The following is a 61,286-nucleotide window of genomic DNA, read 5'->3' on the forward strand; positions in this document are numbered from 1 at the left end:
CTTCGTCGAATTTTGAGAATCTCATCGGCATCTTGTCAGAAACTTCAAACCCTCGTTGAAAAAATCATTGAAAAATTCAAACCTTTATCAAAAAATTCATCTCAACCCTAAAAAAACTCAAAAATTTCCCAAAAAATCTCAGAAAATCCTCAAACCTCCCCAGAAAGCTCTAAATCTTTCCTAAAACCTTCTACAACCTTAAATCTACCTCTAGAAACCTAAAACCACACTCAAAACTACAAATCAAACCCTAAATCCTAACTCCAAAATTCTAGAAACCGCTACTACCAGAATTTTTTCAGAGCCTTCTTCCCTCAAAATTTTTGTGTATCCTTTGTAAATTTAGTCCAATTTATAGGCAATTTTAATATTAGTTTTAAGAAATGAACAGAATCAATCCTAGGCTTGAATCCTGAGATTGCATTCTATCCAACATGATTTTTGGGTCTAAAATTTCAGTCAATCACATTGATACGATTATATATTAAATTTGACCAAGGGATTCTGATCTTGATTCCCTTTTCCCATCCACGTGCAAATTGGAACTAAAAAGGAAAGAATAAAAGAAAGAAATGGAATAGAAAAAAATGAAAATATAAATAATATAATAATACAATAATAAATATAATAATAATAATAATATAATAATAATAGTGATATTAATAATAGTATACCATAATACTATATTATAATATATACTATAATAACAAAAATACAAAAGAAACCGGTCCAATTAGGCCCAGACATAAATAGGTATCTACAGTTGCCCCTTTTTGCACATCTCTATTAGACATGGATATTGTAAATACCTAGACACCCCCTCTATTCCAGTCAATCAAAAATTATCCACGAATTTGAAAAACAATATGGACTGAGCCAAGATCAGGTAACCAAGATAAAACCACAAGTCAAAATAAAGTAACCAAGATCGAGTTGAGGTAAAAAATGATCGAGACGAAATCAAGAATCATAAGAAATGATCTGTATTGAGCTAAGATCAGATGACTGGATGAAACCATAAGTCATAAGAAATGATCTAGATTAAGCCAAGACTAGATAACCGGGCTAAAACTACAAGTCAAAATGAAGTGACCAAGACTGAGTCAAGGTTGAAAATGACTTAAATGAAACCACGAATTATAAGAAATAATCTAAACTGAGCCAAGACCAAATAATCAAAATGAAACCATAAGTCAAAATGAAATGACTGAGACTGAGTCGAGGTCAGAAATAAACGACCAGGATGAAATCATAAATTATATGAAATGATCTGGACTAGGCCAAGATCTAATGATCGAGACAAAATCAAGAGTCAAAATGAAATGACCAAAATTGAGTTGAGGTCAGAAAATGATCAGAACAAAATCATGAATCATAAGAAATGATTTGGACTAAGCCAAGACCAAATGATTGGGATAAAACCATGAGTCAAAATAAAGTGATCAAGATCGAGTCAAGGTTAAAAATAAATGACTGAAGCGAAACCATGAATCATATGAAATGATCTAGATTAAACCAAGATCAGATAAGTGAATATGTAACTGTATGCCCTATCTAGGATGTAGACAAAACATTAATTATGGTACTAAGGCTTCTACACTATCATTTCTACACACTTTTGGCAAAGAAACCACCCTTCATTAGCCTGAATATTTATCTTTATCCCAAGGAAAACTATGGAAGCCACTTTTTTCTTATTTGGAGAAATTCATCTTTGGCCCTTTTCTTCTTTAATTCTTCAAAGTGACACACAACTTCTTATGACTTTGTTTAATTATTAATCATTTTCAAAGAGTGAGATGCAAGTTATGTACTTCTTCTATTCGTGGTAAGGTATAAAAAGAAAGGACAAATATATTAGCAATGTATAAAACATAAAAGAGAACAATAAGACAGCTTTCATTTATTTAGATAAGCAATAAATTACAAATTATGGTATAGAGACAAAAAAAGAGTGTACAAGGATGGCTATTCAGGGTAGCAATGTCTCAAGATAAATGGTCAGATAATCATGACAGCAAATCTTGAGTTTCTTCAAAAATTCAACTAAAATATGATGGTTCGACACTTTAGAGTTATTTAAAATTCACTATCTCTAGTATGCCTTTTAGGTGATGCCATATTATATTCATCCAAATTTGCCTTCGTTCAATTCAAGCTGGCATTTTTCTCTTTTGGAGCTTAAGTTGCCCTTTCAGGTTTTCAACTTGAATATTATTTTTTTTGTTTTTGTTTTTGGTTCAAGCCTTTTTCGGGTTTTCAACTTAAACTTTTTCTTTTTTTTTTATTTTTTTGGAGTCAAGCAAAGTACTTCTTTATTGCATCAGAATTAATAGGATTAGAAAGTTCATCTACATCCATTTCTGACAAAATTAAAGCTTTTCTCAAAAAAGCTCTCTCTATCACATATGATCTTTCCTAATTCGAAATTCATTTTCCCCTATCATCATACTGACTTAGAAGAATTATTTTCAATACTAACTCTCTTTCTCAAAATTGATTAGGTTTGACCTTTTTGTCATGAGCTCTCATCATTCTCTTTTGGTATAATTGGCCATGATAAAATACTGCTAATATTTTCTCTTTAATGAAATTTAATTATTCATAGCGCTCTTTGACCCATTTAGCTTCTTCTAATTTCACTTCCCTTAGAACTCTTAAGGATGTGATCTCTACTTCTATTGGCAATACAGCTTCCATCCCATAAACCAAGGAAAAAAGAGTTGCCTCAGTAGAAGTGCGCATAGAAGTTTGATACGCATGTAGGGTAAAAGGTAATTTCTCGTGCCAATCTTTGTATGTTTTGGTCATCTTATTCAGAATCCTTTTGATATTTTTGTTTGCAGCTTTTACTACCCTATTCATTTTTGAGTGATATAGAGCTGAATTATGATGTTTGATTTTGAACTGAACACATACTTTTTACATCATTTTATTTTTTAAATTATTTGCATTGTTTGAGATGATTCTTTTTCGGAGCCTATATTTATAGATTATTTATCTTTTGATGAATTTACAAACCATTGATCTAGTCATAGTTGTGAAAGAGGTGACTTCGACCCATTTAGTGAAGTAAACAATCATCACAAAAATGAATCTATTCCCTTTTGAGGCCTTTAGGGTGATGAGACTAATAACATCCATTCCTTACATTGAGAATGGCCAAGATGGCACTATAATATGTAATGCACTAGGTAGAGCATGAATCTTGTCAGCATAAATCTAACATTTATGGTATTTTTTAGCATAATCAATGTAATCTTTTTTTATTGTCAACCAGTAATATCCAGCTCATATAACTTATCTTGCCATCATATACCCATTTGCATGTGCTCCACATACATCATTATAAACTTTCTTAATAATCTTTTTGGCCTCAAAGGCACCTACACAACATAATAATACTTGGTCTTTGCCTTTTTTGTATAGAATTTCCCTATCTAAAAAGAATTTCATAGCCAACCTTCTTAAAACTCTCTTATCATCTTTTATTGCTTGATAAGGGTACTATTAACCTTTTAGATATTGCACAATGTCATAATACCAGGGATTGCCATCATTCTCCTCTTCTAAGTTGGCATAGTGTACTGGTCTATCCTTGATATCTAGTTTGATAGGTTGAATTTCAACAGTATCATCGAACTATACCATTACAGCCAAGGTAGCCAATACATCTGCAATCTGATTTTCTTCATGAAATAAGTGTTCAAACTGAATTACCTTAAATTGTTTGCACAGCTTTAAAATGTATTTGTGATAAGGGATGAGTTTTGAATCCTTTGTTTCCAATTCACCTTTTAATTAATAAATGACTAGAGTTGAATTTCGAACACCTTTAACACTTCAATTTTCCTATCCAAAGTAGCATGTAGCCCCATAACACAAGCCTCATATTCAATTACATTATTGGTGCAATTGAAGTTAAATCTTGTTGTAACAAGATAATAATGCTTCATTGAAGATGTTAAGATTGCTCTAATTTCATGCCTCATGGTATTGGCAGCCCCATCAAAGTACATTTTCCATATTTTTTCCTTGCCATTATCTTCTTCTATCCCTGAGATGGCCATTAATTCTTCATCTAAAAAATTAAACTTTATAGGTTCGTAGTCATCAATAGCTTTATCTGTCAAAAATTCAGTAATGACACTTTTTTTATTACTTTTTAACTCACATACACTATGTCATATTTCGAAAACATCACTTGCCATCTTGTGATTCTTCCTAATAGTGATGGTTTCTCAAAGACATATTTGATAGGATCTAGTTAAGCTATGAACATGTTGTATGTATATACTACCTGAATTTTTAGTTGTCCAAGCCAAAAGGTAACATACTTTTTCTAATGATGAATACTTAAACTCATATTCTGTGGATTTCTTACTCAGGTAATAAATAGCTCTTTTTTTCTTGTAGATTCATCTTGTTGACCCAACACACCTCCTATTTATTCATCATGTACCATTATGTATAGAATCAATAGTTTTTTTTTGGAATAGAAGATGCTAATATTAGAGGGTTTGATAAATATTGTTTAAACTTATCGAAAGCTTTTTGAAATTGTTCATTCCTCACCAGGATTATTCTTTCGAAAGAGTTTGAAAATGGGGTTACATTTAAAAGTGAGTTGAGAAATGAACAGAGAAATATAGCTTAATCTACCTAAAAATTCTTAAACCTCTTTTTGTGTGCTTAGAGGGGATAAATTCTAAATGGCCCAAATTTTATCCGGGTCAACTTCTACTCCTCTTTCACTGACTATGAATCTTAGTAGCTTTTTTGACCTAGCTTTGAATGTAAATTTAGTCGAATTCAGTTTGAGTTGAAATTTTCTCAACCTCTCAAATAATTTTTTGAGATTGACTATATGATCCTCTCTCTTTCAAGATTTAGTAATCATGTCATCCACATATACTTCAATCTCCTTATGCATCATATCATGGAAGAGGGTTACCATGGCTCTTTAATAGGCTACCCCAGCATTTTTCAATCCAAAAAGCATGACCTTAGAGCAAAATGTTTCTCACATAGTGATAAATATGGTCTTTTCAATATCATCTTGTGCCATCTTTATTTAATTATAACCGAAAAATTTATCCATAAAAGAGAATATTGAATATCGGGCCGTATTGTCCGCTAGGATATCTATGTGAGTAGAGAAAAATTATCTTTTAGACTAGCTCTATTCAAATCTTAATAGTCTACACACATTCGTACATTTCTATCCTTCTTGGGGATAGGTACTATATTAGCTATCCATTCAGGATATTTGGCCACTTACAGAAACTTTACATCAAATTGATTTTTTAATATTAAGTTCATCGATATTAATTGAATTTTCAAAATTAAACCCTGAATCATTGTCATGATTACCTTCGTATTCATTTAGGGACCTAAAAATTGATGGAATAGGAAATATTGGCAAGAAACTTTAATGAGATAATGAATGGAATAGAAGAAATGAACAAAATGCATGCTCTTACTTTTATTGAAATAATGAAAAATAAAAAGGCCCAAATATAAGAGTTTATCCTAATGCTTTTGGGTGTAAGCAATTAGGAGATGTGATTACATTAAAGAAAAATTAGAGACAACGGGTATCTAGATAACCTTTCAATTCCTCAATTCATATCCAAGTGGGTAGGGGTAAACCAAAGCTTCCTCCTTTTGACTTTTATTATCCATTATATGAATAGATAGCTTGGTAAAAGCTTCCTTCCATTTTGGTTCTTTTTTTTTTTTATCTTTTTTAGCTTCCAGATGCATGTACCCTCAAGGAATGAAAGTTTCATTCAAATAGGGAAAGATAATTGATCCATTCTTTACCCTTCTGCTATTATTTTACATTCCTTTAGTTCCATAACCCAATCCTAATCTACAACTATATGGGCAACTTAACATCCTTCAAAACTTTTCATCTAGTCTTATCAAATGCTTGGATTACCATCTAATTATCTTGGATATGGGACATATCAAAGGGTAGCTTGGCCAGGGTGGACATAGGCATAACATTAATAACTGATCCATTATTAACAAGGACCTTAGCTATTATATGACCTTTACACTTAATAGTGATGTGCAATGCCTTAATGGTTCTTCTACCTTCATGCAGAATCTCATCATAGCTAAAAAAAATGTGATGTGGCACCACTAGATTTCTTGCCAAGTGATTCACATACTCTACGGATACGTTATGGGCCACATAAGCTTGATTCAATACCTTTAACAAAGTATTATGATGTGGTTTAAAGTTCAAGAGAAATGATAGTAGAAAAATTTTGGCTGGCATCTTATTTAGTTACTCCATCATAGAATATTTGCTATACTTGACTAGCTTCAAAAACTTACAGGCCTCTTTTTTAAGCATAGACTTTGGGACATCTTTTTTGGAAATCTCTAGTTTAATTTGCTTATCCTTTCATTTTCTTATTTTCTTCAAAGTTTTTGGAATATAACATCTTTCACTTCTAGTTGTACCTCTTACACCCGTTATATTGGCAGTTTCAACTTTTAACATATCTTTTTGCTACCTCTAAGTCGTTACTTCAGACTCATATCTCTAAGGCACCATTTTTTTTATCTTTGTAAAGAAAAGGGCATGAGACTTTAAAAGCTATTGGTTTGGGAACAAACCTATTTCTAACTAATTATGGCTTTTTCTTACAACGTATAGTGATAGGTTTCGGCACCTACCTGTCTGTCATAGCCACCCAGATGTCTTTTGAGGCTCTTGACTCCTCATATAACTCTATTTGATAAGAGTCTATTAGCTTTTGAATTTTATCACAAAATTTCTTGTAGACATTAATTGAGTGTCTTGAAGCCCTGCTGTGATACTTACATTTTTTATTTGGAATGCTTCTTCCCTCATAGGTGCATGGAGCTACTGGTTATATCATTCTAGCTTTATATAGAGCTTCATACAGCTGGTTAAAAGGCATCTTAAGCTCTTTTACCTTTTTTTTCATATACTTCCTACCCATATCCAAAACATTGACTGTATGGCTAGGTAAAGGATTTCCATTGATATTGGGTACTGAATTTTCATTGGTATCAAAGTTTATCAATTTTTTTTTAATTAGACTTTGCACCATATGCTTGAAAGGCTCACAATTCTTAGTAGAATGTCCCGCTACTCTAAAATGGTAATCACAGTAAGCATTGGAATTATACCATTTAGGGTAATGAGGTTCAAGCTATTTAGCAGAGACGAGAGCAATTACGTTGTTCTTGTAAAATTCTTAGTATAGCTCGATGTAACTTATGGGGATACGATCGAATGTAGGTTTTTCCTTGTTTCATGGTTCTCAAGCACCACTTGTTGCGTTGACTAGGTGAGCGAGTGATCATAGTGAAAAAAGATAAGAAAGTTGTGTAATCGATTGATAAGTAGAGGCATGACTTTCTGTATATGGTATATGGGATAGGTTGGTCGAGAGTATCTTTTGAATTGCTGCCCTTCAAGATTCTCAACTTGATCCTCATTTTCTTTCTTTTTAGTTGCTATTTTAGAAATTCTTCTTATTTGCTATTTTAGAAGGCTTCCCTTCTTTAAGCTTACCATTTTATGGCATTTTTTATGATCTCTCCCAAAATCACCATATCAACAAAATTCTTAATCATATTTGTTATCATTTTTTATAGTATGGTGACTTTAAAATGCTCACAAACAATATTATAGTTTTGTTTTCTATCAAGGGAGGTTGTACCTGAGCAGCTGCATCCCACCACCTCTAGGCATATTACTTGAAAGATTTAGATTTTTTTTTCATTCCTTATAAAAAAAGATGATCATAGGCATGTTAATGATATGGTGGTACTGATTAATGAAAGATTGGGTTAAATTTTTCTAAGTTTTTATGCGAAACCCATCTAGTTGGACATACCATCTTACTACAGACCTAGTTAAACTATCTTGAAAGACGTGCATGAGTAACTTTTTATTGCTAGTATGTGTCATCATCATATGATAATATATTATGATGTGCATGATAAGACACTTAATGTTGTCATACTTTTTGAATTTCAGCACTTTGAATTTAGGCAGCACCACTAGGTCAAGTACCAAGCAAAGCCCCATTACATCTATGGATCTATAAAAATTAATTCTTTCTATAGCCCTTAATCTTTCCTCAAGCCTGTTTATGGCCTGATTTGTTTTAGAATTTTCTAAGGGCACAACTGTCTGTAGCTTTTCTTTCTCTTTTGCCTCATCCACAGTAGGGAGTTGAAAAGGTTCAGCTATTTTTTTAGTGTAAATAGGATTGTCATAAGTTTAGACGTTCTCATGATCGGGTGCATAACTCATCTCCAGGTAATTGTACTTTGGAAAAGTTGCCTGTTGAGGTTGGAATATTAGGGTAGTTTGAGTTTATTATGGACCAAAACCTAGAGGATATGTTGATTCAGTAGCTTATTGTGAGGTATCTCTCTCTTTTTTTTTTCTTCTATTTACTTTTTCTAAAGCTTTCAAAATCTTGCTCAACATTCCTTCCAGTACCTCTTAAGTCTTTTATATCCTTTTAAGATGACTTGCATTGTCTTGCTCTATCTTTCTGGCTTTAACCCAAGTATTATATAGATGTGTAGCTATTCTTACACCTTAGTACCATAATTAAAGATCAATGATGATGCTATGATAATGAATGAATGAATATGATGCAAATGCATGAAAAAAAAAAAGAAAAGAAAAGAAAAAAAGGTATTTACCCCTTAAAAATTCAACAAAAGGAAACTTTGATTTATTCTACAAGAGTTTGTTTTACATTAAATCTAATACTGTCCCTTTATAAAAATGCTTAACCTGTTCATATTAGTCTTTAGCCTCTTCAATAAAGTTTAATAGTCTCTATCCATCTCCCCTGCTGGTGTAACCAAAGCTTTCAATGCCTCAGCCTTTTTTACCATCTCATTTACTTTGATCACTACCTTGCTTATCTTAGTCGTAAGGTGCTCTATGTATCTTTATCTTCTTAACCCTTTTTTTTGTCATACCACACCTAATAGGATAATTCTCTGTGCTTCTTTATAAGGGTTCTGATACGATCTTTTTGTTCATTTAACTTTAGTGTCAGGGTCAAGATATAATCTAAAAGCATTTCATTTTTTTGTTGAACTTCTTCAAAATCATCTTCTATTTATGCACATTATTTTTTTAACTCTTCATTCTCATGATCCATATCTGTGTTGTTTATTTTTTTAGCCTGCACTTATATGCGCAACCTTTTATGCTTTTATCGCAGCTCTTTCAATTTCTTAAGGGCATTGTCCTATCCTCTGACAACTTTCTGAGCTTTGCTGTATTCTTTAAAAATCCTATGAACTTGGATTTCTAGTTTTTATACTTTGTTCTACCACTGGTCCTTTTCTCCCTGAAGCTTCAAAATTTCTTATTTCAGTTTCTCTTTTTCTACCTTATATTCTTTTCTTGTGGATTTTGGTTCTAGAAACACATCATGCATCTTATGGTCCACTAACTGGCAATGGTCTTTAGGCATAAATGCCACCTCTTGACCTTTTTTTGCTCTTTAAATCAGATACTTCTTAGTGGCCTTATCAGTAAATGATCTAGGGCTTACCCTCTTGGGCTTCTTTCAGGCCTTGATTATACTATCAATCTTTTAAAAAATTTTAGGCTCCCTATATAAACAATCGAACCGGTTGAGCTTATATGTCCTAGGAGTAAACTATTCAGCCCCATGCTGTCTTCTTACCATCAATGGTGCATAACTCGCTGATCCCCATAATCCTAAAGTGGAACCTCTATCTTATCTCCATATTGATATAACATTGGTTCCTTGTTTATCCATGAAGCTAACCATTTTACCTGATCAACTGTGAGTTTTTGCAATAGATTTTCCACTTCTTTTGAGTCTTTGCTTTTGGCCAAATGCTCTAATAAAACTCCCTAATTGGGTTTTGTGTGTAAAAATAAAGCTTAGAGAAAGCATTCTTTTTGCATTCAAAATGACTTTTCATCCATAGATATAGTAATAGTATGCAACGTATGAATCTTGCCTTGTCATTTTGTCTACCAAAGTTTAAAGATTTGATGATTTATGCCAAGATAGTTGGAGAAGAATTACACTTTTTTTTAATCTATTCAAAAAGATCAACCACTTCTATCTCAATGTGGCCCAAAACCTTGAGGAAAATGATCAACCTATATATAGCTAGAGCAAATACGTTCATTCCCTTATCATCATCTAGATGCTTGACAATAAAATCTCGAAAAATCTCTCATAGGATACCCTTATGCTCTCATTTTTCTCAAATGTAGGAATCTATAATCTATTTTACCACCCCTAGAATTTGACCCAATTTCTTGTGATTCCCTAATTTATGTTTTTTCACATATATTTTATCTAGATATAACAGATGCATGCCCACTAAAGTCGAGTACTCCTCTATAGTTGGCACCAAATCAACTTCATTAAAGATAAAGCAGTGGTAGGAAGGATCTCATAATTGTATCATTACCTTAATAAGAAGTTATCAACATCCATTGACAAGATATATGCAATATGCCCAAACTTCTGACAAAAAGCTTCTTGCCTTAAAAAAGCCATGTTGTTCCATATATCTGCTAAGCTTTTCAAGTCATTCTATTTGAGAAACAGGTGAACTTTTTTTTATAGTGTAGAGATATGTCCAGATGGCAAACAATCTCCTTCTTCTAGTTATTTTTTCTCTGATTTTATCTTTACATCTATGGGGGAGTCACATTTGAACAGTGTGGATAAGGTATAAACCTAACATTCTATGAAGTCCATAAGAGCTTTTGTTGAAACAACTTTTGGGGTAAGAATACTATGCAATCTATAAGCATGTTTATAAATATGCACAAAAAGGAAAAAAAATAAAAGAAGACAAAGAAATTAGTTAGTCACTTTGATAAAACATAGAATAAATACTATGTAGTGAGTAAGATAACAACATGACCTTGAATTTTGGATTGACTACAAAGGGTGAGAGGATAAGGCTCTATCTATGATTGGGATTTTAAGGTTAACTATATGTGGCTTGGGTTAATTCTAAAAGGTTTTCAAATTGTTCTTTATATCGTGGTCCATCACAAACCAGTAAGGTATCCCAATCTTCACCCATCATAGGCTACAAGCAAAAAAGTTTCAATCTGAGTGGGAGTATTTCACAGGCCCATGTAGAGACATGAAATCTCATAAGGGCATAAGTACTTCACTCCCTCCTAAAGATAGAGCTTGGGTAAAAGGCTTATGTTATGCATATGCAAATGAATGACAGGTATATATACAATAAATAGATAATTAAGCAAATATAAGCAATAAATAAAAAGAAAGACAAATGAATAATTAAGCAAGTATACACAATGAAATGGAAAATAAATAATAAAGCAAATATAAGCAATGAAAGGGAACAAAATAATTTCAAATTTATTAAGCAAGGCTTGGATAATAAGAAATCATTTACTAGCTTCACTCTCGATGTCCCCAGTAGAGTCGCCAAACTGTCATAATGTATAGATCCGTGGACCTACCATTAGACATAGGTTAGAAGGAATTGCCATCAATCTTTTTTTGTTTAGGTGTGATTGACCACCTGATACATATTCTGATCTACAAAATCAGATGTTAAGTTCGAGAGTCGATTACGCATGAAGAAGATTATAGCACCCCACAATGCCCATCTAAATGATAGTACCAGTTAGATTTCAAATTATCCAAACCTTGATCATTTTATGATTTACCAAATAATTTAATATCGAAAATGTATCTTAAAATTATCTCAATAGTTCGGTAGCAATTTAAGATAACTTTTTCACCTCAAAAATATTCATAGATACTAATGTCCTATTTTGAAAAGGCTTTGTCATCGGATTTATTAACATATTTTAATCAGTTAATTCTCCTAATAATTTGGTAGGACTTAAAAATAATCCTCCAATAGTTTAGAGTATAAAAATTATTTTTTTTCTTATTTTGTTTTTTTACCTTTAAAAAAAAACGATACATGGAACTTTCCAATAGTTTAGTGGATTTCATTTTAAAAATAAAAAAATTAAACTCATAAAAACTCTCTAATAGTTTGGTAGAATTCATAAATTTATTTTGTAAAGATTTTTATTTGAAAAAGATTTTTTTATTTATTATTGAAAGGATTTTATAAATATTTTAGAAAACTATATTTGAAAAGATCTTTTTTATTTGAAAAGATCTCTTTTTTTTTTATTGAATCATTTTTCCTTTTTTTACTTTCAAAAATAAAATGGCAAATATAACATTTTTTTAAAATAAAACCAGAAAAATAATATACAAATAACAAAAAATAAAATAAAATAAAATTAGAAAACAAAAATAAAATGGAAAAAGAAAAACCTACGATTAGGTTGGGTCGAAGTGTGGGTCAACAAGTGGGTCATCGGGTTTACATGTGGATCCTAGGTTGTCCAAAACGAGGTCACTCCGTTGCAGTATAAAAGCTAAAGCTTTAACATTTTCCTCAGAATCACCCGAGCCACACTCTTTCTAGCTATAAGATTCTATCCCTTCTCTCTAAAAAATTTATCCAAAAATTCAAACGAAATCTAGAAACTTTAATGGATTCTGAAAACTTTTGGCAGATTCTAGAAATTTTGTCAGAATCTGGAAATTTTCACCAAATTATAGGAATCTCGCTGGAAACTTCAAACCCTCACCGAAAAATTCAAACATTCATCGAAAAATTCATCCCAACCCAGAAAAACCCAAAAATTTCCCAGAAAATCCTCAAACCTTCCCAAAAAGCTCTGAATCTTTCCTAAAACCTTCTACAACCTTAAATCTACCTCCAGAAACCTAGAATCACACCCAAAACTATGAATCAAACACTAAATCCCAACTCCAAAATTTCAAAAACCCCTACTGCTAGAATTTTTTTAGAGCCTTTTTCCCTCAAAATTTTTGTGTGTGTCCTCTATAGATTTAGTCCAATTTATAGGCAGTTTTAGGAAATGGACAGAATCAATCCTAGGTTTAAACCCTGGGATCACATTCTGTCCAACGTGATTTTTAGGTCCAAAATTCCAATCAATCACATTGATACAATTTTGTATTAACTTTAACTAAGGGATTCTGATCCTGATTCCTTTTTCCCATCCATGTGCAGATTGGAACAAAAAAGGAAAGAAAAAAAAAAAGAAAAGGAACAGAAAAAAATGAAAATATAAATATAAATATAAATAGAAATATAAATAATAATAATATAATAATACAATAATATAATAATAATAATAATAGTGATATTAATAATAGTATACCATGATACTATATTATAATATATACTATAATAACAAAAATACAAAAAAAATTGATCCAATTAGGCCCAGACACAAATAGGTGTCTACAATATCTTTTATGCAAAATTGTGTGCTCTAAATTGATCACTCTTTATTTTAAAAAAGGATAGATATCTTAGAATATAATTTTGGTTGATTTAAAATGATTTGTTTAATGATAACATGTCTTTAATAATTGGTATGAGCTAGAACATATGTGCTTGAATATATGGTTACATGATATTGATATTTTACATTCTAAGTACATTTTACAATGACATTGTTTATGAGTAACATGCATATCATTCTTTTATCCTTTTGCTCATAAGTTGCATATAATAAATTTCATACTATTGTGCTAAAATGCTAAAGTTGGATACATTAAAATACTTTTATGCTCTTATGCTTAAATACATGTATTTGAACTTTATTATGCAAATTAAACTTGAATACATGAATTTATTACGCTTTAAATTGAAAATATTTGCTTGAAATTATTTGCTCTTGAATTTTGTCCTATGCCTTGAATTAATCTTTTTTTTGGTATAACAAAAAGGGGGAGAAATATTTTGTGGACAATTTTGTTTTGATGTACATTTATGTGCATGTGCTTAATAGATATATATGCCTTAATATATATATATATATATATGTAAGTTGTACTATGAGTGTTGGATGTTTTGATATGTATGTGCTTAAAAGAATATTTGTTATAGTGGGTTGGATTATGACTTTTGGATTGGAATGAAAAATGCATTAGTTGAAGGTAAGTTTTCCTAAAAAACATGCATTATTTAATGGGGACTTTTCAAATAATTTTAAAAAATCTTAAATGTTTTAAAAGAAAGTTTTTCATCAATCAAATATATTTTTAAGTTTTGTCATATCAAAAAAAATGAAGAATCATTAGTTGAAAAGGGAGTTTTACAATTAAACATGCATTGTTTAAGCGGTAGTTTTTCAAAATAGTTTTAAAAAATCTTAAATGTATTAAAAAAAAGTTTTTCATTAATTAAATTTATTTTTAAGTTTTGTCATATAAAAAAAATAAAGAATGCATTAATTGATAGGGAGTTTGGCTAGGAAAAATGCATTGTTTAAAGGGGAGTTTTTCAAAATAGTTTTAAAAAATCTTAAGTGTTTTAAAGCAAGTTTTTTATCAAGCAAATTTATCTTTAAGTTTTGTCATATAAAAAAAGTGGGAGATTTTTAGCCTTAAACTGATCCTTATTTTAAAATGACAAAACATTAAGGTAAATAAACTTGATTAAGATTTATTTAATACTTGTTCTGAAGTTTTATTATTTTTGGTACTAAAAAAATAGTATTTTTTTCAAAGTGATATTTAATTTGAAAAATATCTTGAAAAATTATTTTAAAAGATTGGTTTTAATGTTTGTATCAAAAATACAAATTTCCAAGATTGAAAATCTTTTGTAAAATGTTTTTCAAAGTTTAAACAAACTTTTCTTTATGTTTTTATATATCTCGAACCAAAATTATCTTTAAAAATTATTTATTGAGCTTAAATGAAAGTTCACTTGTTTTTAAAGTGAACTATTCATCTTGGGCTCAACACAATTTTGATAATATTGGTTTTGAGAAATGAATTAACTTGAGAAAATTGTTTTACAAGAACAAAGTTTTTCAACATTGAATATATTTTATTTTTAATATTGATTTACAATGTTTTTAATATTTGAATTTTGTATGGATGAAAAGTTTTTTTAGTCTACTTTCTAATGGATCAAACAAAATCAAAATCCAAATTTTCTAAAAAAAAAATTTTGAATTTTTATTAGAGCCTATGCAAGTTGTCTAACAATTGCACAAAGGGTAGTTTTAAAAATTCACTATAATTTTTATTTATTGAATTAGATGATGAATTTTATCCTTTAAGTCTAGTTTCTAAATCTTCAAAATGGATCTTGATTTAGAGTTGTATAACTCAAGATATGATCAAATTAGTAAGTATAGTGTAAAGCATGATATAGTTTAAAGCTTCCAAGTGCACTATTCATTTAGAATCACCACGTATGCGAAACTAACTTGACCTGATTGATCACCTATCAAAATGGATCAATCCATTCTCTTGCAATGGTCAAAATTTGAATGAAATTTAAGAACCAATTGATCATTAATGTACCTGATCGATCCTTTCACTACCGATTCTAACGGCTATTTTGAAAAGAAAAAAGCATGCAATTTCATTTCCCAATCTTCTCTAACAGATACAAACTAATTTTTTCTATAAATTGGGCATTCCAACATGCTTGTGATGTAAAAAAGTAAGCACCAACAAGCTTTACATTCATTATTTCAAAATTTCAAGAGCATTATAAAGATTAGAGCTTTAATCCTTTTCATTCTTGTATCCAAATTATATTTGTTCTCCATTTATTATTTTTTGTACTTAAATTAGGCAAACACTTAAACTTTAAAAAGTATTTCATAGTTTGTAAATTCTTTTATGTTCAAAAGAGATTTTTTTTGTGTCCAGAGGTAAGATATCCTTTTAAGTGAAATTGATAGATTAGGTTAAATCCTAGAAAAGGTAAAGGTTTGTATCTTGACCTTGAAAGATAGGGATTGTATTTTGTAAGAAAATTTTCAATTAGTGGATTGAGCTTGGCTAGAAAAGTTAAGGGAAATGACACAAGTGCCTTTGGAAAAGGATTGAACCTTTATAAATCTCTGTGTTTGATTTCTCTGTCCTTACTATTTTATTTTTATTATTGTTTATATGTGCATTAATTTTCTTTATTATTGTTAATCTCATCAAATTCCCATTAAAGTTTTTATTATTTTCAAATTTTCAATCAAATTTATTGAAAGTCAATTTTGGAAAAAAAATTTGAGATAATCCTATTCATCCCACTCTTGGATTGCTATCTACACTTGAGCTAACAAAAGTTTGTCCATTTAAAAAACATGATTATTTTCTAAATTTGTATCTGAAAAATTGTTTTTGTCCAAATAAACACATATTTGGCCATTTATATCTATACAAACTATGTTTGGACAATCATGTTTACACAAATAAACTTTTGTTTGGACAATTGCTTGTACAAACAAACATTTTTTTGGACAATTATATCTATATAAAAAGATATCTATTTGATTATAAATAGGACTTCTCTAGTTTTTGTTTAAAAAAGAAAACAGTTGACATCGAATAAATTTATAGCTAAATCAAATAATTTTGCTCTTATGCTAGTGAATATTTGTGGATTGATTTTGTCAATGTAAAACATAACCGGTTACTAAGTTTCATTGTATCATTGAGGTTTATACACTTGAAATGCTTTTTCAAACCATTAATTAAATGGTGTAAAATCTTAAGAAAAGTGACCTAGTTGCATGCTTGGAAACCTTTCCTTATATATATTTTCAGATACCTACATAAAGAATTTATAGTCTTCCAACATCAACATCAACTAAATACCTACTTAAGCATATGATTTTAATATAAAGGTATTGATGATATATTGATATTTATATCTATAAGATTATATTAAAGCTGTCCCTCAATTTTCAATTTCATAGCTAGCTCAGCTTTTTGATAAAAATAATTATAGGGACAATTTAGGAAGAAATGGTAATGTTAGTAAAGAGATTTTGGTAAGAAAGGTTTAGAGAAGAATCTAGAAGAAAAAAATGGAAAAATAGGAATGGGAAGGAGAGGCACCAATGAGAGAAAAAGGGGAAAAAAAAGAAGAATTGATAAAGAAGGAATTTAGATAAGATTAAGAGGTTGTTTCCAAAATAGCATTACGACATCACGCAGTGGATGGTAGGGTCAATTAATGATTGGTTGACGGTGAAGCTGGCACTTAATATTGGGTGTGGTAAAAGGATTTTGCTGAATGCAGTGGCAACTCAGCCAAAGAAAACTGGGAGTTTAGGTATAGGTGTTAGGCTAGATTGCTCTAAATGAACTACTTTGTCTATACTACGAATTGCTAATGTGGAAGGTTTATGACTATTCATTTTTCTTGAATACATTTCTTTTCAATTTAATTTCCAAAAAACGAAAATTTTTGTTGTTGTTAGTGAACTCTTACTTTTTCTAACAGCAAGAAAAAATCTTCATGTATGTGAGTTTTTACATGCATTCATTTCTTTGTTTGTACTTATTTAAATAAGAATAAGATGAGACTTAGTCTAATTCATCATTACCTCTAGCAATTGTATTGAAAGCTAGAATTGACAAGGAAATAGAGGTTAAAAAAATCACAAATTTCAATTCATAATAATTATTCATCTTATGACAATGTGCCTACAAAATTTGTGCATTCTGTTGATGTTGGGACTGCTGCTGAGTTGCTTGATATTGCTGAGAAAGTAAGATGGGATGAGTTTGATGATTGGTTGATTTGGTTTATCAAGAAAGCTAGGAATCATTAATGAAAATTTGGTTTTCTATTTTGGGTTAATTTATTTTCATGGTAAAGTTGAAATTTTTCTAAGGAGAGTGATGGGAAATGAGTTTTCTTTTTATGATTTTTTTTCCTGAAAAAAGTGGAAATTTTCCAAGGAAAGTTATTGAAAATAGGTTTTTTTTTTCATTGGACATCATATGATACATGTTTAGTGTGATCTTTTGCTATTTTCTTTTTTCCCTAGAAAAGTTATGGTGATAGAATTTTTGCTAATCTTAAGGAATTACATATATATATATATATATTTGTTTAGATATATATTAACAATTGGGACATAACATTATAGTATAGGACAAAGTTTAAAACAATTAAAAAATAGTTAACAAAGGCTTCAATATGGGTGGAATTTTGTGTTAGATCTTTCTTTTGGAGTCTTACTATCTTAGGATACTTTGATGTCATCAAGGATGAATATTATTGTACTTATGCTTGGAAACTTAGGTATAGTTAGAGCATTTGAAGATCATGTATGTTCTCATCCTTAACATCATGGGGCTAAAACCAATGTTAAATTTGATGTCAGTGTTTAAATTTAGACCTAAATTTTAAAAGGACGTTGATTAAGAACAAAGGCTATTTTGGTTCTTTCCTTTTTATTGAATGTTTGTAATATGATAAAACTCTCTGGGTGGTTGATTTTTATTTTTCTTGCACAATATATTTGAACTTTTATGCAGGTTGGACCAGAAAATCTGTCTATTAAAGACCCTGACATATTTCCTAATTTCACTCTAGATTTTGGTTCTAAACTTCGTACGATATATATCAAATGCTTAAGTTAAACGTCTGATGCCTACATTCCCAAGCTATGGCCATTTTTTATAAATCTTTTTTATTTTCAATTGTGAGATATAACTATGTTACGATTCTTTTTGAGGATGGTACCTTTGCTTACTATTTTCAACGTTAGTAGTTAAACTTGGTGTTGTATTTATTTGTACAATTAAAAATGGTTTTGCTTTTGTAAAAGAGAGTTATTGACCTCCATTCAATTATGTGGGATCTTGTGAATTGGTAGTTAATAGAGATGTTATTTTTAAGTTGAACTAATATTACTTTATTCTAGGGATTTTCAAAAAACTACACAAAATTTCACAACTATTTTAGGAGAAGTATCATTTGGTCAGTCTATAAAGCCATAATGCTTACTGGTGGAGTAATAGATGTAAACGTACTTGCATCCAATTCTCATCAGGGGAGAAAGAGTTCCACGTAGAGGTAAGTTGCAATAACCATGTAAGAAAGAGGTTTTCTAACAATTTTGGAATAAGCAGTTTCTAGTATGATTTTCATCTTAATGGTATTTGCCTTTGTTGATCTGACTATATGTAGGATTGGTATATATTAATTAAAATGTTAATGCTATATAAACGTATATTTGATCTTTGACTTTAATGTTTTGTGGATAATACATAAAATTATAATTTTATTAAATTTCTTGATTTGATTTAATTATTTGTCAATTTGTTTTTTAATTATTATCTCACTTTCATAGAACTTATTTTTAAAAGAACTTTAAAAGAATGTTAAGTTCAATAGGAGTGACCATTTTTAACCTTTTTTAATGCTACTTTGAAATTTTTTCTATACTATTCCAAAGTTTATGCTATTATTATATTTTGTTTATTGCTTTAAACGTGTTTGAATAAATGTCAATGTGGAAGGACTGTATTAGAACCAACTTTTCTTGTCGATTTTTATACAAAAACAATGAAGAAAATGTTTTAATTACATAAAGTTGTATTGAAGGTGAATCTAGTGTAAGTGAAACTGACAAAAATAAAGGACAAAAAGTTTTAATTACTGAAAGTTGTATTGAAGGTGAATCCTGTGTAATTGAAGCTAGCAAAGACACATAAGAAATGTTTTAATTACAAAAAGGTGTGCAAGAGATGAATCCGGGTTATATAAACTTGACTTGAACCAAGAACTACATGAGGGCATGCTATTTGAATCTGTACGAGCTGCAAAAGCTTTCTATGATGAATATTCTAGATGGGTAGGATTTTTTACATGAATTATTTTGTTTCATATATCTGAGCTTGATGGATCAATAATCCATCTTTGACTTGCATGTAACAAAGAAGGTTTTAATCAGAACATACAAAAGAGTACATGTGTTTAGATTTGAAAGTGAAAAAGCAAACGAGAAGGATACATGGCAAAGATGAACGTGGAAAGAGAGAAACCAGGGAGTTATGTCATCTCGACATTTGTTAAAGAGAATAATCATCCTCTATTAATAACCTCGAAAGGATTAATAATATTCTGTAAGTTTCCTTCATGTTGGTTTGAAAGAAATAGGCTAATGTTTCTTACTTTTCTACTTTTACTACTAAAAATGATACTTAATTATGACAAATGTTTCACAATGTGTGATTGTTATTTGTTACCCTTGCAATATACAAAGCTATAGTTAGTAATAGTTTATTTTTTGGATGGATTTATATATTTATTAAGCATGCAATTTTCTTAATGTTTAATTTAAATTGTCTATTTACTTAGAACTTTATAACATAATTTTATCAACTTGCAAAATTGTTAGTTTTCAAAACTTCATAATTTTTCCATGAAGTTGTAAAGCATAAATTATGATTACTTATCGCATAGCATTTAGTGTGGAGAGTAGAAACCAGTTTCCTCTACTTTACTCTCGAATATTCTTATCATTGTTTCTTTCTTCCATTAGTCATTGTTGACGTTATCAAAACTCTTGCAAGTCACTTCAACTTGAATAATTCTGCTACAAGTCACCAAGATTAAGGAGCCTTTTAAAGACAGCAATAGCAAGCAATCTAATTCCTTTTTAAGAGTTCTTCTCTTCCACTAAAACATTCAAATTCCATTTTTTAAAGATTAAATTTTTAATTTTTATTGGTTTTTTGTTTTTTAATTAAAAATGATTATTTGAATATGATTGGGTAATGATTATTTTGCAGGTAGAAGCTGACGAAATACCTGAGAAACTAAGGAACACTCTATTTCTGTTGTGCCTTGTCTTCTTTAAGGTAAACCTTTTTATGGGTATCTTTGTTTTTTATCCCAATCCTATAAATGGTAGGATTAAATTTGTTTTAAACAACTTTTAAAAAATAATTACATTTAAGAGTTTACTTTTTTTTTTTTGTATAATTTTTGAATAAGTAAGCTATTCTTGTTCTTTTGAATTTTGTTGAGTTTATACAGATAGAGATGAGTAGCCTTAGAGTTTGTGCTATAGTTTGGATTTATAATGGTTGAATAGAGGGTAAAAGGTGATTTCTTAAGGCTGCCGTAAATGTGGATTTTTTTTATTTTTATGCAGAGATTGTTATAGAAGACATGGAGAGTAATGACATATGCTTTAGATTTTTCATTCACGACTTTGAGGGTTTAAAATTTAATTGGTCTTTAGCTGAGTTTTTACTTTGTTGTTTTAATCACTGGTGACCAATTTTTCTCTTGAGATTCAAATAGAGGTGTTAACCAAAAGTTTTAAAAAAAGTTGCAAGTGATTATCGAATAGTTTAACATTTACCTTTGATTTTGAATCTTTTCAACAGCCAATTAACATCAAGGCACAAGATCCTGCCTTAACGATGCACTGATAAATCCTCCCTTTATGGATTTGATAAAAATGTCTTTTCCATTGTTTTTGAATTGTCAAATGGCAACAATTTTCTTCCTTTTCCCACGACCTAAATGCATGGCAACATGATATTAAGGACCACATTATTGGTTTCCTAAACTCAACTATGCATTAAAAATTTGGTTTAAAAAAAAAAATCTAAGTTACAACAAAATTAAAGTTTTCAAAAACTGTTGACAGCATGGTTTCCTTCTAAATGAATTGTAGTAAGCATTTTCTTTGATACTTCAGATGAAAGTATTATCGACAAAGGGTTCGACATTGGCAGATCTTCATTAGGCTCTTAAAGAGCACTTGCTTGTGCTTTTGGGATCAGTTACAGATGGTGAAACATATTATTAAATATCACACACCTTAAAATGTTTATGTGCTTTTCAAGGCAAAGTCTAACACTAAGTTCCATTGTTATCATTTAGGGAACCAGCTACAATACAAAGTACAGTTTATTTGGGTAAATCAAGATAATAATGCTGAGGTCAAACTGTGAGTTTCAACTATTAAGGTCAACTCGCCTTTTATTTGCTTTTGGTGTTTTATTTGGTTACTTTTCTCTTTGTGGAATATAGATTTAATTTGTTTTTGGCAGGAAACAACAACGTTTAATGCTTGATATGAAGTGTTGTCGTATTGCATTTGATGGCAATGTTATCATTATCACAAGCCAACTTATTGTTTCTTCCAGGGACTTCTGCTGATTATTATCAACTAAAAGTATCAAAAGGTAGGCGTTTATGAAGAAAGAGAAAAAATTTTCCAATGCTGATTATTCTCTGGCTGCTATTGCTTTTATTTTCATTCTTGAGCCTTCCTCTCTCCTTTGGTTTTAAAGTTTAAAAGACTAATTACTAGCAAATCTGTTTATCCTTTCTTATAAAATTATATTTTCACTCTTAACTTTGCTTTAACCATTTTTCCATGGATCGAAAGAGTGATGATTGACTGTTTCTCTTGATAAACAGAAAACAGGCAAGCTTCCATTGATATTTTCTTGAAGGCAAATGGATACCTGGATTGTGCTATCAGACATGTTCTCCCTCAGTTGCCATCTGAAATCAGGTGTGTAAAGATGAAATACTTGCAGTCAACTTTCTTTGATGTCTTTTCAATCAGTTTCTGGCTTTCCAAATTTAGTAATAATCTATTGATCTTAGATTGGAGCAGAAATTTGCCCAACAGAAGGAGTTTGTCGACCACTTTGTTTGCAAGCATTAGGAACTCATCTTGGACATAATTTATGTCTATTGTGGTTGCATTATAATTTTAATCTTTTGATAATCTACAGTCTAAGCTAATGAATCCCACGAAAAAAACATAGATACAACTTTTTTTATTATATATTTTTTTAACATTTAAATTAATACATAATTATATTTTATTCCCACAAGTAAAGCTGCGGGCTTGAAATCTAGTTATATAGAAACTTTTAACTGAATTTGATATCACAGATGACACAAATTTATTCTGTGAATCAACTAAGGTCTTATTTGGATTTAAAAACGACTCGGTGATGTGTGTTTAATGGTACAAATTGTCACTTTTTGATTTGGGTAACAATTTTGCAGCCTTCCATCACACTGCATCGTTAGTCTGGACCTTCATGGGCTCAGTGGAAAATTGTAAAGTTCAAATGCCAAAAAATAATAATAATAATAATAAATAATCAATTTTGATCCTATTTTATTTTATTTTCTTCAACATTTTTCATTTGTTTGTCTGAATTCTAATTTTTTATTTAAAATTTTTTAAATGATTTTTTTGACAAGATAAAATTATTAATTATTAATATTTATTAACAAAATTATTACTTGATATAAAATAATTTAATAAAATCTTAATTATTTATTAAATTTATAAATATCAAATAGTTTAAAATTTTTATATCATACAAATTTTAATATAATATCTTTAATAGTATTTTATATCAAAATATATATCCTATCATTAATTTCAATCTCACTATCACAATAACTAATTTTACCATTATAATAATTAATCTCATAATTCATTATTATTTTTAATTTTATCAAAATCAATTTTATCATTTATCTAAATGCATCTATAAAACCTCACCACGTAATGGGAAAACATAAATGAGGAGAACAATATATTAGTCTTTTACTTTCATTGAATAAATAATTTAAAATATTTTTTAAACCAATAATTGTGCCTGTTTTTTCTTTATTTCAAAATGATATGTTCATTTATTTATTTTTATATGTGATCTTCTCTCTTTCATGTTTTTAGGTATTTAGTCTTTTTTTCTCGTTTAATATTTATCTAAATAAAAAATTTGTTTATTACTTTACCACAGTTGATGTGCGAGAGACTAGTCGATATTGACTCAATAAAAAAAATAAAAATAAAAAAAAAAACTCATTCCATAATATTTGATCGGTCTAGTTGGGCGAAACAAGCTCATCCGTTTACTTGCCAATGCAAAAAGTTGATGTGGGCTTTTCGATTCAAACCCAAAAAGAGAGGTAAGCCCTGCTCTGCTCCAGGACACCGACTTATATAGGTGGCCCCGGTGATTATCGGCCAAGAACCGATGAAGATTGAAGATTAAGTCAATATCGTACTAAAAAATCACGTCAATAGCTGAGCTGGTACGTCCAGGTATATCCTATCGGGCCCATCACTGGCACGCACTTTCAGCTGTTTTCATCACCCAAACACGTCTCTCTGCTGCCGTGCGACGGCCTCATACCCCAATCCTCCGCAAAATTTATAGAATTAAAAATAAATACTACTAAAGGACGCCTCTCCCGTCGGCCCTCACTCACATTCTAAAAAAAAAAAAAAAATTAAGGTTCCTTTGTTTAACAACAGATTTTCATGGACTCGTCTACGCCAGTTCCTTCTTTACACTTGGCCTTGGCGGCGTTAGTCGGGGCCTCAGTAATGGCCATATCCGCTTTTTATATCCACAAACGCAGCGTTGACGACATCATCGATCGACTTATCGAGATCCGCCGCCAATACACGCCGCAGGGAAGGCGGCCTAGAAGTCGCGTCGTCTCGGATGAAGAAGAAGATGATGAAGAACAGGTGGACTACGAACAAGATAATAGTGGACGAGGTGTAGAAGAAGTGGATCAGTGTGAGAAAGGAGGCTGTCTCGAGCATAAAACGAGCGTGTCTAAATCATTTGACGAGATAATGGAGGTGTTGAGGAGTTCTCGCATTTCCTGTTCGATGCCTAACGTGGCTTTGCGTAATGAGTGGTTCGAGGAAGATGCTAAGTTTGACCAGGCGGTGAGGGAAAGAGTTGAAATTTGCTCTGCTTCGTCGCTTGAGAAGCTTAACTTTATTCCTTCGGGTCTTCCTCCTCTTCAGACTTCTCGGAGAGGTAGTTTCTTTGTTTTACGCCTATATTTTCTTTTTCATTGTTCTTGTGTTTTTTTCCCTTGTTGCCATTACTGTCGAAACAGTGTTTTGGGAAGATCGTGATGGACTTTGCAGTCAAATTTTGATGAAAAGTGGATCGATATTGATTTCATGGCAAGGTTAAATGCCACATTGCCAAAAAGGAGTTTAGAATAGTTTGTTAATAGTGAGGGCCGAACAAGGTTGAAAATTAGAGTTAATGGTGTAAACATTGCTTTCCTAAAACGTTTCTGATAGATGAAAACAAATAGATGGAAAGGAAAATCATATTAATTGATTAAAAATGAACAAACGAATAAAATGAAATATCTATGTAGGTTAATCATGCATTTTGTTATTAAAAATTACTTTTTTTTCTTTTTTAATTCTTTGAAAAGTTCATTTTCTTTTGTATCCAAATGTCTTTTTGTTCTTAGTTCTGAGAGCAAAAAGTAAATAGAAAAGTAACTACCAAATGTACTTTTAGGAATCAGTTCTCAGCTTGTTGCATATCCAGAATTTTGGAAAATGGTTCTTTATCTGAATTAATCAAGTAAGGTATTTGGAAATTTGCTGAATCGAGTTGCAATATATTTGACATTAAGTATGGTTTTCTTCTTTTCTTTGTTCAGCAGAAAGTCAGACTTTCAGTCACTGCAGTTCCACTACGAGGTTGGCTAGCTATGGTCGGCTAATGACTCCAAGGTCCCCTGGTGGCAATGCTTTTGAAAGTGCTGGGGATTCTGATGAGGAAGGGACAGAGCCTGCAGATGGGGATGAAATTCTTTTTGGCGACGAGAATATTGATATTTCTGCTGATTTGTTAAATGTGAGTGTGGTTCTAGTTCTGGTGTCTCCTTAAGTTTCAAGCAGATATCATTGCTTATAATACAATATGGCTTTCAAAAGTAGTTTCAACAACATTTGTTTTCAAGCACATAAGATTTGCTTTGTTGTTATGTTTAGGGGAGAGAAACTAAGGCTAATTGTTGAATTAATAATAATGCATCAAAAGCAACGGATATGTTGTTAATCTATTATTGGTGAATATACAGGATGCTGCGACAAAAGTTCAAAATTCAGTTGCTGTTCCGTTTAGAGGTGATGGTGTGAACTGTGCTCAAGATAATACTTATAAAGCTACTGAAAACAAAGCAGAATCTTTTGTTGATCTACATGACAAGGGAAAAGTGGATTCAGCTTCAGTGTGCATATTGGAGAATGAACCTGTTTTTGCAAAGACTACTTTGCCTCTCAAAAGCTCATTGCGTGGTATCTTAACTTCTCTAAATCTGAATACCTTTACTATGTATCTTTGTTGTAATTATTGCTTTCATATTTAACAAATCGGATTTCTTGATTGTCTTTTTTGTGTATTTCTGTCTTGGTTGTATTAACACATTTTACCTCTTTATTGATAGTGATTAATTAAGATTGACATGCCGAGTCAGAGTTAGTCTTCATTGCTTACTTAAAGTGTTTGAATATAAAGTTTCAAAGTTGATTGTTGTTCTGATTTTATGATCTCTATTTAGACTCAATAAATGTTGAAGAGGAAGAAGTGAGGAAGATGGTAAGGGAGTGTTTGGAATTGCGAGGCAATTATGTATACAGGGAGGAGATTGCTCCATGGTCAAAGGAACCTGTGACAGAACCCAGCGCCCCAAAGGCAACACGTGATCCATTTCAATTTGAACCTGTTGAAAAAACAGCAGTGAGTTTCATTTTTTTATTAATATTGCTTAGAAACAAAATTCAAACATTTTCTGTTGCACTTTCTGAAGCAACAGTGATCAAGTATTTTCTGTATTTTAAGCTTATTTGCTCCTTTGCATGCAGCATCACTTTAGGATGGAAGATGGAGTTATGCGTGTTTATGCAAGTGAAAGTGGTATGTACCATTTTTATATATTATATTGCTGTGTCAATAGTGAATCTGTTTTGATCAATTAAGTCTTTTTTCTAGAATCTGACAAGGTTATATTGAATCAGTTTTGCTCTGTCAAAATCTTATATACTGGTCGTATCTCCTTGAAAAAATAAGAGGTCCCAGGAATATATTTTTTTAGTGTATAGGTAAAGCGATTAGAGACAATAACATTGTGTAAAATGGGTAGTTCCTCTAACACTTAGGGCTAGTTTAGTACCACAATTGCGGTTGGAAAATGTTTGTGTTGAGAAAAGTGTGTTTAAAAAGTGTGGTAAGAAAATTGTGGTTAAAAATTTTAAGTGTTTGGTATTGCTATAAAAAAATACTATAAGTAATTGAAATGTAAAAAAAAAAATCATAAAATGATAAAATAATAAAAATATATGGATAATATAGTAATTTTCTATTCTAAACACATTTTTTCATCGCAAAAGACCTCTTGAGAAGTTTTTTAGTTTGCGTTGGCAAACCAGATTTTTAAATTGAAAAACCATATTTGTTTTTGTTGTTTAGCATGGATGTCACTTCAAAAGCAGTTTTTGAATGCAAAAACTATTTTAAACAATAATGCTAAACTAGGTCTTGATCTTTTGGAAATGGTACTATAATTTAGGATCTGTTTGTTTTATGAAAATTTACTTCTAAAAATGTTTTTGGAAAAATTTTCTATTATTTGGACAAGTTAATAAAAAATATTTTCTATTATTCGGTTATTTTTTGAAAATTGATTTTTTAAATAATATTAACATGGCTATTAAAATATTAAAAATTATTCATTATTAAAATATATTTAAATTATTAAATTAAAAAATTATTATATTTTAATAATATTTAATATTTAAATATTATATTAATATAAAAAGAACTTATACAAAATTAGTTATTATTTACATTAATATTTTAAAATGTGTAAAGTAGTATTACTATTATTAAAATATTATTTAATTAATATATTAATATTAAAAGTAGTAATATTTACTATTAAAATATTAAAAATGTTTACACCATTAAAATAGTTGTATTTTATATTGAGAGTATTTGTAATAAATCATAACAAAAATATTATTTATTTATATTTAGTATTAAAATGTTGATATAAATACATTAAAAATAAAATGTAAAATAATATATTTTAAATTGAAATATATTTAGAAATTATTAAAAATATTCATATTATGAAAATAATAATATTATTATATGATTAATTATTAATTATTAAAATAGTAAAATATTATTTAATATATTTTATTATTTATTGAAATAATAATATATTACTATTTATTATTGAAATATTAAAAATATTTATGTTTAATAATATACAAAATAGAAATATTTAAAATTAAGATACTAAAAGACTTTTAATGTTAATATTTTACTATTTTTAATTAAAATTAAATAAAAATATTTTTTATTAATATAATAATGTTTCAGGTTGTGTCAAATCAAACTCAAGCTTAAAATTATCATATTCAAGGTCTTACATAGTAAAACTATAAAATATCTAAATTTAAAATATTAAAATATTTTTAATATTAATATTTTAATTTTTAAGTAAAATTAATTAAAAATATTTTTTATCAATATAATAATATTTTAGGTGAAGTCAAATTAATTTTGAACTTAAAAAAGTCATATCCAAAGTCTAATTTGAGTAGAATTGTACTCACAGGCTTGGTAAGTAATTTGAGCTTGAAAAATGGGAAGACAAATTCCAGAAAAATGGCTTTATTTTCTAGACGTGATAATTCTTGTACTCGTGTCATGTAAAATACTGACAATTCATGTATTTGTATCATGTTTGACACAAAAATTACTTATTACAGTTAATGTCAACAAGAAAATATGAAATATATTTTTTTGATTTTGTTAAATCCATATATGGCTTTTGTTAAAATTTTAAACCGCATCACCTTTATGTCTTTTTGTGGTATCATTTTCATGTTATGTTATTGTATCATATTTTAAATTGTCAGATCTATTATTTTTTGTTTACTAGTAAGTAACTTTTCATTAACTAGCTAATTTTCTATTAAACAAATACCAAAAAATACAGAAATCATTTTCCAAGTAATTTTACTCTAAACAAATGGAGCCTTACTTCATCTATTGTTATATGCTTGATTGTTCACATTACTTTGGTTATTCACTATGATGAACTATAACAGTAAATCTGTCTATGAATTTTCATTCAGACACTATTGAGCTTTTTCCTGTTGCAAGTTCAACAACATTTTTCACTGATATGCATCATCTCCTAAAAGTCATGTCAATTGGAAATGTTCGTTCTGCTTGCCATCTCCGACTAAGATTTCTTGAAGAGGTAATGTTTTGAACTCCTTTAAATTGTGTTTTTTGTTTTTATCCACTTTGGTTTGTTTATTTATAACTTACAACTGGATGCTACACAGAAATTCCGCCTTTATCTGTTAGTAAATGCAGATAGGGAGTTTTTGGCTCAGAAGAGTGCACCGCACCGGGATTTCTACAATATCCGGAAGGTTGATACACATGTGCATCATTCTGCTTGCATGAACCAGAAACATCTGCTACGCTTCATCAAATCAAAACTACGAAAAGAACCTGATGAGGTTGTTTTGAAATCCTTTGATTTGTTCATTTCAGCATCATGCATTTTTTGTTTTTGTACTTATATAAAATGAATCATAATAAGCACAATCCTACATGAAAATGTGCAGGTTGTTATATTTAGGGATGGAAAGCATATGACATTGAAAGAGGTTTTTGAGAGTTTGGACTTGACTGGGTAGGCAAAACCATTCTCTTCTATGTTTCAGAAAATAGTGCTTGGGTTTATTGTAACATATGCTTCATCTGTCCTATACTTCAGATATGATCTCAATGTTGATTTGTTGGATGTCCATGCTGATAAGAGCACCTTTCATCGATTTGACAAATTCAATCTTAAATATAATCCATGTGGGCAAAGCAGACTTAGAGAGATCTTCTTAAAGCAGGACAATCTTATCCAAGGTTTGACAAATAAGTCATCACAAAGCGAACTTAATTTTATTTTTTCATTGTGTCTGGTCTGGCAGCTTTATTTTTTTCATTTATTGATTTCTGATATAATCACTCTTTTTTGATAAATTTTCCCCATTTAATTCTCAATTTGTATTTTGAATTCATATTTATATCAAGGTCATAACTCTATTTTATTAGTAATATAATTTTGGCAAAATTGACATATTTAGTGGTGCTGACTGTTTTAATTAGCACTTTGTAGGTTGTAACTCTCTTTTTTTTTTTTTTTGGATATTCCCGTTAATCTATTTTATTAATATAAATTTGGCAAAGGTTGACAAATTTAGTGGTGCTGACTGTTTAATTGAATATCACAGGACGTTTTTTGGCAGAAGTTACGAAGCAAGTTCTATCAGACCTTGAAGCAAGCAAATACCAGGTTGATGTTGATAGATAAATAAATTAAGCCCAGATCAGTCGTAATACTGCTTTAATCAATTACTGTGCACCCTCCTTTTCAGTTTATCACAAATACCTATATTAATTAAACTCATACTCTAGTACATAATTATTTTAGTCTTCAAGATTATTTATTAAAAGACTTTCTCTAAATGTCTGGATGCTATTTGGAGTTTAGGTCCTTGATTTAATCTTGTGTCTGTTGCTGCTGGATGGCCTTAGGCATTCAGCATTCTAGGCATTCGGTCTAGTTAGTATTTTAAATTATGATAGATCTGAAACTTTGATATCGTTATGCAATGTGGGTTTTCACCTTGTAAAATCTAATGCAGCAGCAGGGCTAACCCCAGCCTTAAAGATTTATTTACTAAATTATTTTGCGGCAGCCTAAGAATTGTTGTCATTATTTCTACTAATTGCCCTTAGTTTCAAATGCCTTTCTTTGATTGCCATATTCCCGCTAACTTTATCTAAGTAAATATATCTATTCTTTTCCAGATGGCAGAGTACAGGGTATCCATATATGGAAGGAAACAAAGTGAATGGGACCAGCTGGCAAGTTGGTTTATTAACAATGAAATTTATAGTGAAAATGCCATTTGGTTAATCCAGGTATAATGCCAATAACCTTGTACTATTATTCTTGTATCTTGCAATTTCTCCCACTATCTAGCCATTGCAGTAAGATTATTTTTTCTTTTCATCTGTTTCAACTTGTTTATTTAGGTATTACTTAACTTCTGGTTTCCTTGGATCCTATCTTGTTTGAACATGTTTATTTAAGTATTACCTCCGAACAGCTTGGCGAAATATCTAAAAATTGGGATGTGGTAACTCTACTGAAAAGTATTTCAAGGCATGCACAAGCTAATTACATTTTAGAAATTAAAATTAAGATTGGTTGGTGTGGTATAATGTCTATATCAAGCGTCATCTTTCTCAATAACTGCCAATGCTTCCTCTCCCTCTCTCTCTCTCTCTCTCTCTCTCTCTCTCTCTGTGTGCCATTATTTTCTTAAGACATAGGTAACTTGCTTCACATGATTTTGACTTAATTGCAGCTACCACGATTGTATAACGTGTACAAGCAAATGGGAATTGTAAAATCCTTTCAGAATATTCTGGACAATGTTTTCTTTCCACTATTTGAAGTTACAGTTGATCCAAACTCTCATCCTCAACTACATGTGTTCCTAATGATGGTGAGTTTTATGTTCTGTCAAGAACATACCATGCAATAATCAGAGATTTCATGGTTGTTGGAAATACAGTTCAAACATGCTTCTTTATTGAAGTGACCTGCATTATAACTGTTTGGCTAAATGGTGCCTTAACTTTAGTCATTGTGTTCACCTCATAATTCTATTTAATTATTCAAAAGCTATTTTAAGCCTTAATGTATGGTAAATTTTTTGGTCGCTGCTTCATATTGAACATGGGCACATCCATGCAATTTTAGATGATTTTGCTTATTGAGCTGACAGTTTTGTTTACTCATCTTCCCCAATTGTCATAATAATCAGTTTTTTAGGAAAAAATTTGAAATCAGCTTTTACTAGGGATGCCACAATGAAAATGCTAATATGTCTCTTAGTACAGGTTGTTGGTTTTGATTTAGTTGATGATGAAAGTAAACCAGAGAGGCGTCCTACTAAGCACATGCCAAATCCAGCTGAATGGACCAATGAATTTAATCCTGCATATTCTTATTATGCTTATTACTTCTATGCAAACCTGTATACGCTTAACAAGGTTCGTGTCATGTTCTAATCTTATCATAGCTATGTTATATACCAATCTTTCTCTTTATTCAGCAATTGGGCTTTTGGTTATTGTTGTTAAGGAGAGACATAGTTAGCTTTTAGCTTTATAATTTCTATTTAGTGATCATTGCCTGATTCAGTAATATATGGAACAAAATTAGGTAATGAAAGTAATTGTTGAACTGAAGTTTTGACTATAAAGGTTTATCAGAATAAGGATATGGGGGAGTGGAACATCGTGTCATCCCCACAATACTCAAACTAAAAGCGGGGTGGGGTGGTGGGGGCAGAGTGGATGGCTTAAAGAGGAAGATTATTTACACTGGATCATATTGTTATTAATATTACGTAGAAATTATTTCACAAATTTTCTATTTTTCTTTTTCAGCTACGTGAGTCAAAAGGATTGCCAACAATAAAACTTCGACCTCATTGTGGGGAGGTAAACTCTCTCTCTCTCTCTCTCTCTCTCTCTCAATGTTTCTGTAGTTATTTAAATGCTTATGATATTTTTCAAATTCATGCAGGCTGGTGATATTGACCATTTAGCTGCTGCTTTCCTTCTGTGCAACAATATATCTCATGGGGTTAATCTCCGGAAATCCCCTGTTTTGCAGTACTTGTATTACCTTGCTCAGGTTGGTTTGCATGATTTTTTATAACCGAGTTCCTTTCAAGCTGTTTGTTTATATTTTATATTGTAAAATGGGGTATGAAAAATGGCATGTGTATGGGCAGTGTTTCAGTTGTATTATATGCTTATACAAGAACCAACAAGGCAGGGATATTATCACTGTAGATCTTGTTTCCATCTGTTGGAATATGTAGAATATTTATCTGCAGCCCCTGTATTATTCAGCATAAACAGTTTATGAGTGACTTTTGGAATGGCATTTCACCTTTAAAATAATAAAATTGATTCAATTACTATTGTTTATCACCTTGCTGTTCTTCTATCAGATTGGATTGGCCATGTCTCCTCTGAGCAATAATTCCCTTTTCCTAGACTATCATCGCAACCCATTTCCTGCATTCTTTCAGCGTGGGCTAAATGTTTCACTTTCATCTGATGATCCATTGCAAATTCATTTGACAAAGGAACCTCTTGTCGAAGAGTACAGTGTTGCAGCTCAGGTTTGTTAGTTGCTTTTGACATTTTCCTGGTATTATATCTGCTATACTGTAGAAAACTGAAAAACCTGTTTGTTTTTTTTTTTTTTTGAATATTTCTGAAGCTATCTTAATGCCAAAGGTAGCTGTTAATCAAACTTATTAACCTTTCCCTCAACACTAAAACTGTCTACAGGAACAAGTAAATGAAAAAGAGACATAATGCTTGACGTCTGTATCATCATTTTAAATCAGTACTTTGCAGGTTTGGAAGCTCAGTGCTTGTGACTTATGTGAGATTGCTAGAAATTCTGTATACCAGTCTGGATTTTCACATATGGCAAAGGTGAGATATCCATAACTCTGATTTTCTTAGCTTTTCTCCGTCATTTAAATTTTCTTTTGAAGTGTGGAAACAACTAGCTGAATTCCCTCCTTCAAGTATGGTACAAAGCAAAATTTCCCATTCTGTCTTTTTACATGAACATTCCCTTCCAGTGAAGTGTTCTCTATTGGGGGGTACCCTTTCATGTATTCTCTACACAAACACTTTATTGAAAGGGAATGTTCAATTAGAAACCTTATTGCCCATTTGAAGTCTAATCTCACGTAAGGTTGCAGATACAAAAAGGAAATATGCTTCTCTTATCTCATCAACTGCTTATAGGTAGATGGGGATTATTGTTTTGCTTTATAAGGACCTATCAAATACGTAGACCAAAAAAGGCAACTATTTTAATATCTAAATGAGGAAAAATTACTCCTATTTAGGTAACTTACATGACAAATAAAGGAAGGAGAGGAAAAAGTTGCTTATATTTTAAATGACCGGCATAGACTCAATTTGTTTTATTTTCAATTCTTGCATCTCCAACATCATCGGGCATGTTCATTGCTTCAATGCCTAAACCCTATCTAAAAATCTATTAAGGTTTTAAAAGTAAGGTCAAAAAAATTGTCTAGAGTTGAAAATCTAGTTTGCTTGAGAACCTAAAATATTTTGTTACATTTTTTGGGGAAATTCATAATGTGGATTTGAAAAATGTAGTATAACATTTGGTTGGAATTTGGGATATGCCAATTCACACCTTGGGAAGGTTTTCAGACATTGACTTTCTTTTGTAGTCTTCTTCCTAATCATAACAGCTTTTGATCTTTCAACACATTGGCTTTTTTGCATGGTAAATTTATGAAATGAGCCTATGGTAAACACAAGCTAATTCAGTGGGGTAATTTGATCCCATTGGCATTTTAGAAGTGTTCAAATTATGCTTATTATTTTGGAAAAAAATTTTAAATTGATTTCATTGACTTGAAAATATTGGGGGTCAATATCTAATATTAAGAGTTGCAAGGGATCATTATGGAAATCTCAAAATTTAAAACTTTCACAAGCTCCCTGTCACGAGTTAAGCTTTCTCTCAATTAAGCAATAAATCGTGTGGCACTTGGATGGACGCTTCCACACAAGTCAGCCAAGAATAGTTCGATATCTGAACAGGCAACCAACAAGCCATAAGTTAATCTCAAGTGTACACAACTATATATATCGAGGCAAAATGGGAGCACACCAAGATGACACTCGGAGTTCCCATATAAAAAGAAATATTTTATTAATATCGAGAATAATACGAGTCTTTCCACCATCATCGAGGCCAAAAGGGTAGCCGTAGATGGGTGGTCTAGCACATACCTTAGCTAGTGAGGGAGCCCAACAATATGTCGACTACTCACCCCTTTTAAAGAGCAAATGAGATTTTATAGCTATACTACCAATAACCATTACAGTGTTTGAAATGAGAACACTTTTTTCTAGTACATGAGATCTACCCTCCCCTTTGGCACCTCTACCCAATCATGGCCCTATACATGGATGGCTCATGACAACTTATGCTCGGTCATGGCCCTATACAAGATTGACTCATGACATCTTCCTTCACTTATTCTATCGATGTCTTCGTCGACTTGCTAGCCTGGAATTCTTCGATCTTCCGCTTGAATGCTCGGAGGTCATGATCTCTTTCTTAGTTGGTTTCTTTTGATCCTAAGCCCTCCCACTTCACTAAGTATTTATGAACTATTCTTCGAGATACCTTGTCAGCTAAAATCTCTTTAACTTAACGTTCTAATGGTGGCTTCATGGAGATGGCAACCCTGATTGACTCTTTGTGGCTTGCATCTGTGGGATCTGTATGGAAAGGCTTTAAGTTGCTCACATGAAACATTGGATGCAATTTTATCCATTTTGGCGGGTTGATTTTGTAAGAGGCATTCCTCATTTTGGAACGGATCTTCATTGGACCTTTATATTTACACACCAATCTGCAGTCCCGCTTTCTTAGGAACTTGGTTTGCTCGGGCACTAGTTTGACAAAAACAAGATCACCAACTTTGAATTGTTGTACTCTACAATCCTTATCTGTTCATTTCTTCATGCATTTCGATGCCTTCTCCAAATATGCTTGTGCAATCTCTGTATTTTGTCTCCGTTCTTTGCTAAGGTTGAAGGCTCGTGAATTCTTTCCTCTATAAGGCACAAGGGAAGTATGCGGTAGTCTTGGTAGTTATCCAGTGACCACTTCAAACGGACTCTTGTTTGTGGGAGAACACTTATTGGAATTAAAACAGAGCTGAGCAACATTTAATAATGAAGGTCAATTCTTCTGATTAGCTTGAATAAAGTGTCTTAAGTACTCCAACAACCCATTGAATCGTTCAGTTTGATCATCGGTTTGCGGGTGATAGCTTGAAGAGATGTTGAGTTGAGACCCCAATATCTTGAAAAGTTATCTCCAGAATGACCTAGTGAATCTTGGATCCTTGTCACTGACAATGTTTTGAGGAAGGCCCCAATAATTGATTACATGTTTAAACATTAGCCAAGCTGTATCTTCCGTAGTGCAATACTTTTGGGTGGAAATGAATGTGACATACTTCGAGAAACAATCAATCACCACCAGAATAGACCCAAGATCACCAACTTTAGGGAAGCCTAATATGAAGTCAAGGGAGATATTTTCCCAATGTCTTGTGAGTACAAGTAGTGGTTCAAGCAAGCCTGTCGGTTTCTTCTTTTCAACTTTATCTTACTAGCAAATAAGGTAAGTCTTTGTATAGTCCATCACATCTTGCCACATATGAGGCCAATAATAGCCTTGTTTCAATAGTGCCAAAGTACATTGCCAACATGGGTGCCTCGCCCATGGGGTGTCATGACATTCTTTCATTAGCATCTATATCAGACCTCTTGCTTTCGACACAAACAATCGAGGGCCCTTTGTCAACAAGACCTCATTTTTCTACCAAAAGTACTTGGACTTCCCTTCTTCTACTAACTTCAGGATGGCACCAGCCTGTAGCTCTTGCCTCAAATTATCTTCAATTAGCTTGCGAATGTCTGTTGTGACTTTACTAGCCGCCATTGGGGCAATTCTCTTAAGGGCAGCCAACTCTGCTCGTCTACTCAATGCATCTATTGCTTGATTGGTTCTTTCAGCGGTGTGCCCAAAACAAAATTCAAATTCAGCTAGGAATTCCTACCATCTAGCTGGCTTGGCCATGAACCTCGGTTGGGTGAGGAAATGACTGAATGTCGCATTGTCCGTCTTCACGATGAAGTGTGAATTGAACAAATAATGCCGTCAAGTCCTCAAACAATGAATTACTGCTAGGAGTTTTTTCTGTTGACCCGTATATCTCCTTTCGACTTCACTCAACTTTTTACTTTCAAATGCTATCGAGTGCCGTCCTTGTAAAAGAACTTCCCCAATAGCAAAGTCAAATGCATTTATTTGAACTTCAAAAGGCTTTTCGATATTGGGGAGAGCCAAGACAGGGTCCTTCATAATAGCTTCCTTCAATCCCTCAAAAGCCTCTTGGCATTCACTTGTCCAACACTATTTATGCTCTTTTTTCAATAGCTCTGTAAGGGCAGTGGTTCTACGAGAGTATCCTTCTACAAATCTCCTATGATAATTGGCCAATCCCAAAAATGAGCGAAGTTCATTGACATTCTTTGGTGTTGCCCATTATTTGATAGGCCTAACTTTTTTCATGTCCATTCGAATGTGGCCTTGTTCAACAATGTGGCCTAAGAAGTGAATTCGTGTTTGAGCAAATGCACATTTCTCCTTCTTAACATACAACTAGTTGTCTTGTAATCTTTGAAACACAAGATGCAAGTGTTCTTGGTGCTCTTCCAAGGTAGAACTATACACAACTACGTCATCTAAATAAATGACCACAAACTTGTCAAGATAGTCATGGAACACCTGATTCATCAAGGTACAAACGTAGCAAGGGCATTAGTCAATCTAAAAAGCATAACAAGAAATTCAAATGCACTATATCACATGACACAAGTGGTTTTTGGCTCATCTCCTTCAACAACTCTGACTTGATGATAGCCAAATCTTAAGTCCAATTTGGAGAAGTACTTGGCCTCGCTCAGTTGATCAAATAATTTTGCAATAAGGGGAATAGGATATTTGTTTTTCAAGGTGACTTTGTTCAGGGCCCTATAGTCCACACATTCGTAAACTTCCATCATGCTTTCTTTGAAATAACACGGGTGCCCCAATGGGTGCCTTCGATGGTTTGATGAACCCAGCTTGTAAAAGCGCATCTAACTTTTTTCTCAATTCAACCAACTCCGACGGAGCTATGCGATATTGGGCTCTAGCTAGTGGTTTGAATCCTGGGAGAAGCTCAATCTCATGGTCCACCGATCTTCGAGGAGGTAAGACCTTAGGCAATTGCTCCAAATCACATTCCAAAACTCTTACAACACCTTTTTCACCCCATCGGGTATCGATTCCAACTTAATCCCTTCTTGTAAATCCACATGGCCACATAGGAGGGCTTCCTTCTCTTTACCTTTTTCTTGAATTGTAATGTTGAAATCATTTTCTTCCCACTCTTAGGAAGGATTGTGGCCGGCACAACACACGGGTGTTCCCCTAAGAACAATAGGCAACTAGTGGTGGGGATTGGGATCAGTTGAGCCAACATCATGAAGTCCAATCCGAGGACAAAATCACAAGGGGAAACCGTGAAGTCTATCTTTCCTTCCCATGGCCCCAACTTGGTCATCACACTCTTAGAGCTTCCACTGATAGCAAAGGCTGGTGAATTAACTGTTTTCATTTGCCCACAGTCCTTAATAACCTTGAGACAACACCTCTTTGCTTCCTCTGGTGTGATGAAGGTATCGGTTGCACCCATATCTACTATGGCCCTTATGGTCTTCCCATTGAGTACTAGATCCACATACATCAAACCTTTACCAGGTTCTTTCTTTTTCATGTTTAGTTGGGTACGTAAGGTATTAAGGAATCGTATTAAGCCAACCCTAGCTAGCTCTTCTTCAACTTCTTCGATGGCTTCGGGTACTTTCATGGACTTTTGAGACAAAGCTCTCAGAGCATTAAGGGCACCTTTATGTGGGCATTCAGCCACTTGATGCAGCCCCTTGCATAGGAAGCAAACTAGCGATTGCTTCGGCTTGAAATTTATTGCATTGTTGCCTTAGGTTGGGTATTGTCTCGACCAAAGGGCCTCCTATTTGATCCCCCACTGAAGGGTTGGTCCACTTCGGCCATCTTTCCCCCACTCTCAAAGTTGGAGTTACTGCGACTTGATGGAAGATTTTGTTCATTTCGAGGAGCCATCATTATAATCATGAAGACATTCGGCAGCAACCATGGCTATGGCCGCATCTTGCACCTTCTGTCTTTGTAATTTTGTCCTAGCCCAAGGTTTGAGGCCCTCAAAGAAATAGAAAATCTTGTCCTTTTCGGACATGTTTCTAATATCCAACATCAGGGTAGAAAAACTTCTTACAAACTCTTGCACTGTGCCCGTTTGCACCAATTCTCAAAGCTTCTTTTGTGCTATATACTCTACATTCTCAGGGAAGAATTGGTTTTTCAATTCTTGTTTAAGATCCACCCAAGTTATAATAGGGTATTCATCATTTACAAATTTTGAACACCACCACAGCTTAGCATCCTCGGCAAGGTACATTAATGCCATTGCAACCTTATCCTCCTTTAATTCAGTGTGCACAGCTCGAAAGTATTGTTCCATATCAAACAGGAAGTTTTCAAGCTCTTTGGCATCTCTTGCCTTCTTATAACATCGAGGGTCCAACCCCTTGGCCCTTTTCCCTTTCTTCATCGAGCTAGAACTCGACCCGGCCACAACCATCTATAAAATGCTCACTTGGGCTTTGAGCTCCTCAAACTCTTTCTGGAGGACATTCAAGGCATCTTTAGTTTCCTCACCCAAGCTATGTAGAGTATCGAACAACTTCCGTTGGGTTGTCTTGATCTCCTTCAGTTGATCATTAGTTATCACATAAGCTTTTAGGGCGGCCACCGGGGCCTCAAGCTCCTCAATCCTCTGTTGGTTGCTAAATCCACCACTCGTAGCCATTTTATCAATTCTCTAGCACTTTTCAATCATACTCTGATACCACGTGTCACAGGCTAAGTTTTCTCTCAATGAAGCAATAGATAGTGTGGCACTTGGATGGACACTTCCACACAAGTCAGCCAAGAATAATTCGATATCTGAATAGGCAACCAACAAGCCACAAGTTAATCTCAAGCATACACAACTACATATATCGAGGCTAAATGGGAGCACACCAAGGCGACACTTGGAGTTCCCGTATAAAAAGAAATATTTTGTTAATATTGAAAATAGTACAACGAGTCTTTCCACCGTCGTCGAGGCCAGAGGGGCAGCCCTAGATGGGTGGTCTAGCATATACCTTAGCCAATGAGGCAGCGCAACAATACGTCGACTGGTCACCTCCTTTAAAGAGCAAATGAGATTTTATAGCTATAGTATAAATAACCATTGCAATGCTTGAAATGGGGACACTTTTTCCTAGCACATGAGATCTACCCTCCCCCTTGGCACCTTTACCTAGTCATAGCCCTATACATGAGTGGTTCATGATAACCTATGCCTACTCATGGCCCTATACAAGGTTGGCTCATGACACTGCCTCAAAACAACCTCCCTTTGGCACTATTAAAAAATGAATAAAATAAACAGATTCAGAGAAAAACAATCAATTGAACAGAAACCCAAAAGAATAGTAGAACACTCACTTCCACAACCCCAAAGCTAAAAGCTAGCACTACCACAGTTGCTACCTCTTCAATCCCCACTCCGAACAATGTTCTTGAAAACACCTGTTATACTTCTTCTAAACCACCATCCCAACTTATGATTTCTTCAGCACCAAATATCTTTCCCACCCTATTCCAGTAAATGGCACAAGAAAATCTCAGTTTTCAATTGAGAATATCTTCCTTACCAGGGATGAATCATATTCAGACTCTGATAAAGTATTTTCTGATGATATTGTTGAGATACTCACAAATCTTCATGATAAAACTAATAGTTGAAGTTTCAGATGACAATCCAAAAGTTCATAACTTAGAACCTATAGACGGTGACCAACAAATTCCTCTTTCTCAGTCCTATAGTTTCTCATCATCATTTAGATTCTCAGTCTTCATAATTGATGGCACTCGTCCATCCAAATGGCAAGCATAGTTAGTAGATAATTGGCCCATCACATGGCTTGGCTCTGGTCTATGAAAGGAAATTTTGTTTTTGCTTTTGTTTATTTTTCAAACCGAGACAATGGTATAGCTTGTCTCTTGTACTTACCTCATCAATCTAAAATAAAATAAACATAAAAAACTTATGATATTTTCCATGTTATCAGCTTGTTAAGAAAGTTGTAATATAACAAAAACTAAAGAAGAGAAAAAGAAAGCAGAAGAGAAACGCAAGAGAAATGGAAAAAAAAATTGTTTCTTATAATCCTCAAACGATAAAGAAGAAAATGCCTAGTCAATAAAGATAAAGTTGTGAAGATTTTTTTTTTGTGCATTTAAATAAAGTCAAAGGGGAGAAAGAATTTTACATTTGAAGTGTATGTATAAAGTTTTCAAACTCTAATTAGAATGTTGGATTTTTCTGTTATCATTATTTAAGTTTTATTTGTGGTAGTAGATTGATATAATTCAAAAAATAAATAAATAATTAAAGCAAATAAATTTGACTAAAAAATTAAAGATCTTGACTATACTTAACAATATTCAAAGAAAATTCATATTGAAATTGACTGAAATTATTTACCCATGGATCCAAGATAAGTTTATTCAAATTAGAATACATGATTCCTTCACTGGCTGCAGTTGCATTGGCTTGGTAACAAATATTTCCTAAGAGGGCCAGAAGGGAATGACATTCAGAAGACAAATGTTCCAAATATGAGGATTTCCTTTCGACATGAGGTAAATATACATTATTTCTCTTATACTTAATACGAAAAAGTAGGTGCATCTCCTGTGGTGGCTAATGTTTTAGATTTGGCAGACATGGAAGGATGAGATGCAGTATGTTTACTCAGGAAGAGCAAGAATACCAAAAGATATAGATCCTGCTATGTAATTAATCTCATACATACGTCAGCAGTGAAGCAAACTTCCAAAGCGTTGGGATGATGTCAAGATTCCAAGACAAATGAGTTCATAACCACTCATCACATCATTTGAAGCCAGATATGATAAGAATCTTTGAAGCTTTATTGAGGTTCCAAATTTTTGCTGAGCAGAACGGGCTTTTGGCTGTGTGTTAGGTATTGAGAAAATTGGTGTTGCTTACAATTGCAAAGCCTTCCTGCTGACGAACTGGCGATCATAATTTTTATAAATTAAGATACTAGTGAATTAAAAAGTTGTATGACTCGCTGTTTTTGCTTGTAGGTATCAAGTGAGATGATTCTTTGAGATGGTTTTATACAAACTGCGCCAAAAGTGAATAAAGTCGCTGGCATCAATTGCATGACCGATCAATCTTGTTTTATTAATTGTTTGTGTGGTTGTGCGTGTTTGCGTGTTTTTTTTTTTTTTTGGGGGGGGGGGGAATCATCAAATGACATCTTTAACCAGTTTTAGGCTTAGCAGCTTTGATATTAAAGAAAATATGTGCCACTTCTAAATGTCGTCTTCACTGAATTTTCCTATTCTTTTCCCTTAATCAATAGTGATTGTAGCCTCTTTTTTGTTTTTTTTTTTTCTTTTGTCCCTCTTAATCCATTAAATTAACAAGCCAGTAGTATTGATTGCGACGAAAAATAAAATGCTTGACAAGTGGATGAAAGAAGGAAAAAAATATTGAAATAGCCTTGAGTGGGGTAAGTTCGTAACTCCAAACGTCGAAGTGGGTGTGCATTTGCACACTTTCTGTAGGTCTCAGTAACTCGATTAATAAAAGCAGAGCAAAGCAAAACCCCAAAAGATAAACCCGCATAAATAATACCTCCCTTTCGAAAACAAAAATCCTCCATCGCCCCGCTCCTTCTCCCCCCAAGACCGTTCTCCTCCTCCACCACCTCCCCGGTGGTGCTCTCTCCTAGCTCTTATCATCCACCACTACCAACGTCAACTAAAACCCCCCAAATGGCGGCAGTCGCTGCAGCAAGTGTTTTCTCCGACGCAGCAACTAGTACTTCTTCTGACGGCCCCGTCCTTAGCCTCATCAACAAACGCCTCCGTGCCCTACGCAAGAAATACAACCGTATCCTACTTATGGAAGAATCCGTCTCCCAAGGCAAACCCTTAAACAAAGAACAAGAAGAAGTCCTCCGTTCCAAGCCTGCTGTCTCTGCCCTTATCGATGAACTCGAGAAGCTACGCCAGCCTCTCTCTTTAGCCGTCTCCGAAGAAATCTCACTAGCATTACAGCGTCAAACCATTTCACGGGAAGAAACAACCTCAGAAGCCCAACGAGACAAGACTGAAGTCCAAGAACAACAGCCCAATGACCCAGATCATGCTGTTGAGGATCTACTCAATCTGCTCTATTTTGGGTCCTTGTTCGATGTCAAGTCTCAAAATGGTTTCACTTCGGCCATGTTGACTGGGACTCATGAGAGGAGTTGTTGCTTGACTTACGATTACGTGACCGATGACGCTACCGATCTGCTTAGCGAGAAAGATTTGGATTTGATTTCGATGCTGAGTGGACTGTTGACTTCACGACCTGCTGATTCCAGTTTGTCTCACAAGAACGCTTTACACCGCTGCATCCACCATGCTAAGCTTTGGCTTTCTAACTCTGACGAGCCCATTGACCCCAATGTCGACGTTTCCTGTAATAATTCGCTCTAATTATTTCGTTGGGTTTTTATTTATTTACTTATTGTTAAATTTCTGGGTTTTCCGACTCGGGATTTTTTATTTTTTGTTGCAGATTCTGGGTTGAGAGAGAGGCTTAACAAGATTATGGCTTTGGATTATTTTACAACCTCTCCGGAGATGAAGGCTCCCGTTGAAGTGGCGGCTGCTGCTGCTGCTGCTGCTGGGACTTATACCTCTTTTCAGGTTACAGTGCACGGTGTGCCCATTTCTATTCCTGTTCAGGTGGAAGATTCAGTCGGGCAGTACCGGCAGAAGGTATTAACTATGTTTTAGTTTAACAAAAGGGGAGTGGGCAGTTTGGTTATTGGATTTACTGAAATGATTTAATATAAAAATTTTGGCCTCCCTTTTGTTTCAATACTTTTACCATTACTGAATGATTGTTAATTTGTTTTGTTTGATCCAATACGTTGAGGTCTTGGTTTTCAGCTATATCATGGCCTAGAGAGGAGGGAAAAAGAAATAAGAGAATTCTCAAAGTTTCTTTTTATAAGTTAATGTAATAATAACATTGAAGAAACGAATTTTTACATTTCAGTCTAATTATGCTAGCAACCCACTAAATCATTTGTTTATTTCTGTATGTTGTTAAGTCATGGTTACTGCTTTGGCATGAGAGAATTTAAGGAGATTCATCTGTACGTATTATAGTAATATGACTATGCTATGTAGGATTTTCTAATGGTCTGTCATTGTAGCTATTTGTTATTTCTGTCAATTTTTATCTGTCCCTTTATCTGTAGCTTGCAAATGCAAATTGGACTGTATCTATATTCCAGTATGCCCAAATTTTTTTTAAACACAATAACAACTTTAGAAATTGACTTTATGCATTAAAATTTGAAACTACATTAGAAAGAAAATTTTTTACCTGTGTGCTATAGCAGATACAAGTTGTTGAACAGTGAATGTTCATGTTTTCCGTACTTGAGAAAGAAAATTTTGTACCTGTGTGTTATAGCAGATGCAAGTTGTTGAAACAGTTAATGATTATGTATTGGTGAATATCATTGGTAATTTGGTGGTCTGAAACAGCAGAAATGAGAATTTCTAGCTGTGGTAGCAAATCCACCTCATATAACGTCCTCCCTTTTGCTTGGAAGGGAAGGAGTTGTTTAAGCAAGGTTTTTGGTATTGTTAATGATCAAACTTGATGTAAGACAGCTAGATAGGAACTATTTGGAGATTGAGGTACAGGGTTAAGTAAAATCAAATACAATAGGAAATTATGGGTGTCAAATAGGATTTTTAAAGGGTTGGTATAGAAGACTGGATGAATTATTTTAAATTCTTGTTAGGTGTATTTTCTTGTTGGGCATGTGTTGTGAAGAGCTGCATTGTAACTCTTGATAAAAGGTCTGATGTAATGACCAATTGGTGCATGTTAAGATGGGATTATAAGAAGGGTTTATGTTTATGGGGGTGACTCAAAGTTAATTAATTTTCTGTACCCTGGATTTTGAGATCTTAGTGCTGAGACTTAGTTAAATAGGAGCAAGAGTGTTGGGTGGTTCTAGACGTTATTTATTGATTCCTTGGACATGATATCTAAGATTGAGCAAGTTAACAACCATGCAGACCTAATTGCTAAAGCACTTGTCAAATAGTTTTTATTATTCGAAAGAACCTGCATAGATATTCATAGAGTTATAGGATCCTACTTCCTCGTTCCGAAGCTGACTTTGAATCAGTTCTAATGTATGCATAAAAGCTTACACTCAAAGGATATGATGATAAGAAAGATTTTCTACTCGTGGATTATTCAACACTGATTAAATCTCTGGATTTTGGCTCCATGCAAATGCCTTTGAGAATCAATTTTGTCTTGCTAGTTTTCCATTGGCTTCTTCACACCTGTCTATATGTCCTATTTGGGGTTTGACAGAGGTTGCCCCCAATTCCCTTGTTTATTATGCTGTTTTACATCATGCATGTGTTGCATTTGAAAATTGATTCTCTAGCATAAAGCCTTTGGACCAATTGGCCTATTTGGCTGTTGTTTATTGTGGTATAAGGATTTGTAGCAGCAATTATATCATTGGTGTTGTGTTCACTTCAGTTATTGGTTTCTTTCTCTACATCTAGGTGATCTAAAGCTTCGGTTCTAATGTTCAAGTTTGAATAATTTTTTAACTCTAATTGTTTGGTGCAATTGGTATTCCTGCTCATTCATATTGTCTCATTGTCTATACTAATATATCCCTCTCTTTATGTAGAGCTTGACCCTATAGTGAACTATATATTTGTTTCATGTATACCTCCAGGAGGAGCTAACTAGACATCCAAGATAAGGTGCCATGGTGTATGATATTTGCCAATGATATAGTGTTAGTTGCTGAAACTAGTGATAATCTTAATGCGAAATTAAAATTATGGAGGCATATGCTGGAGTCTCAAGGCTTTAAATTGAGTAGATCTAAAACTAAATATATGGAATGTAAGTTTAGTAGTTATAGGGAAGCAAGTGCTAGTGTGATTAAATTGGATGGTGGTAGCACCAAAGAGTACTCATTTTCAATATTTGGGATCAATTATTCAGAGCAATGCTAAGATAGAAAGGGATGTAAATTATAGATTCAAGCAGAATGGATGAGGTGGCGAAGTGCGTCGGGTGTGTTGTGTGATTGCAATATGCCTTTAAAGTTAAGGGCAAAGTCATATAAAACAGCTATAAGGCCTGCATTGTTATGTGGGACTAAGTGTTGGGCCATTAAGAAATAACATGATAAGAAAATGAGCGTAGCTGAGATGAGGATGCTTAGATGGATGTGTGGTAAAACTAGAAGAGACAAAATAAGAAATGAAGAGATTCAAGGAAAATTAGACATAGTCTAACTTGAGGAAAAGATGAGACTAGGCCATTTGAGATGGTTTGGACATGTGAAACATAGACCTATGTATACATCAGTAAGGAGAAGTGAGCCTTTGGATTTGGGTGAGACTAAAACTTTTAGAGGTATGCCATGAAAGACGTGGATGCAAGTAATAAGAAATGATACAGGAGTTAAGAAAGTAGATGAAAAAGTTTTTTTTGATAGAAATAAGTGGCGTAAGAAGATTCAAAACTACAACTTAGTTTTTTATAGAAAAAGGTTTTTTTGATAGAAATGAGTGGCCTAGAGAGGACTTAACCCTCATTTTTTATAGTAATAAGTACATGATTCCTTTTTGTAGCCTTTCATATAGTCGACCCCGGAGTTATAGGATATAAGACTTAGCTTGTTGTTGTAGTATACCTCCAAGAGGAGTGGGATGCTTAGTTTTCTTGCAATTTATTCATTACTTGTAGTTGATTATGGGAATTGTGGCATGCTTGTTTGAATCCATTCATGCAATTTCCTTTACTTCAAACACTTTCAAGTTTCTGTTGATTCCTTGTGACTTTTTGCCTAGTGATCACCCTTTCTTGTAGAACTGTTTTCCAAGAGGCATACTGTGCTTTTGGTAGCTCTAGGTCAAATTTGGTGCCAAGCAGGCATGTTTGATAGGAGAAAAATATGTCCAAGGACAAATTTATTTTAATTTTTTTTTTAAGGAAGCATTGGCATACAAATTTGACTTCAGTAGTTGCAAATTCAGAAGTTGACTCAGAATAGATAGCCATTTTTTTTTTTTGGTGAGGCACTTTATTTAGCAGAAAGAAATGATGGTATCGTTTTTTGAAATGATTCATTTCAATATTATAAGGTGAAACTGAGATTTTGAGTAGTGGATTGGGTTGTGTAGGATGGATTCATCCCTTGGCTTAAAGACTAATGGAATGCAAAACTGAAACTAGAATGCTTCAAGGATTTAAGTTGTTGAGAGGGAATGCAGAAAGAAACAGAGGGTTGTCATAAGTTTTGCTTTTAATTTGCCACAAGAAGCTAGAAATGTAGTGTAATTGAGAATTTGGAAGTGCACATTGGGACATGTTTGGATTCATTTGTATGTTTGATGATCCTTATGTGATATTTCATGATTCTTCAGATTCAGGCTAATAAATAATATTTGCCTCTAGAATAAAAGATCTCATGTTAGGGCTTCTTTCTGCCTTGGTGCTACTAGGTGTTGTTGGACAATGTATTGATGCTTACTGGTCTATAAGGTGGTGAAGTAGGAATGAATTGATAGCTAGGAATTGCATGACTTGAATGTGATTTTTCTTTACCAGAGTTAGGACTTGATGTTTGTTGTGTAGGGCTGCTCCTTTTTTTCAGGTCAGTGGGTATGTTGTTTCTGATAGGGTATGTATTACTTGTTTGTTCTGGAATTAACATAAATGTTTAAATTTCATTTGGAGCTGCCTTTCCTCTGTTATTTTTATGATTCCAAACGGGGAACTATATTTTCAAGGTATTTTCATATTTGATGTAGGAAGAAGAGTCATCAAATTATCAAGAACCAGAGACTGGTGACAATCAATTTAGTGCCACAGAGGAATTTCACAAGGTGTTTTCAATTAGCTGTAACACTCTATTCGTTCCTCTAGTATCTTATTTATTCGATTTAATGTAGGAGACTTGCGGTCTGCAGGATGAGCTGGAGATAGACAATCAAGTGGAGGATATTACAATTCAACAAGAACATGGCAAACTACAGGAAGATTTGGAGCATAATCAGAAAGATATAGAACCCAATGAGCAACAGTATGTTCCACGAAGGCCCTATCAGAACCAAAGAGGTGGTCGTGGTACTGGGGGTGGCTCTAGGGGTTACTCCAATGGTCGTGGAGGTCGAGGCAGTGGAAGGGGAGGCGGAGCCTACCAGAATGGTCGTAGCCAGTATTATGATCAGCCTGGCAACTATTATTCTAGGAACTACTACAACAGGGGAAGAGGTAGCAGAGGCAGTGGCCATGCTTACAACAATCATGGCTCAGCAGTTAAGGGTGGTAATGCCTCAGCTGATGTTGGTGTGGCCTCATGACAGCTTTGCTTGGTGTCTACACGGTCTCTTTTTAGAGGTGGGTGGTGAAAATGTACTTTTAAGCTCTGCATGAAAAATGATTAGAATGTGGGTTGATGTTGATATCGTACCATCCAGGGCACCCAATTTAACTTTTTTTTTTTTTTTTTGTAGTTCAGTTAATTAAGGACTTTTATTGGAATCATTGAAAAACAGAGTCTGTATTTTGGTTTAACATGCAATTTTTGTGGCCATATACGCGATCCATCGACCATGGTTGGTTGATTTAATCAAAAGTGGCTATCGTGTTTAATTATCGTCTATCTTGTCATGGTGGGTGCTAATCTATCTCATTTTACCGATATTTCGTGAGGAATCTTGGGATTATGAAATCAGATGCTTCCTCCCTGGATTCGTCAATTAATCAGTTGGATGCCGCCGTGGCTCTATGTTTGTAATGTCATTTTCCAATGCTCATGCCCAGTTAATATTCCGCTGATGTAACATGTTTCCAGCTAAAAGCCATTACGTTAGAACAAAAGTGAAAATGCAGTTTAGGCGAATGACCCCTAGAATTGCTCGCATCTCTAAGATAATTAAACAACTCCTTTCTGCTTGCATTAAACCGATAGCAATTACCACTGCAGCTGGCTGAATGCTTAATCTTGTAAACACGTCAAATTTGAAGGAACCAATCCGGCCAAGTCGAAGGTGGCGGCAGTGTCTAAGGCATAGCTATGAACTATGAATTAAATTGTTATTTATACTATTTGTTAGAATCCAACATGAAGAGTGGTTTTAGGTCATCTGGTAACATTTTTCTCCATAAACTACATACATACTGTACAAAACTTGAACCCTTTCAATTGATTCTACCAATATAATTGATGATTGCGTGCTATCATTTTCTCCTATAATAATTTACTAAATAAATATAATAATTTATATATTTATATTATATAAAATATTAACAATTCGTGAATTTATCATCCACTGTAGCTTTGGCGTAACTCATTGCTACCTAGAAATACAACTTGAACCATTAAAAAAAAAAAAAACTTCTAGAATCATATCTTTTTTATTCAAACAAACGAAAATTGTTTCTGGAGGCGGAATGTCAGAACTATAATTCAATTGCTGACTTTAAATGTCAGCTATCATGGTTTTGGTCACTTTAACTTTTCAACTTCATTTAAAAAAAAAAAAAAAAAACAATATCGTTTGCACCACAAACAACTTTTTCTTCTTTTTTTGAGTGGTTTGGGGAAGCTCACGGAAAGAAAAAAGGTTCCCTCAGCAAAAGCTAACTTTTCTTCTTTTTTTTTATTACTATTATTTTTGTTTGGAAAAAAGAAAATGATTATAAAAATAATTTCAGAAAGAATCTTAAAACAAAAAAAAAAAAAAAAGGAAAGTAAATTGTCCTTGTTCATGACTACTTGAGATTGAATTATTCATGGACAAGTAAATTCTGCATTCACCGCCGATAAAGATAATGAATCTCATAATCACAACCGTCACTAAAAATTAATGTTAGTTAAATTTATTTACAAATACATTATTGCAATATATATATTTTATTTAATACTTTAAGAAACAAATAAAAATTTTAAATTAGCAAAGTGGTATAGTAAAAATTAAAAGAAGAAAATAACAAAAATAACCAAAAAAAAAAAAAAGGCTATGTTAAAAACAACAGTGGCGAGAGTGAGAGTCACTATAATGGTAACAACGACTTCAAGTACTATTATACCATATCGTGAATTTTGTCTATTCAATATTATTTTATATAATAAATTTTAGGTAAAACACACAAATAATCACTCAATTTTAAGAATTATTTTAAAATAATTATTTAATTATTTTTTTTAATTTAATTAAAATTTAAAAATGATTTTTTCACTAAATTGTTAATATCTAAAAACATACTTACATGACATTATCATATCAATTATCAACTTAATGTTATCACATCATCTAACAAGTCATGTAACATTATTAACATGACATTTATAATTTAAAATAAATAAATAAATAAATTTTGGTTATTTATCTTTTTAAATTTTTTTAATTTTAGTCACTCAACTTTAAAACCCTTCAATTTGGTCACTAACAAATATGTCTTCAAATTTTATAAAAAAATTAAAAATAAGCATTTGATATTTTTATTGCATGAAATTAAATTATGAATTTTTATTTTATTATAATTATACTATTTAAATTTAAAAAATAGATGAATATTAATCAATTGATAAAATTATTAAAATATTATTACTTCAAATATTTATTGTTCAATTAATCCAAATAAATTCAAGTATTTATTTTTAATTTTGCATTAATATTTGAATATTACCCTCAATGTAATTTTATAATGGTTTAATCATTAAAGGTTTGTGAAATTTAATATAATAAATTATTTTATTTTATTTTTTATCTATATTTATTTAATATTTTATTACTTGAAATTAAAATAAAATTTTCTCATTATGAAATATGAAATACTTATTTTTCTTTATTTAGATGAGCTAAATGACAAAGATTTGAAATAATATTATTTTAGTAATTTTTGCAAATGGATAATATTCATCCATTTGCAAATTTAAATGGTATAATTACTATAAAATAAAAATTTATAATTTAATCCTATAGAACAAAAATATAATAAACTTATTTCTATTTTTTATAAAATTTGAGAATTTATTTATTAGTGGCCAAATTGTAAATTTTTAAAGTTGAATGATTAGAATAGAAATTTTAAAAAAATTAAATGATGAAAATTTATTTATTTTTCAAATGTCACATCAATAATGCTACATGATTTGTCAAATGATGTATAGTGTCATGTGGCACTTAACAACTGATATGGCATTACCATGTCAATATACCATTAGACACTAACAGTTGAATAATCATTTTAAAACGATTTCTTAAAGTTGGGTGATTATTTATGTAATTTATCTTAAATTTTGTTATATAATTTTCTTGTTATGTAGTATGATTTAATAAGTAAATTACATATTTAATCACTTAAGTATTTTTTTCATTTTTAAAATTTTGATAATTGATGTTTATAAAATTTTATTTTTTTAGTACTCGAATCATTAATCATTAAGGTAATATTGGGTATTATTTTCAAAATTATCATGGCAATTTAATCACTGAGGTCATTTTATTACTAAGATAATCTTATCACTCGTTATCTAAAATTACTTTATTTAGTTAAAAATCATTAATTTTTAGTAATTAAAGATAATTACATTTGGTATTACTAAAAATCAAATATTATTTATTTGAAAGTACCAAAACAACTTTACACATTATAGTAGTTGTACAAGTTACTATGACAATGTTATTTAAATATAATAATTTTTCTAAAATATTAATAATATTTTATTTTGCTTTATAATAAAATATAATTAAATTATTAAATTAAAATATATTTATTGATAAGAAACTAGTGTTTTATTGTATAAAGGGTTAATAATACTTATAGTTCTTAAATTTTGACCAAAATTTTTATTTTGATCCTAATCTTTAAAAGTTTTAATCGAATCTCCAATTGTCCAAAGTTGTCTTACTTTGATTTGTCTTTTTATAGAACCTTCTAAATTGATAATAAATATTAGCTGGCACTATGTGATGAAATCAACTAGCACTAATGTCATAAAGGGGGACCAAAATAGAATTTTATCAAAGTTTATAGACCGGTGATGAAACTATCTCAAAATTTTATATATTTTATGTATATTTTATAAAATATTAAATTTAAAATTATATTTTTATATATTTTTGTTATAATACAACTTATTAGTTAGATTTTTTGTTTTAAATAAAAATTGATATTTAAAACTTAAAATTAAGTTAAAATTTCAAATTCTTTTTTTAAAAAAATCAATACATTTAAAAAAAATATTTTCTATTAAAAATATTATTTTACTCATAAATCGTAATAAATATTATTATTATCTATTTGAAAAATTAATTTTTAAAAAAAATTAAATATCTTTATTTTTCCTTTTTAATTATATTTATAAAGTATATTTTATAAAAAAATAAAAAATAAAAATAAATTTATATTTTATATTAATATAAAGTTTTTAAATATATTTTATAAATTTATATTTTATATTTTATTTATATTTATATTTATATTTATATTTTATAAAAATAAATATATTTTATAAAATATTTTATATTAATATAAATATTTATTTTATATTTTATATTAATATAAAGTTTTATTAATATAAATATTTTATTTTTATAAAATATAAATTTACTTTTATATTAATATATCAATTTTATTCATCACTTCATCTCGAGGATAAAAAATTTTCACTTTTTTAAATAAAAATTAAATTATCTTTTAAAATAATAATTTAATTACTTTTTATCAGTAATCACTTATTCATCGATACCAAATAGGGTTAATAATTAATTTGATAATATTCATCATGTGATCATTGTCACATCACTTGATATATCACATGGCATCATTAACGTATGACCAATTTTGGAAAACGAATTATATATTCCAAGAAAAAACCCTTCCACGTTTGGTTACTTAACTTTTTGGATTTTTCACCGATGAAACTTTAAATTAATGGTAAGGAAAATGTCCTAAATTTTAAAAGTTTTGGGTTTAAATTTTATCATGTGTGAATTTAATTTAATTTTATATTAAATTTATCTAATCATATGTTATTGGATTTATCTAGCCATATCTTAGTTTGTTCATCGATTTATTTGCATATTTAATTCATTAATTTCTTATATGTAATACTTAAATTTGGATTATGATTCCTCTTGTACTAATAATTTCATAAAAATTTCAGAAATTTCTATTTTGTTACTCATTTTTTTTTTTTTTTAATTTAGCAGTAAGTGGTGTCTAGGTTTTATTCAATACATTCTTTCTCTGAACTAATTCAAATAAGCTTATTTATATTGGAACTATTAAATTTATGAGAAATTATTTTCTCATAGTTTTTTAGCAAATTCGAATCTAAACAATAAAAAAATACTCATTTTATGTTTGAACCAATTATTCATGGATATTTTATCAATTAACTTTAAAAAAATCATAATATATATCACTAAAATTTATGAAATTTATCAATTAACTTAAAAAAAATCATAATAAATATCACTAAAATATATAACTGGTAAATTATATATGGGATTAAATTAATAGTAAAATTAATTTCTTAATTTTGTTCATATAAAGTTAAATATATATATATATCTAAAAAAAAATTGTCAAGAACATGGGCCCGTTCGCACCGAAACTTGTTTATGGTCGACCTTGTCCACACATTATTAAAAGAAGAAAAAGATCAAAGGGCAGCATGCAAGCATTGATCAATCCAGGAATAAACTTTAATTTTATTTTTGGCTTTGGTCTTTTAGCAGCAAAGCAAAAGGCAGGCATCTGTTTATTTACAGATAAATTAATGCTGATCGCACGTAACTGGAATAGTCCTTTCATCTCTTCATTTGTAAATTAGGAATTGTGAGATGCATCCTCTTGTCAATTCCAGGCATGGAACCATTACAAGCTTAGTGGGGAAAAAAAAAATAAAGTAGAAAGAATGAAAAAGACTTGAAGATGCGTTTTATCGGCCGCAAGTTATTTTGGCACGCATCTTGTAGTTTTGATTGGCTCATTTATGTGTTCTTTTGAAGCTGATTATTATTTCTTTTTTAACACTGGAAGGTGATTTTTTTTAAAGAAATTATAATTTAAAAATTATAATTATAATTAAATATTATATTTATATAGAATATTTTAATAAATAATTAATTAATTTACATACAATTAAATTTAATTTTAAAATCTCAAAATTCTAATTTTTTTTTAACTCTAAATCAAGATCTTGTTTTATTGGAAGGTGATTACTTTATTTGCTTGGCAAGATGCTAACGGGATTTATCCTTCCTTTTTCTGTCAGTACTAATTATGTTCACGTCATCAACATTCGCCAAACCCGGGGTTTCTTCCACTTGTTGGAAATCATACCATTTCATGCGTTTTTTTTTTTTTTTTTCTTAAAAGGTCATGGCATGGGGTTTCTTTTTAGCTACTAGATGTCTCCGCTCAATTTTGGTTGAAGTGGCAAAATTAACTTCAACCTAAAACCCATCTAAAAATATTTGAACTCTAATTTGTCCAAACTCAAATTAATTAAAAAAATTAAAAATTAAAATGCAAAATAATCCAAACCTACAATAGTTTTATCCAAATCCATAATAACCCAAATTTAATATTTGATCTAAATTCAAAACAACCCAAAAAAACATGAATAAAAAGTAATCCAAAACCATTCGAACCAAACTCATTTGCCATCATCTCTTATTGTTGTTTTATTTTTTTTAACTGTTAGTTGGAATTTTATCAAGTCTTGACTTTAGAACTGTCTGTTGGGCAAAATTTTACTAGACGCTTTTCTGTTAGAGGCTTTTTAAATACGATAATTCCAGGAATTAAGAAAGTGAAAATTTTAGCTTTTAAATCTAGTCATACTCAATCAACAATAAATAATTTTGTTGGTATAGATTAAGAAATAATACTCCTTTCATCCTAAATTGTTTTAGAGGTATTTACGGATTTTAGAAAAAGTTTTAATTTTAATATATTTAATATTAAAATTAAAGTTTTATAATTTTTAATATCAAAAAATAAAAATAATTTTAAAATATAAAATAATAAGAGTTTTAGATATATAAAATAATATATATAATTTTGAAATATTAAAAAAATGAATAAAAAAAATTGGGATAAGCGAGTATTAGAAGATAAAGCGGATGCTCTAGCATGAATGGGCGGCTGTGAGAGCCGTGGGGACACACCTTCAGTTTAGAAACCAGGTTCTTAGGCATAAAATATTTCTGGATTAGCTCACACAATCTTAAAAATTGTACCTTTGCAGTTTTCCCTTTTTCTTTTTTTCTTTTTTTTTGTTTTTCTCTTTAAACAGATAGATTTTTTTTTTTTTACCAAATTGTTTCAATGTGTCGGAATATGGAATATATCCCATTTCATATTCTAAAGAGACATTATAGCTATTAAAATTTAAGATTCTATTTTAAAGATGGTTACGAATTTAAATTATAAAACGAATAAAGTAGATTTATAAGATAATAGAGAATTAATTTTCAATTAAGTAGTTTAATATCATCTTTTATCAAACAATACATATATACATATATAAAAGCCAAAATTAAATCCCACTCCTCCTATATAAAGGCCTTCCCAAACATCCTAAAAGTTCAAGCCAAAGCCCTTCCTGCCTCTAGGTCGAGAAACAAGCAAGTGTTTCTCTAATTTCAACTTAGGTTTAAAATAAGAAAAAAAGAATGGGAGCCAGCACCTCCAGTCCTAAAATTGCTGAAATGCAGTCCACGAGCCAGTGGAGAGCACAGCTTGAGGCCTCCAAGCAAAGTAACAAGCTGGTAAAAAAATACAACTGCCATCCTCCCTTGCTTGCAACTATATATTCCTTAGTAGCAATATCTAACCTACTTGCTCTTAATTCATGTATAAATAGTACGTTGTTGCTCATTAATTTCTACTTGTTTTGTTGCTGAAAGTTGGTTATTGATTTCACGGCTACGTGGTGCGGACCATGCAAATGGATGGAACCGGCGCTTGAAGAGTATGCTTCTATATATACAGATGTTCAGTTCATCAAGATTGATGTGGATATGTTGGCGGTAACACTTTATTCTCTGCTTCTTCTTTTCGTCTTGGTTTGCAGTATGCTTCAAAAGTAGATTTGGTTTGATTTGATTGTGATTCTGATGAAGAAAAACATACATATACTATTTGAATCGAAACAGGATGTGGCTCGCGAATTCAAGATTGAGGCAATGCCGACATTCGTTCTTGTTAAGAAAGGGAAAGAAGTAGAGAGGATAGTGGGGGCTAGAAAGGCTGAACTGCAGAAGATGATTGAGAAACACAGGGTCTAAATGGTGAATGCATTTGGGCAACAGAAAGCAAGGCCAGTCCTGGAATTATATTCCTTTACCATAAATAAGTAAAGATTAATAAAAATGGCTAAGCAAAACGGCTGAATAAGGTTGCTGTTATGTTGGTATATAAACGGTGAAGGAAGGGGCTCACTTTCTTTTATTGTTCGTTTTAGAGAGTGCTAATATAAAGTCTCTTTCTTTTCTAATTTCTAGCTCTTTCTATCCTTCTGTATTATATACCACTTGGTAAAACATTGGCATATCTATTCCATAATAATATAATCATTCTAAAAATAAACATGCAAACTCCTATAGTTGAATTTGAAACAAGTCAATACATTAAAATTCGTCATTCCCAAAACAAAAGGTCTTTCCTGCAACTTCCAGCATAAAACTACGCTAAATACAAGTACACAAAATTTCAATTAGAATAGAGTGGCAGATAGGGCATGCTATCAAACACTGTTTGTAACCCTTCAAACTAGTTTCCTACCACGCACAATCTCTCCCCTTTAGTAGTTGAGAATTAAAATTAAAACTATTTAGATTGAGTTGACTATCAATATCAATAAGTGTCAATAGATGGTTGTGGCCTCGGGCATGGACTGCTTGACTATTTACCAGCTCCACCCAACGTCCTCTTCAGATCAGACTTCTGCTCTGCAGTGAGCTTTGATGGAAAAATGATCTCAAATTTGATTTTAAGGTGTCCCTTCTTGCTGGGTTCTTTTGAGATCGGCATCCCTTCGTTTGGGATCATCACCTCATGACCTGGTTTCACAACATCTAAAACTGGGATTGTGAGATTTCTTCCATCCAAGGTTGTCAAACTGAGGGTAATCCCAGTGAGGGCCTCAAGAAGAGAGATTTTCTGATTGACAACCAGATCGTTCCCATCCCTCTTGAAAATAGCATGGGGTTTCTCATCTACCACAAAGATAAGATCAGCTGGAGTGACACCAGGTTCATGGTTTCCTTTCTCAGGAAATGTAATTTTTGTGCCCTTCTTCCAGCCAGGTTCGATATCTATTTTTAAAATTTCCTCCACGGTCTGTGGCTTACTGCAAGAGAGATACTTGTACATCAAACAAAGATGAAAATAATCTAGAAATACAAGAAAGCAGTAACCATATCAATACAAGTTTTTGCTCCCACCTAATATTTTAAGTGATGAAAACATCACGGGAGAGGGGAAAAGCAAAAGGGACTGCAAAATCCTATACTTTTCAGATTTATTACACTACACTTCTATTTAGGTAAGGTTACAATTTGTTTTGAATAAACTGGACTTGATCACACCTCATAGACAAAATGATTGAATTCAAGTGAGGACAAAAATGAAGGCCCATACCGTCTAGGTCACTTTTAATCCTGAAAATTTAACTATATAAACAAACATCAAGAATAAACATGCGCAATATTCCAAGTAAAATTTCACAAAGGCAGCTGGTCTTCGTAAAACTATTTTGTCTGGTTAGTTACAACTTATTTTCTTAATTAACCAGTCAGCCGACCCAACATATGAGTACAAGAGAAGGGTCACCTTTCCCCATTTAAATTGATAAACAGTTGACAACAAAAGACACTCTATATAGCCTATAAAACATTCAGTAGACAACAAAGTAATAATTAGAGTTTCCAAGTTCTGACCCTATTTGTTACAATAACATGCTTGTCTACCTGATTAACATTGAAAAGATTGCCCGGGTTCAAGTGATTTAATTGCTTTATTAGTGAAGAAACATGAATTTTCTAGAAAGTAGATAGAACATAGGGATATTAATCTTACCCAAACTCAACGGAGAACTTGGTTTTTTTTTCTAAGGAGATGTGAATTAAATTTGGGGAAGGGGGATGGCATGGTTTTAAATTTTTTATTGGATACAAGTAGGGAATGGATAATATAGCACCCATCCCATATCTGTACTCTATATATTTATATATATTTAATAAATTATTTTTTATTTAATAATATAAATTTTATTTTAGATTTATTAGAACTAATATATTTGTATTTTAAAAATACACATTTATAAAAAAAAATTACTTAAATGTAAAAGATAAAAATAATTATTTTTTATTTTTTAAAAAAACCATGGATATAGGGATTATCCATACTCATTAAATATTTATGGCGACGGGGATGAGAATAAATTTGAAATATCTGTTGTGTATCGATATAGGAATGGTTATAATATAAAAAACCGGGAATGGGGATAAGGAATGCTCTACCTGCCCCATACCCTACTCATCCACATCCCTAATAGGACAAGAACAAACAAAACTAAACTGCCTTAAAATTCTAAGACTCAAAATCTTTTCCAAAAGAGAAAAATCAACACGTTACATTCATTCTATAATAATTGGCATGTGATAGCACTAGCAACAACTACTGGAAAATTCCACAAGATGCAAGTTCTACAGCAGTCAATCCATCAAGTTTAGCAATCAAATTCTGATATTGCCAATTTGTGTTCCTCACATACCTCAATGCATATTTATTAAAACAGGAAATAGACAGCTTTAGATCAAGGATATCACAACTACCATCAATATAGAGCAGATGCACAAAATATCAACTGATCCATAAGAAATTTCAATAGGAGCCCATATATTGCCACTTTTGACAGGTAGACACTGCTAAAACCCCTAGTTAATAATGGGTGTCATGAATTTCCCATAAGTCCCCACAGCAAAATTGACAAAAACTAAACGCAAAACCAGAATTCAGGTTCAAAAAGTAGTAAAACATAAGTAGAAACCAACCCCCCAACTCCCTTTCAAGGAAAAAAAACCAATCTTTCAACATGCATATTTTTTTCTGCAATTCTTAATTTTAAAAAAAAGGTTTAATACTTTTCAAAATGGCAAAACACTAAAACGAATCAATCCCTCTAAATAATGACACAGTTATCAATTGCCCTTGACTAACCAAAAAAATGAAGAACAACACCCATACCAAGATTGGTCCTTCTCCAAAATTCAGCTTACATAAGCAGCAAACAAAAACAGATTTAAAAAGAAAAATCCATCTTTCAACATGCAAAACGTTTCTTTAAATCGCAATTTAAAAAACAAAAAAAGCTTAACACTTTTATCATGAAAATAATAACAAAAAAAGACTGATAAAATTAAAAAATTTGTGGATTGTACTAACCCAAATTCATCAGGAACAGTATGGGAAATCCGCAATTTTCTCCTACCCCCTTTATAAAGCTCCTCCAAACTACAAACCAACTTGCTTTCAACAGGCGCCGCCTTCTTGTTCCCTTGACTCCCAACGCCACCATCTACATAAAACCTCTTCTCTGACCCTCCAAAAAACTCCGCAAATATATCATCCCCATTCCTCGGATTAAACCTGTAGGTCCCACGACCGACACCGCCGCCATCACTAAACCCACTAGGGCTGGATAGTTCAGCTGACTTAAGGCCTTCTTCACCGCACAGATCGTAGATCTGACGCTTTTGCGGGTCGCTGAGGACGTCGTAGGCCTCAGAAATTTGCTTGAATTTAGCCTCCGCGTCTTTCTTGTTGACAGGGTTCTTGTCAGGGTGCCACCTCATGGCGAGGCGTTTGTAGGACTTTTTGAGGTCCTCTTCCTTCGCGTTACGGCTGATTCTTAGAATGTTATAGTAGTCAACTCCCATTTTCAGCTCTGGCGCTCGTTATTGCTTTTTGGAAGATGTGAAATTTTTTTTGGGTTTTTTTTGGCAAAAAAAAGGTTGGGTTTTGGGGTTTTACGGGGTTGAGCGCTAATGGTAAAGGTGGGGGGAAATGGGAAATGGGAAATGGGAAATGAGAAATGAGAAATGGTAAGGAGAAAAGACAGCGCCGAGTCGGCCGGGCTTAGGAATCGATAAGGCAACAGGAAACGAGATAGGTGGAGCAGCAGCAATCTCCGTTTTTGATGCGCGTATGGTTGATATATATCTTTTTTTTCTGTGGCAAAGTTCTGTCTAACAGCTAACGTCTTGAAAGGTTCCTCAATTGCCAATACCATTTTGACACACACATATTCTACTTGCAGTCCAAGTTTTTTTTTTTTTTTAAATTTAATATTCTGTTATTTTTATAGTATAATTTGAAAAATTCAAATAAAAATTGAAATTGAAGATAATATGTGACTTAAATTTACTCCTATAATTTTTTTTTTTAAGTTACTGGTACATTTAAAAAAAAAAAAAACAAAAGGTAAACTAAATTCTTTGATATGAAAATATGATAAACTAATATGAGCCATATCATTCATTAAAAAGCATACACTCAATATATTTGTCCAAGTACTCAAAAATTTTTAAACCGATATAAACTCACTTTACTTCATTTATATATAATTATATTTAGTATTTTATATTTTTTATAAAATTATCAAAAATTAAACATTGATTATTGAAATTAAAAACATAATATTTTGCCAACAATGTTATTTACAGTATTTTTTTTTTTTTGAAAAATATAAGTGATGCGATGATGTATATTAGACTTAAAGGTATTTATTTATTTATTTAGACATTAGATAGTGAACAATTTACTAGAAGGACTATGTTTCCAAAAAAAAAAAAAAAGTTAATACTATCAGGAAGATGAGATGACGGGCTTGCGAATAAATCAAAAGGCGACGATGGCACGTGCAGTGCAGTCAATAGACTTAAGGAAGGGAATTTGCAATAGCTATGCCGGCCATTAGCTAGCTGGAGTAGAGAGAGTGTCTTCCGCTCCAAGAACTTTTTAATGATATTTTTGCTTTTAAAATATCCAGAATCTGCTTTAAAAATATACAGAATCTGGTCGGAATCCTCGGGTACGTAACTAAATAAATTCCTACCCCTCCTTGGAAACGACATCGTCTACTCCTAAAACTTTATTGATCTTCCACGTCCCTCTATTCGCTGGTATTCTATACTGTGTTTGTTTGTCCCTTTCCTTGTCCTAATTCACCTTTCATTCCTCAATCAGGTTCGTTTCCCATTTAACAATTTACAAAATGAAAATGACACGTTTTAACTTATATTAAAGAAAAACGACCTCCAATCAGGTTAAGATGATTTACCATTTCATCATTCTTCGAATCACTAAACATTTTAAGATTAGATACATTTGGTTTCAGCAATTTGTTTTTGGTAAAAAAAAAAAATTAAGTGATATGATAGTATTTTATTTTAAGATTAAAGCATATCACAAGTTTTAATAAAAATTTATATTAAATTTACATATTGTTCAT

General features: G+C 31.8%; 4 protein-coding genes and 1 long non-coding RNA gene across 21 annotated transcripts; 4 read left to right on the forward strand and 1 right to left on the reverse strand.

Moving 5' to 3' along the window:
* The first annotated feature begins 18,488 nt into the window (after positions 1 to 18,488).
* Positions 18,489 to 24,195, forward strand: LOC111317392 (uncharacterized). Of its 4 annotated transcripts, XR_016331753.1 has the most exons (7): positions 18,489 to 18,951; positions 20,673 to 20,741; positions 21,593 to 21,686; positions 21,778 to 21,844; positions 22,044 to 22,082; positions 22,321 to 22,417; positions 23,762 to 24,195. It is a non-coding gene; the product is annotated as an uncharacterized LOC111317392 (long non-coding RNA). The 4 variants fall into 4 exon arrangements; XR_016331751.1 differs by lacking the exon at positions 21,593 to 21,686; XR_016331752.1 differs by lacking the exons at positions 18,489 to 18,951; positions 21,593 to 21,686 and having other exon boundaries at positions 18,962 to 20,741.
* LOC111317806 (putative AMP deaminase) lies at positions 24,132 to 41,853 on the forward strand. Of its 13 annotated transcripts, none has more exons than XR_002693520.2 (20): positions 24,132 to 24,710; positions 25,360 to 25,556; positions 25,783 to 25,999; positions 26,263 to 26,441; positions 26,567 to 26,618; positions 28,850 to 28,977; positions 29,066 to 29,245; positions 29,354 to 29,421; positions 29,506 to 29,648; positions 30,017 to 30,078; positions 30,597 to 30,710; positions 31,160 to 31,300; positions 31,698 to 31,850; positions 32,250 to 32,303; positions 32,389 to 32,499; positions 32,822 to 32,995; positions 33,237 to 33,317; positions 41,194 to 41,292; positions 41,375 to 41,636; positions 41,764 to 41,853. XR_002693520.2 is itself a non-coding variant. In XM_022920245.2 (19 exons), the coding sequence occupies exons 1-19, from the start codon at positions 24,197 to 24,199 to the stop codon at positions 41,447 to 41,449; spliced, it is 2,742 nt and encodes a 913-aa protein (XP_022775980.2). In that variant the 5' UTR covers positions 24,132 to 24,196; the 3' UTR covers positions 41,450 to 41,853. The 13 variants fall into 13 exon arrangements, 5 of the variants coding, with proteins under 5 accessions (XP_022775980.2, XP_022775981.2, XP_022775983.2 ...); XR_016331749.1 differs by having other exon boundaries at positions 25,363 to 25,556; positions 33,168 to 33,317; XR_016331746.1 differs by having other exon boundaries at positions 25,363 to 25,556; positions 33,227 to 33,317.
* A 144-nt stretch (positions 41,854 to 41,997) lies between these two features.
* On the forward strand, positions 41,998 to 48,403 carry LOC111317807 (uncharacterized). 2 transcript variants are annotated; one of them, XM_022920250.2, is made up of 4 exons: positions 41,998 to 43,153; positions 43,253 to 43,455; positions 47,557 to 47,631; positions 47,698 to 48,403. In XM_022920250.2, exons 1-4 carry the CDS (start codon positions 42,460 to 42,462, stop codon positions 48,106 to 48,108), a joined length of 1,383 nt encoding a protein of 460 aa, XP_022775985.1. In that variant the 5' UTR covers positions 41,998 to 42,459; the 3' UTR covers positions 48,109 to 48,403. The 2 variants fall into 2 exon arrangements, with proteins under 2 accessions (XP_022775985.1, XP_022775987.1); XM_022920252.2 differs by having other exon boundaries at positions 47,716 to 48,403.
* Positions 48,404 to 55,339: 6,936 nt separating this feature from the next.
* LOC149520119 (thioredoxin H2-like) lies at positions 55,340 to 56,267 on the forward strand. Its single transcript, XM_089751129.1, has 3 exons — positions 55,340 to 55,539; positions 55,678 to 55,800; positions 55,927 to 56,267. The coding sequence occupies exons 1-3, from the start codon at positions 55,444 to 55,446 to the stop codon at positions 56,056 to 56,058; spliced, it is 351 nt and encodes a 116-aa protein (XP_089607255.1). The 5' UTR covers positions 55,340 to 55,443; the 3' UTR covers positions 56,059 to 56,267.
* Positions 56,268 to 56,376: 109 nt separating this feature from the next.
* Positions 56,377 to 60,050, reverse strand: LOC111317809 (DNAJ heat shock family protein). Its single transcript, XM_022920253.2, has 2 exons — positions 59,219 to 60,050; positions 56,377 to 57,122 (listed from the first exon to the last, which is right to left on the reverse strand). Exons 1-2 carry the CDS (start codon positions 59,710 to 59,712, stop codon positions 56,675 to 56,677), a joined length of 942 nt encoding a protein of 313 aa, XP_022775988.2. The 5' UTR covers positions 59,713 to 60,050; the 3' UTR covers positions 56,377 to 56,674.
* Positions 60,051 to 61,286: the final 1,236 nt, after the last annotated feature.

This window comes from Durio zibethinus, chromosome 2 (assembly GCF_047325235.1).
Source record: "Durio zibethinus cultivar Kanyao isolate XHJ-2024 chromosome 2, ASM4732523v1, whole genome shotgun sequence".
NCBI lineage: Eukaryota > Viridiplantae > Streptophyta > Magnoliopsida > Malvales > Malvaceae > Durio > Durio zibethinus.

What these genes read in the sequence shown, in the direction of transcription:
- LOC111317806 (XM_022920245.2), top strand. Translation starts at nt 24,197, where the DNA reads ATGGACTCGTCTACGCCAGTTCCTTCTTTACACTTGGCCTTGGCGGCG. An exon ending in TACGAAAAGAACCTGATGAG is followed by an intron (nt 29,246 to 29,353) that starts GTTGTTTTGAAA and finishes GAAAATGTGCAG; the next exon opens with GTTGTTATATTTAGGGATGG. An exon ending in ACCTGTATACGCTTAACAAG is followed by an intron (nt 31,851 to 32,249) that starts GTTCGTGTCATG and finishes TTTCTTTTTCAG; the next exon opens with CTACGTGAGTCAAAAGGATT.
- LOC111317807 (XM_022920250.2), top strand. Translation starts at nt 42,460, where the DNA reads ATGGCGGCAGTCGCTGCAGCAAGTGTTTTCTCCGACGCAGCAACTAGT. An exon ending in CCCCAATGTCGACGTTTCCT is followed by an intron (nt 43,154 to 43,252) that starts GTAATAATTCGC and finishes TTTTTGTTGCAG; the next exon opens with ATTCTGGGTTGAGAGAGAGG. An exon ending in CCACAGAGGAATTTCACAAG is followed by an intron (nt 47,632 to 47,697) that starts GTGTTTTCAATT and finishes GATTTAATGTAG; the next exon opens with GAGACTTGCGGTCTGCAGGA.
- LOC149520119 (XM_089751129.1), top strand. Translation starts at nt 55,444, where the DNA reads ATGGGAGCCAGCACCTCCAGTCCTAAAATTGCTGAAATGCAGTCCACG. An exon ending in CCAAGCAAAGTAACAAGCTG is followed by an intron (nt 55,540 to 55,677) that starts GTAAAAAAATAC and finishes TGTTGCTGAAAG; the next exon opens with TTGGTTATTGATTTCACGGC. An exon ending in TTGATGTGGATATGTTGGCG is followed by an intron (nt 55,801 to 55,926) that starts GTAACACTTTAT and finishes GAATCGAAACAG; the next exon opens with GATGTGGCTCGCGAATTCAA.
- LOC111317809 (XM_022920253.2), bottom strand. Translation starts at nt 59,712, where the DNA reads ATGGGAGTTGACTACTATAACATTCTAAGAATCAGCCGTAACGCGAAG. An exon ending in ACTGTTCCTGATGAATTTGG is followed by an intron (nt 57,123 to 59,218) that starts GTTAGTACAATC and finishes TCTCTCTTGCAG; the next exon opens with TAAGCCACAGACCGTGGAGG.